This window comes from Natator depressus, chromosome 12 (genome assembly GCF_965152275.1).
Source record: "Natator depressus isolate rNatDep1 chromosome 12, rNatDep2.hap1, whole genome shotgun sequence".
In the NCBI taxonomy this organism is placed as follows: domain Eukaryota; kingdom Metazoa; phylum Chordata; order Testudines; family Cheloniidae; genus Natator; species Natator depressus.
Window position 1 is genome coordinate 390,597 of NC_134245.1, and position 70,642 is coordinate 461,238.

At 54.1% G+C, this 70,642-nt stretch overlaps 1 protein-coding gene across 1 annotated transcript; it reads left to right on the forward strand.

The window, feature by feature from the left end:
• The first annotated feature begins 11,062 nt into the window (after positions 1-11,062).
• On the forward strand, positions 11,063-27,427 carry LOC141996796 (syntaxin-binding protein 2-like). Its single transcript, XM_074969089.1, has 16 exons — positions 11,063-11,185; positions 12,595-12,673; positions 13,409-13,512; positions 14,687-14,835; positions 15,124-15,208; positions 18,318-18,448; positions 18,591-18,698; positions 19,671-19,728; positions 20,257-20,322; positions 21,026-21,106; positions 21,439-21,577; positions 22,949-23,055; positions 23,567-23,656; positions 26,145-26,230; positions 26,637-26,794; positions 27,330-27,427. The coding sequence occupies exons 1-16, from the start codon at positions 11,063-11,065 to the stop codon at positions 27,401-27,403; spliced, it is 1,638 nt and encodes a 545-aa protein (XP_074825190.1). The 3' UTR covers positions 27,404-27,427.
• The last annotated feature ends 43,215 nt before the right edge of the window (positions 27,428-70,642 follow it).

A 70,642-nucleotide genomic window follows, 5' to 3' on the forward strand; every position in this document is an offset into this window, starting at 1 on the left:
CTGCAGTGCGCAGCCTCGGAGTGGGACCCCTGCTGGTGCTGGGGGGTGGGCACAGTTCCCATTGGCCAGGAACCTCAGCCAAAGGGAGCTGCGGGGGGCAGGGCCTGCAGGCACGGGCAGCATGGTGTGGAGACCCCCCCTCCAACCCCTCTGCCACCTAGGAGCTGCAGGGCTATGCCGGTGGGAGCTGGGGAGCCCCCCAACCCAAGGTAAGCCGCCCCGCATCCCTCAACCCCTGCCCCAACCCCCTCCCACACTCCTGTCAAGGTTCCTTCCCCGCTCTGAACTCTAGGGTACAGATGTGGGGACCTGCATGAAAACCTCCTAAGCTTACTTTTACCAGCTTAGGTTAAAACTTCCCCAAGGTACAAACTATTTTACCCTTTTGCCCCTGAACTTCCACTGCCACCACCAAACTTTATTTGGGTTCATGAGAAAATGTAGTTTGGACACATCTTTCCCCCCAAAATCCTCCCAACCCTTGCACCCCACTTCCTGGGGAAGGTTTGGGAAAAATCCTCACCAATTTGCATAGGTGACCACAGACCCAAACCCTTGGATCTTAGAACAATGAAAAAGCATTCAGTTTTCTTACAAGAAGACTTTTAATAGAAGTAAAAAGGAATCACCTCTGTAAAATCAGGATGGTAGATACCTTACAGGGTAATTAGATTCAAACATAGAGAATCCCTCTAGGCAAAACTTTAAGTTACAAAAAAGACACACAGACAAGAATAGTCATTCTATTCAGCACAGCTCTTTTCTCAGCCATTTAAAGAAATCATAATCTAACACATACCTAGCTAGATTACTTACTAAGTTCTAAGACTCCATTCCTGTTCTGTCTCCGGCAAAAGCATCACACAGACAGACACAGACCCTTTGTTTTTCTCCCTCCTCCCAGCTTTTGAAAGTATCTTGTCTCCTCATTGGTCATTTTGGTCAGGTGCAAGCGAGGTTATCCTAGCTTCTTAACCCTTTACAGGTGAGAGGATTTTTCCTCTGGCCAGGAGGGATTTTAAAGGAGTTTACCCTTCCCTTTATATTTATGACAACTCGCGACTGCGCCATACAGGAGGCCTGTGATGTGTAGGGGGGCCAGATGAGATGATCTAACAGTCTCTTCTGGCCTTCAAGTCTCCAAACCTCTGCAAAACCGAGTGCGGCACATTGAGCATCCTCTGATGGTTCCGCGTGTGGCCTGCGTGAACCCTTGCACGACCACTGAGTGTGTGGGGGTGACCCAGGGGGAGCAGCTCAAACACGCACAGGAGCCGGCTCGGGGCAGGACATGAGCCCTGCAGGGCAGGGGTGGGTGTGGCAGTGACATCACAAGGGCCTTTTGCAGCACTCAGCTGATTGGTGAAAGGAGGTTGGGAGGCGGTGACCTCACAGAGAGTCCACGACAACGGCCAGGAAGGACAGGCTGCAGGGCAGGGGGATGTCAGAGACCCCCGGGGCTTTGCTGCAGGGAGTCTCCTTCTTGAGGTGTCTCCTTGAGGACTGAGAGAGAATTCAGGGTCTCGTATGTGAGCGCGAGGTGGAGCCTCTGTGGAGTTTTCTCCTTTCCCACTGCTCATTGAGCGAGACGACAGACGTCTCTGTGGAGAAGGTAAGAGCCCCAGAGAGGTTTGGTACCGAGGCAGCCTGATCCGCCCAGTGCTGGCCAAATTCTCGGCACGGAAAACAGGAGGTTAAGGTGGGACAATTTTCCCCCAGCTAGGCCTTTGTCCCTTCGAGTACTTGGGGTTTGTCTTTTTTGGTTTCCCTTTTCCTGCTTCCCTCCCTCCACTGGCGAGGAGGGGGCTGCTCTGTAGCCCTCATGGTGGGAGGCCTCCCAAAGAGATGGGACAGGAAGCGTGCTCTGAGAGTGATCCTCACCGGTGACCTGAGCCATCCCTCAGCCCACCGCCAGAGTCTCCACGCTGATTGGCTGAGCAGGGGGTCTCGTGGCAGGGAGGAGACTCAGGACTTTGTTGTCCTCGTTTAAGGCCCAGCAAACAAGCCAGAACCAAGCATCTGCTTGGTGAATTGACTGTCTCTGAGCCATTCCTGGTTCTCGCTGGTGTTCTCGTGATTCTAAAACACTTGCTGAAGAATCAGTGTGAATGGTTGTTGGTCTGTAGCTCATTGCAGGTGACTTTATTCTGATCATTCAGTGTGTGAAACTCCAGACTGATGGTTCGTTTGAAAGTCAGGACACCCGGGTCCTGTTCCCAACTCTATCCCGGCAGGTTGTATGATGTAAGACAAGGCCCTTCGCCTTTCTCAGCCTTCGTTTCTCCCTCTGTCAGTTGGGGAGAACAATCCTCTCACACCTGCCTCCCGGTGGGGGGAGGCTGGGGAGCTGTGGGGACCTGTTTGAGAGCGTCACTCGTAGCAGTGTATCGTAGGAGGTGTCCTGTCAGGTTGAGTCATTCCAGAGGATGATGTCGTGCAGCAGAACCCCGTTTTCCCAACCTGGCGTGACCCAGCTTTGCATGGGAACCGAACCAACGGCGCACACAGGTCCAGAAGCCGGCGATTTCTCCTTTGGCTGCAAGATGGCGCTGCAGGCTCCCACTTCCCCCTTCTCCTGGTCAGCGCAATGGGGGTTAGTCTCCCCAAAAAGAACGCCCTTCTCGCTTTGAACATTCCTTGATGTGCACCCTGTGGACTGTCGGGATACGTGTCCAAAAGTTGCCGGGCTTGTTTCATGGTCTACACAACGACAATCTTTCTTCCTTTTTAGACGTGACGACCTTTTTGGTTAAGATCCTTGATTATTTGGGACTTATCCCGGAAGACCCAAAGTATTTGGGACATAAGACTTGTCTGGAAGGGCGCACAGGGCTAAATTGTTTTTGGCCATAGCAGGTGCCTTGTCGCAAGAATGACGTCCATCCCCCTTCCAAACAAGCCCCAAATGAGCTGTTACCAGAATTGCCCTTTACCTTGGGGTACGCCCATTTGTTAGGATTACTCTTCTGGTGGGGGGAGATTCTGTCAATGTGCTGCTTTTGTCACTTGTGTTTTCCTATGGATCGCTACTCCTTCCTTCTGCAAGTTCCCTCCCAATGGAGCTACCCTGCAGGACCTCGGTTCCCCAGGGCTGGGGTCTTCCAGCCCCCAAATGTGATGAACATGAACAGACACACAGGCACACACACATGAACATAGCATGCCAGAGAGGACTGGGTAATCAGTACTCACAAGCTGACCCCTGATGTATCCCGGGACTCAGTTGGCTGGATCGAACAGCAATTTAAAGCTGGTCCCCTCATATGTCCTTGGCCTCCGCGGGCTGGGCTGAGCAACACCTTAATCTGCCACCCTCCTCTGCCCCCAGGTTCAGCACCTCCCTATCCCCACCTTCACCCCACAACCATTCTGCTAGTAACCCACTTGCTTAGCAAACCCCTGAGGATTTTTGGAGCTGCAGGGATCTTTAGCTTGGGTACAAGGAGCATTGCTGCAGAGTGAATGGAGAAGCCAAAAACACCCATGGAGGTGGGGTGGGGGGCTAGCAAACTATAACTGATCACAGGAGGCAGGGTCAGGAGGCTATTCCTAAAGAGAGACAGAGGCACAGAAAGAGACAGATGGATCTCAGCACTCCTTGAAGCTGGAATCGATCAGGGTTCCCAGGGGGCCTTGGTAGCTGAGGGACCGGAGCGCTGGAGCCAAGCAGAGCCCCCAGCACAATCAGTCAGGAAAAGCGAATGAGGAGGACTTGTGGCACCTTAGAGATGAACCAATTTATCTGAGCATAAGCTTTCATGGGCTAAAGCCCACTTCATCAGATGCATGCAGGGGCAAATACAGCAGGAAGATATAGATAGAGCTATATTGATACAGAGAAGACGAGAAAATGGGGGTTGCCATACCAAGTCTTAACGAGACCAATCGATGAAGGTGGGCTGTTAGCAGCAGGAGAAAAATACGTCCTGCGTTGCACATCAAACACACAAAACATTGCACATCGCACACACAGCACGTTGCACGTCTCACACGCAAACAGAAGACGTCGCACCTCACACTTCACATGTGCATGTCTTCTTGTTTGCCATGTTGAGTATGTGTGTGATGTTGAGTTTGTCGTGTCATGTGACGTGTGTGTGTGTGAGATATGCTTTGTGTAGTGTTGTGTGTCTGTGTCGTGTTGTGTGTCATGTTGTATGTGTTTGTGTCTGTGTGATGTGTTGTGTGTTGTGTTGGTGTTTGTGTGTGTGACATGTTGTATGTGTGTCCTGTTGTGTTTGTAGTGTCATGTGATGTGTGGTGTGTGGGTGTGTGTATGTGATGTGTTGTGTGTCATGTTGTGTGTGTTTGTGTCTGTCTCTGTGACGTGTTGAGTTTCATGTTGTGTGTGTGTGAGAGACCTGGTTGTGTGTGTGTGACGTTTTGTGTTTGTGACACGTTGTGTGTTTGTTTGTGCGACGTGCGATGTGTTGTGTGTGCAATGTCCAAAGTGCAACATGTTTTGTGTGCGACATGGGAAGTTTTTGTTTGTGACGTGCGACGTGCGACATGTGTGTCTGACATTCGACGTATCGTGTGTGTGACGTGCAATGTGCAACGTGTTGTGTGTGCAGGTGTGATGTGAGACGTGCGATGTGCAAAGTGTTTGTGCGACGTGCAGCGTGCAATATGTTGTGTGTGTCCGTACGACGTGCGATGTGTTGTGTGACGTGTTGTGACGTGTTGTGTGTCATGTTGTGTGTGTTACATATTGTGTTGTGTGTGTCGTATTGTGTGTGTCTGTGTGAGACGGGTTCTGTATCGTGTTGTGTGTGTGACCCCATTGGTGTGACATGCGGCATGCTGTGTGCGCGACGTGCGATATGTTCTGTGGGTGTGACGTGCAAGGAGTTGTGGGTGCGACATTCAACATTTTGTGTGTGAAGTGCGACGTGTTGTGTGTCCAGGCCAGTCCCCTCAGTTGGAGTCTCAAGTCTTCAGTGTCCTTCTTGCTGGCAGTGTCGGTGGAGGAAGTCATTGAGGTCAGTTAAAAGAGCACCCTGGACACCATGCTTGCCGTGGTATGGCGTCTGCACAGGTAACTCAAGAAAAAAGGCGCAAAACGATTGTCTGCCCTTGCTTTCCCGGAGGGAGGGAGGGAACGGGGGCCTGACGATGTGTACCCAGAACCACCCGCGACAATGTTTTAGCCCCACCAGGCACTGGGATTTCTACCCAGAATTCAAATGGGCGGCGGAGACTGCGGGAACCGTGGGATAGCCACCCACAGTGCAATGCTCCGGAAGTCGACGGTTGCCTCGGTACTGTGGACACATTCCACCGACTACGTGCACTTAGAGCATTTGTGTGGGGACACACACAATCAACTGTATAAAAACGCTTTCTACAAAACCGACTTCTATAAATTCGACCTAATTTTGTAGCGTAGACATATCCTTAGAGACTAACCAATTTATTTGAGCATAAGCTTTCGTGAGCTACAGCTCACTTCATCGGATGCATTCAGTGGCAAATACAGTGAGGAGATTTATATACACACAGAACATGAAAAAATGGGTGTTATCACACACACTGTAAGGAGAGTGATCACTTAAGATGAGCTATTACCAGCAGGAGAGCAGGGGGAGAAAACCTTTTGTAGTGATAATCAAGGTGGGCCATTTCCAGCAGTTAACAGGAACTTCCGAGGAGCAGTGGGGGGTGTGGGAAGACACTGGCAAGAAGATTTTGAATGGGCCCTAACTTTGGGTGCCCACGTTGAGACACCTGGGGCCTAGATTTCAGAGGTGCTAAATACCCGCAGCTCCCAGGGGGGCTTGTGGGCACTTAGAGTGTGTCTACACTGCAGTTACGTGCCCACGGCTGGCCCGGGCCAGCTGACTCCGGCTCACGGGGCTCGAGCTGAGCAGCTGTTTATTTGTGGTGCAGACGTTCTGGCTTGGGCTGGAGCCCGAGCTCTGGGAACCTCCTACCTCGCATCATCGTAGAGTCGAAGCTCCAGCCTGAGCCCCAAAGGCTACACCGCAGTTAAACCGCCCCTTAGCCCGAGCCCTGGGAGCTGGAGTCAGCTGGCCTGGGCCAGCCGCAGGTGTGGAATTGAAAATCAGCCCCCAGCCGTCTCTGGGTGGGCACCAAAACCTGAAGCATGCAGTGCTGGCCATTTACTCCCTACTGAATCCCTGGACCTGAACTCCATGGGCGAAGCCACCTTGCCTGGCCTGCGTTTGGCTCTAGGCTGCATCTACTGGGAGCCTAGCAGGTCCTCTAGGTTTGATGTATCGTGAGGGCAGCACCTGGCTCTGGGAAGGCTCAGTAATTGGATGAGTCTGTTCAATTACACGGATCTGCTTCTAGCCAGGTTGCCGGTTGCATTTTGCTTGGGTCTGTAAAACAAAACGAAATCAAAGTGGCTGGTGGAAGCAGCGCAATGAACATTTTAAAAGAATCAGTGGCAGAGCTAATAGCAGGCCGGGGGGCAACTGCCCCCCTCGGCAGCCATTAGGTATACGTGTGGTGCCTTTTCAAGCCAATAGGTAGAACTGACGGTGGAACCACCAATGACCCAGCTGCCTCCTGGTTCCACCACTGCTCAAAATGTAGCTCCGCTGATGCTAAGAATCCAGAGTCTATTGAGCAGGGACATGGGACAGACAGTGCCCTTGCTTGGAGAACCCATGCTTTGCAAAATGAGACATGGACTTGCATTCACCCTGCACTGAATTGCAGCCACTTCTGGAGTGGAGCGTAGTAGCTGCATAACAACACACGGATTGCTCGCCCAGCACTGAATTGTAGATACCTCTGGGGTGGAGCGCAGCAGTGTATCATAGAACATCAGGGATGGAAGGGACCTCAGGAGATCATCTAATCCAACCCCCTGCTCAAAGCAGGGCCAATCCCCAATTTTTGCCCCAGATCCCTAAATGCCCCCGCGCAAGGATTGAACTCACAACCCTAGGTTTAGCAGGCCAATGCTCAAACCACTGAGCTATCCCTCCCCCCACAACACAATACAGGGATCACTCACCTAGCATTGAAATGCAGACATCTCTGGATGGAGCATAGCTGATGTGCAACAGCACTCAACAACACTACACAGGGATCACTCACCCAGCACTGCAATGGTGCCACCTCTGGGGTAGGAATGCAGCAGCTGTTGGACAGCCACAGAGCTACTCACAGTTTAGAGCAGGATGTGAAGAAGACTCTCACTTCCATTCGAAAGCTCTGCGGGAGTTTCCAGAAACAGACCGTGCTGTTAACCTGAGCTGAACAGCAGCCAGGACACACTAGATTGGGTCTGCACTGCGGGTAACCAGACAACAGCTCTGCCATGAGGGATTCGTTCTGATTGATGGAGGGAGGGATGGGGCAGGGAGCCAGTCAAGCTTGGGGAACAAATTCCTTCCCCAGGACGCTTTGCTCCAGGATCTTAGCGTCCAGGCTCTACGGCCATTAATTCCTGCACCACCAGCCGGAAGGGAAGGGCTGGGGCAGGTCTCTGCGCGCCACATGTCACAGGAGGACAAGGCAGAACGAACCATGTCACAGAATGAATCAATTGCATCGCCAGGACTAGAACCCAGGACTCCTACTGGCCAGCTCTCTGCTCTAACCATTAGACTCCACTCCGCTCGCAGTCAGGATAGACCCCAGGAGTCCTGATTCCTCCACACACACACACACACACACACGTTTCTCTAACCCAGTGGTTCTCAACCCGGGTTACGGGTGCCCCTGGGGGTACGCAGAGGTCTTCCCGGGGGTACACCGACAGGCTACACAAAGAGCATTAGCGAAGTCAGGACTAACTAAAATGTCATACAGACAATGACTTGTTTATACTGCTCTGTGTACTGTTGGGTGTGTTTTGTTACAGGATTATAGTCTGTTAAAATATGTGTATATTAAATTCAATATGGGGTTTGTGAAGACAGAGCAGCAATCCAAGATGGCGTCTGAACGGCCATCTTGTGACCGCCATCTTGTTGTTTACGGTGATCATGGCCCCGTCATAACTGGATCCAACCGGTTTTTCCCGCCGTTGGCAGCTCCCAGGACAATTTTACCTCAGACTGTTCCCACCCCGCTGGGGCTGTACCGTGTTTTCCCGCCGCTCCGTGCAGGAAGGGCCGGACGGGCTGAGCAGGGCACAGTCCGTCCCCTCCGGCCTCCCGCCCCCGCGGCGCTGAAGGACGCCATTCCCGATGGGGCGAGACGGGCAGCGGCCGCTTGCTCCATTCGACCTGCTCCTGTTCCTGGGGACCGCACGGGGCCTGGCTGGGGGGGTTGGGGGGGGCGAGGGGCCTGGCTGGGGGGGGCCTGGCTCGGGGGGGCTGGGTGGGGGGGCGAGGGGCCTGGCTGGGGGGGGCTGTGGGGGGGGGGTCGAGGGGCCTGGCTGGGGGGGGGTCGAGGGGCCTGGCTGATGGGGGGGGCTGGTTGGAGGGGGGTCGAGGGGCCTGGCTGGGGGGAACTGGGGGGGGGGCGAGGGGCCTGGCTCGGGGGGGCTGGGGGGGGGTCGAGGGGCCTGGCTGGGGGGGTTGGGTGGGGGGGGCGAGAGGCCTGGCTGATGGGGGGGGCTGGTTGGAGGGGGGCGAGAGGCCTGACCGAGGGGGGGGCGAGGGACACTGCTGAGGGGGGGATACTGGTTGGAGGGGGGACTTGCAGCTCAGTGGGGGGCCCCGACTGGAGTGGGCTGAGGCCTCACGACCCCAACCCCGTCCTCTCCTTAACCCTGCCCGAGGCCCCCGCCTCCCTCTGCGCCCCACGTGACCAGGTGGGGGCTCAGTGGGGACCTGCGTGGCCCTGTCACCGGGCACCTGCCCCTTGGTGCCCAGGCCCAGCCCCCGCAGCGCCAGAAGTGGGGGGCTGCGGCGTCCGGCCGTCTCCAGCCTTGCAGACATCGACCGCCAGCACCCCAGCTGCTTTATGCTGAAATCAGTCATGGGGGGGGCTGGGCCCGTCCATCAGTGACACAAGGGGGGCTGGGCCCGTCCACCAGTGACACTGGGGGGGCCGGGCCCGTCCATCAGTGACACAAGGGGGGGCCGGGCCTGTCCATCAGTGACACTGGGGGGGCCGGGCCCGTCCACCAGTGACACTAGGGGGGGCCGGGCCCGTCCATCAGTGACACTAGCGGGGGCTGGGCCCATCCACCAGTGACACTGGGGGGGCCGGGCCCGTCCACCAGTGACACAAGGGGGGGCCGGGCCCGTCCACCAGTGACACAAGGGGGGCCGGGCCCGTCCACCAGTGACACTGGGGGGGCCGGGCCTGTCCACCAGTGACTGATTTCAGGGTCACTCGGGGCCGTCGCCCAGCGTCACAGACACTCCCCAGAGCACGGCAGGGAGAGGCCAGGGCGCGCCCAAGGTCAGGAGCGGAGCCGGGGCAGAACCCAGGAGTCCTGACTCCAGCCCCACCCCGCACACAGCTGAGTCCCACTTCTACCCACAGGGCTGGAGGGGACGTGGCAAGAGGCGGAGATGGCCCCGTCCGGGCTGAAGGCGGTGGTGCGCGAGAGTGAGTGCGGAGCCGGGGGGTCTGAGCCCGGTCGGGGGCAGAGTCTGGTTGGGTGTGGGTCTGGGGGGGCAGGGCCCAGTTGGGGGGCCCTGGGAGGGGCGCTCCTGGGGGTGTCGCACCCTCGGGGAGGATTAGGAGCCAGTCGGAGCAGAGAGCTCCCCCCCGCCTGCCTGTCACACACCAGGAGGGGGAGGAGGGTGTCTGCCCCACCCCCAAGGGCTGCCCCCTCCCATAGGAGCTGCACTTTGCAGGGGCGTTGTCGTCCTCTTCCTCGTCTCTTTCCATCGGGATGACTCCCGCCAGGGCCGGTGCAAGGATATTTTCCACCCTCGGCGAAACTTTCACCTTGCGCCCCCCCCCCCCCCCCCCCCGACAACCTCCGAAAACTAGTAAAGTTAGCATTATAAACAGCCTGTCAGAACAGGCAACGGCTGCATGCGAGGAGAAAAATGATGTCATAGCCCCCCCCGCCCCGTAGTGAAGCAGTACACTTCTGCCCGGCCCCAACACAGAGCTGGGGTAGGCTACAGCTGTAATGTAGGAGAGAACAAGTTAAAGCCTTACACTTGATGAGCATGGCCTCCGCTGCCTTGTGCAGGATGGACTCTGAGGTGTTAGTTGCTATGTGTTAGTCATTGTCTTCTGGCAACACCCTGACCCGCTGTGAGGGCTGTGTCACTTCAGAAGCACAACCCACTACTGAATCTCCAGCCCCGGCTGCAGTGGACGGGGCCTGGGGCTAAATCCAGACCACAGACCTGGGGTTTAAAAGACCCTTGAAAAGTGGATTAAGTTCTGATGTTCCATGGTTTCCCCCAGAACTGGGAGAGAGGAAAAGTGGCCCACAGCTCAGGATGGCCGGTGGTGCTAACAACCCGTAGCTCTTCTCTTAGCTTTTCCTCACTAAATTGCACAATTACGAGGGCCTGACACGTGACTTTTGAATACTTGGGGTGGGCCATACTGCCCTGGTTCAAGAGGGGTCTCTGAACAGGAATAGCAGGGTGCTGCGGGTCAGGAGTGAAGGGCATCTGCAGAGCCGTGAGGGAGGGAACCCAGGACTGGAATAGCTGCGGGTCAGGAGTGAGGGGCACTGGCAGAGCTGGGAATGGGGGCGGGGAGCAAAGGGCTGGGATAGCAGGGGGCTGCGGTCAGGAGTGAGGGGCATCTGCAGAGCCGTGAGGGGGGAACCCAGGACTGGAATAGCTGCGGGTCAGGAGTGAGGGGCACTGGCGGAGCTGGGAATGGGGAGGGGGGGGAGCAAAGGCCTGGGATAGCAGGGGGCTGCGGTCAGGAGTGAGGGGCATCTGCAGAGCCGTGAGGCAGGGATCCCAGGACTGGAATAGCTGCAGGTAAGGAGTGAGGCAGAGCCGGTAGGGGACAGACCAGGGCTGGCATAGCAGGGGGCTGTGGACAGGAGTGAGGGGCACTGGCGGAGCTGGGAGTGGGTGGGAGCCCAGGGCTGGGATAGCAAGGGCTCCAGTCAGTAGTGAGGGGCACTGGCACAGCTGGTGGGGGCAGGCCAGGGCTGGCGTGGGGGAGTGTAGCTACAGTTCAGGGTCGAAATGCCTGGGCCGAGATGCATGGAGAAAGCAGGTTCGTGTCTGCCTTCGCCATGTCTGGATCCAGTCTGTGCTGCCAGCCCCTTACCGTGCACTCGAGCCCCACGTGCCCCAGTGAACGGGGCGTCCGCATGCCGCAGGTGTAAAGGAACTGCAGGAAAGCAGCAGGGAGGCCAGTGCGTCCTGGTGCAGAATAGCCCCTGGAGCCTCATTAGGACTGAGCAGCCAAGTCCTGAAGGCCCATTTTGCAAGGTGTTGTACATTATTCATTAGGTGTATTACGGTAGTGCCCAGGAGCGCCAGTCATGGGTCAGGGTACCATTGTGCTGGGCACAACAAAAAGATGGTGCTTGGCCCGAAGAGCTGGCTATCTAATTGCTTCGCTTGGCCGTGGAAGGTGCCCAGGAGACAGGCCGGCAGTTCCCTGAGCGGGGCATGCCTTGGAGGGGTTCTATGTGCAGGACTCAGGATTTGAAGTCTTTGTTGTGTTGCTGTCCCCCACATGCAGTAGAGGGTCCCTGGATCCCCACCAGTCGAGAGGTGCTGGGCAGGATCAGTTCTCTTCCTGCACGGGGCCAGATCCTTAGTTCAGCTGCGCTCGTATCCAGCCTGACAGAAAGGGGAGCAGGGGAGACCCCGGGGCAGCTCCTAGTGCTGCCTGGAGGTGGCGCTGTCTGGGGGGGATGCGCAGGATGGGAATGGGGCCAGTAGGGGCTCCCCAAGAGGCTGCTTCCCTGGAGCTGGGCTTCGTGTTCTTTGCCACGTGAGGCACAGACTGTCCCCCAGTCCTCTCCGCAGTGCAGTCCTGTGGGGGCTGGACGGGCAGGTGCAGCAGGCGGAGAGAGGCGACCTCAGCTGAGACTCAAAGCGAAGGAGAGTCGCTGAGGCAGAGGCTCAGGGAGCAGGGGCTGTGGGGGAGGAGGCTCCTGAATCTGCAGCAGGGAAGCGAGTGGAGGGAGACCAGGGGCAGGGGGCGCTGGCAGAGCAGGGTGAAGCCCAGAACCCGCAGGGGCTGCCCGCGGAGGGAGCGCTGTAGGAGAGGACTGCGAGCTGGGGCCCGGGACTTGGGACAGGGCAGCCAGGTTCTCACCTGTCACAATGGCCAGTCGAGGAGTCCGAACAGCTTCCGAACACCCTGCCAGGCTAGCTGGCGTGGTGAAGCTGCAGTGCCCAGCCTGGCGCCCGGGGAGGGAACGGGCCCTGATGGCTGCTGCCTGGGATTGCTGCTCGGCCGGCTGTTTCCTGGGCACTGCTCAGAGCCCACTTAGTTCAGCAACAAGGCCAATGCCAGGCCCCATCTGTGGCCGGGCACGGACACTTGTGTGCCAGCAAGAGACGTGGCTGGGCCCTGAGGATGTCCCGGGTACATGAGCACATGCCCTGCTCCAGGCGGAGAGGGAGCCCAGAGCCAGGGGGTGAAAACCAGCCCACCTCCCGATGGCATCATGCTAGGCCCTGAGTCCCCAGGGGCTGGGCATGGGCTGGGCCCTTCGGGCAGCAGGGAGGGGCCTCGGCCAGTGCTGACAACCCCCCTCTTCCCCCTTTGCAGTCGGTGCAGGCTCTGATCAATGACTTCCAGGACACCGCCACCTTCAACTACAATGCAGCTCACGTCTTCTTCCTCAACCGTGAGTATCGGGGGTCGGGGGATCCCCCAGCTGGGAGCCTGGCCAGCGGCACACTGGAGCTTGGGGGTGGGGGGTCTCTCTCTGCCGGCAGGCCAGTGCGCAGCACCCTGATTACGCTCTGCCCTCCTGCAGGGGGGTGCAGCCCCAGCAGGCCAGACCGAACGACCCCACCTATCCCTTCCCCCTCTTCTCCCCACGGGCCTGCCTCCAGCCAGCAAGGCTCACAGACCCCTGCAGGGTGTGCCCAGAAAGGTGGCCTCTGGCTACCATTCCCAGCATGCATTGCTCCATCAGTCCCAACTGGGGTGGGGAGATGGGACACCACCAGAATACCCAGTGTGTCAGGGTCAGATCTGCTTCTCCCCATTACAGTGGCAGGGAGAGCCCAAGTCCCCTTTCCTCTTTGTGCATCATCCTGAGTTGTACACTCCAGTCACTCAGCCCTGTGGGGGGGCTGAGGGCAGGGTGTGAGGCAGGGGCTGTGTAGGAGAGATTGTGGCCCCCCCCTTGCTGCTGATGCTGCAGAAAGCGAGAACCCGGCATGACTCTGGTTCGGGGGGGCTGGACTCATCGTTGTCTCCTGTGTGGCCCTGCTGGCTTGCCCAGGTTCCCCACAGGTGTGCAGCACTACTGCCCCTGCTGTGCCAATCCTGGCCCCGTCCGTGGGGGCTGGCGCTGTGCTGGGGGTCCTGAGCCCTGTGCCTGTCACTCCCACCCACTGCCTTTGCTTTGCAGCCTGTCCTGAGCCTCTGTTCAACGAGCTGAGGAAGTCCCGGATCACCAAGGCCATCAAAACCCTCAAGGAGATCAACATGGCCTTCCTGCCCTACGAGAGCCAGGTGAGGGGTGGCCGGGCTTTGGAGGAGCAGGGCCGTGGGGTGGATGGTGACGTACGACACTCCACCCTTAGTGTTTCATGTGACTCGGCGGGGGGAACCTTTCCCTTCTAGGGCCCTGGATTTGACGCCAGCACAGGGCAGCAGGGACTAGCAGGCTGCTCACACCCTGTGAGACGTGGAATCGCTGGTTTGCACCTGGTGGGGATGGTAGATGTATGGGGGAGGAGGGCCCTGCCTCCCTGGCTTTACCAGCTCTTACTCATGGCTTATACCAGGCCTTCAAGACAGCCCAATACTCCACACACCTGCCCTTTGCCCAACTGCCCCATCCCCTCCTTGTGTCATCAGTGGATTTCCCCTCTCACGCCCCTGAGGCGCAGGGCTGTGTTGTCAGCCCCATTGCATTGATGGGGAAACTGAGGCACCGAGAGACATAAGCCTGGTCTACACACAAAAGCTTTGTTGGTATGGGTTTGTTACAGGGACATGAGAGGAAAAAATGCCCCCTGTAACTGATGCAGCTGTGCTGGCAGAGCCCCTGGGTAGATGCCGTTATGCTGGCAAGGCAGTCCTTTCGCCACTGTAGCTGATTTCATCTGGGGCACCGGTGCCAGCTGTGCCAAGAGAAGCTTTGGCTGGTGTAAGCTGAGTGTCCATCAGGAGGCTTTGCTGGCTCACCCGTCCCGTTGTGCCAGCAAACCCTTCGTGGGCCAATACTGTTTTATTGGTGTCCCAGCACGTTTGCCCCAGTGGCTCGTTCTTTTCGGACAGTGAAATAAGTGACAGCGGCAGACGCGCCTTGATGCCGGGTTTGCCCGTGGCTATGCTGGGGCTTTCGCCAGACTAGAAGCGTGGCCAAGCCCCCTCCCGCAACACTGACTTCTCCAGGGCAGAGACACACCCCTGAGGCCACCCGGGAGTCTGCAGCCACGTAAGGACCTGACCCTGGGGCATCTTCATCCCAGGCTGGTGCATGAATCTCTGGGCCACTATCCCTCTCCCACAACAGGAGTGGCACCGGCAAAGGGATCTCTCCCTCACTAGGGGCTTGCTACGGCTCCGCCAGGCTGGCCTGGTCCAACAGTGCATCGTAGGGGCGCGGTATGGGGCACAGCTGGCCTGGCTGTCAGCAGTTGGCACCAGGGTCTGATCTCTGCTCTCCCCCGTCCCCCAGGTGTACTCCCTGGACAGGCCACAGACCTTCCACAACTGGTTCAGCCCCTACTGCTTTTTCGAAAAGAACAAGCAGATGGAGATGCTGGCAGAGCAGATTGCCACATTGTGTGAAACCCTGGAGGAGTATCCAGCCATCCGCTACAGGAAGTGAGTGTGCCCAGAGGGAGAAGGGTACCCGGCCATCCTCTACAGGAAGTGATTGTGCCCGAGGGGAGGGGTACCCAGCCATCTGCTTCAGGAAGTGAGTGTGCCTGGGGGAAGGGGTACCCAGCTATCCCCTATAGGAAGTGACTGTGCCATGGGGAGGTACCCGGCCATCCTCTACACTAAGTGAGTGTGCCCAGAGGGCGAGGGTACCTGGTCATCTCCTACAGGAAGTGCGTGTGCCCCAGGGGAGGAGCTGTTTCTGACCCACAGGGTTTGTCTTTGCTGCAGGGACCATGAAGATAATTTCCACTTGGCGCACGCTGTGCTGGCCAAACTCAAGGAGTTCAAGGCATACGAGCCCAGCATGGGACAGGTGAGCAAGCTGTGCCGGCCACGCCCTCGCCATGGGACAGAGCCGCGGTGGAGGGGGAGCACATGAGAAGTAAAAGGAAGGAGGAGTGATTTAGAACCTGCTCGGAGATCCTGGCGGGGGGAGGGGTGGGGGTCTAGACCCCCTTGGAGATCCTGAGGGGTTGGCAGAACAATAGCATTTCCTCTGTGGCTGGACTAATGGCCCCAGCCCTTCTCTAACACAGGCTGTGGGCAGATCTCAAAGCGCTCTACAAAGGCCAGTGTCCTTATCCCCTCTGAACAGATGGGGAAACCGAGGCACCGACTGGGGAAGTGTGTGCCCAGCACAAGCTCTCTGTTTATAAACAGGGCAGTTCGGTCACCGCTTCGCACATAGAGCCTCTTCCACACCTGGACACTCCTGTCTGTGTGTGCTCCTACACCCATCACCATGGTATCGGAACCTCACTAATGAATTCAGCCTCCCAGGAGAGGCAGGGTGGGCTGTGTTACAGATGGGAAACTGAGGCATGCAGGGAGTCTGTCAGAGCAGGAATAGAACCCAGCTCTCCCCAGCCTTAGCCACAAGTCAGCCCTGGCCTGTGGGCTTCCCCCAGCTCCTGCCATCCCCGTCTCACCCCCAGCAGAGGGGAGCTGCAAACCCACCCTGCCCTGGATTCTTACACGGGAAACCCAGTGGCTCCTGTCCCCCTAGGAGAAGCAAAGTGATGTAAAATCCAAGGCCTGCCCAGATCTCTCCCTCCTGTTGCCTCTGCTCTTGCTTCCAGCCTTTGCTGCCTGCAGACTGTGCACCTGTGACCAACTGGGAATGTCTTTAATATCTTTTATGAATCCGATGTGTGCCTCAGTTTCCCCTATATATTTCATGGCTTCTCTGGTGGGGGGTGGGGAGGAAGGACTCTCAGGGAAGGTAAGAGTCATGGGGGGGGGTGTCCCCTCCCTGTCTTGGTGAAATGAAGAGAATCCAACCCAGATCAGCCTGGGGGCCAGAAAGACCGTGCCGGCTCCAATGGCTCCTGGCTGGATGCTCCCAGCAGGGAATTGGAGCAGGGCCCCCAGCTCGAGAACACAGGGTTAGGAAGGTTTGAGCTGGGGGATAAGTGGGGGAAGCTGGGAGCTCTCGCCTGAGAACTGACCAAGGTCAGGCCGAGGCTGGTCTACATGAGGAATTGGGTCGGTGCAACTGCGTCGCTCGGGGGCATGGGAAAGGCGGCGTCACTGAAGCGGAGCAGCTGCTGTAGTTTTGAGGGGAGCCTGGCACACACCTGGCTGCCCAAACCATCTACACAGGGAAGGCATTGACAGCATGCTTGTTAACCACCGGAGCTCCAGCCTACAGCCCCTGTCTGCCCTCCCCACCTGCGATTAGCAAAGATCAAAGTCCTGCTCCCTGCACACCCTGCTGCTGTTACTCCCGTGAGTCCCCCCAGGGATATTCCTGAGGCTCTTGCCAAACCTCCCTGTCACAGGTGAAAGCACTATCCCCATGTTACATGGGGGAAACTGAGGCATGGAGCAGCGTGCCAGGAGTAGGTGGCAGAGGCAGGAATAGGAGCCAGGAGTCCTGCCTGCCCAGCCCCCTTCAATAGAATCCAGACAGCACACCCACTGCAGGGCCGGGATTGCTGACTCAAGCCCCTGCTCTCAATGCAATGCTGGCTCCATGCCGCACAATCCCGGCCGGCCAGTCCAATGTGCCCCTGCCTTGCCAGCTGGCGCAGAAAGAACCCCAGGGTCTCTTGTAGCATGGCCTCTAGCAGGCAGGTCTCCAAAGCCACCCAGCCCGCGGTCCCGGCACCCTGGGGCCTTGTCTGCACTAGTCCCTCTTGCCTTGATGTTTCCCAGCTGCCAGCCCTGAGGGGTAGCTGGGACAGGCAGTGCTGTGGCACCCACCAGTGCACTAACCACCCCTCTGGTCTGGGCAGGGTGGGGTGACCCGGTGGTTACGCCAGCCCCCATCTGCACTCGGGGATCCCTCCAGCAGAGCTGAACTGGCAAAGGTGTGAGCAGAGTCCCGTGGGGGGTGGGGGCTGGGCATAGCAACCCATCCAGGCTGGGTAGGGCTGGAGAGGAATGAAGGCGCCAGCTCTGGGTTCATGTCCCTGCTCTGCCACAGACTCCCTGTGTGACCTTGAGTGAGTCACCCAGCCCATCTGGGCCTCCGTCCCCCTCTGCAATGGGGTGACAGCCCTGCCCAGCCCCACGTGCATGGGGGGCAGGATGCAGCAATGATAGTGCTACAGTGGTGGGGGCCAGATACTCCTCCAAGAGAGGCGCTCCCCCGTCAGCCTCAACCCATTTACTGTCTGTGCTACCCAGCGAAGAGCAGACGCAGCCCCTTGCCGAGGTGCTCCTGGGTGGGCTTGGGTTCCACTGGGGCTGCTGGAGCCGGTTTCAGAGCCGTCTGCCATGAGAGCGCAGGGCTGGTCTCCTATCGCCACCTGCTGTGCAAAGAGGGCAGTGCATGCTGATCAGGCAGGGAGCGAGGGCTGGGCCAGCCTCCCCATGATGTTTGTCTGAGATGCTGACCATTTGAGTGGACTCTGTCCAACTGGATGCTGGGGGGCCACCCAGGCTGGGAGTGGGGAGCTAGAGCCTCATATGGGGTCCCAGCTCAGATGCAAGGTGGGGCATAGGGATAACGTCCCATCGTCCCCCTCTGGGACCTTGTATCAAAGAGTCTCTGGGCCTGGTGTTGGTTCATGATAGACTAGCCAGGCCCTTCTGGTGTAGTTCCCCCCCTCCCTATGCAGCAAATGGGGCAGGGGGCAGTCGGGGGGCTGCCTTGTAAGGGGCATGCTCCCGTTGGTGGAGAGGCACGAGCAGAGAACGTGCTTGGGGGAGGGGGGCATTGCTATTTGCACGAGGGGCAGGTAGCCCGTCCCTGCAGGGTGGGGAGCTCTCCCTGCCAGTCAGGGCGGGACCCCAGGGCACGTCCCAGCTAGCTTAGAGGGTGTCTCTTGGCTTCCCCTGGGGTTGGGGCTGGGCCACAGAGAGGGCGGGTGGTGAAGTTTCAGGCCACCAGGGCCCATTGGATTGTGCCATGTAAGCCAGGCCAGGAACCCTCCGCCAGAGCAGGGGCTGACGGGTTTCTCTCTCCTTTGCCCCAGGGCCCTGACAAAGCCCGTTCTCAGCTGCTGATCGTGGACCGGAGCTTCGACCTGGTGTCCCCACTGCTGCACGAGCTCACCTACCAGGCCATGGCCTACGACCTGCTCAGCATCGAGAAAGACACCTACAAGTAGGGCCTGGCTGCCAGCAAGGGGCGCCCCGCACCCCTCCTCAGGTGGGCTGGGGGGGATGTGACCCAGCACCTGCACTGCTCCGCAGCCCCCACACCGGGGGGAGGGGTGCCACAGCCTGACCCTGTCTCCCCCCTGCAGGTACGAGACGACGGGCATCAGCGACTCGCGGGAGAAAGAGGCGCTGCTGGGTGAAGACGACGAACTCTGGGTGCAGCTACGCCACATGCACATCGCTGACGTCTCCAAGTGAGCGCGCTCAGCCCTGCCCCCTGACGCACCCCTCCATGCCCCGCCCATCCACCGGACATGCCCCTCCGTGCCCCACCCAGGGCCGGGACCCATCCACCCCCGGACACACCACTCCGTGCCCCACCCAATGCCAGGACACCCCCAGACACACCCCTCCGTGCCCTGCCTAGTGCCGGGACTCGCTACCCCCTACTTTGGCACAGCCTTCCCCTCCCCGCCCACTGCCAGGACCTCCCCCCTCGGACACACCTCTCCCACCCAGTGCCAGGACAGCCCACCCCGTTGACACACCCCTCCCCCTCTTTTCCAGTGCCAGGACTTCCCCCATCCTCCCCTTCAGATACACCCCTCCCCACCCTGGGGCCCCCTCAGACACACCCCTCCCCTTTCCTTCCCACCCAGTGCTGGAACCCTACTCCCCCTTGGATACACTCCTCTCCCACCCAGTGCAGGGACACCCCCCCGCAACACACCCCTCTCCTGCTCAGTGCCAGGACTCCCCCTCCCCCTCCCACCCAGTGCTGGGGCTTGTCCCTCAGACATGCTCCCCTCTGAGTGCTGAGACCCCCTGGACCCAGCCCCTCTCCTCAGACGACCTCTGAGCGCTCCCTTCCAGAGCCACTGTCCACATCTCCTCTTGGGGATCCCCCTGGACACTGTCTTTCCCCGAGCCCAGGGTCTCCCCATGCACCTCACAGCTCCCTTGAGTGAGTCCCTCACCGACCTCCTGCTGGGCCTGCCACTGCCCCCAGCCCCACCCAGCAGGGCACCAGGAGCCCCCTGAGGTGCACTGAACTCTGCCTTGGGGTAACTTAGGAAGAGGGGGTCCCCCCGGCCTGTCTGAGGCTCTCGAGGCAGAGAACCCTGGTGCCTGTGGAGTGGGGGCTCCATCCCCTGTAGCATAGGACATGGCACCCCCTACCTCCAAGACAGTGCCTGGCTCCGTCCTGACCCCTCTCCCTGCTGCAGGAAGGTGACGGAGCTGCTGCACACCTTCTATGAGAGCAAGAGGCTGACCACGGACAAGGTGCGGCGGGGGTTGGGGGGAGCGATTGGGAGTCCGGGATGGGGGGACCCATCCCACTGCCACTGATGGGGAGGAGAAGCTATCCTGCTGCCCCAGGAGGGGTTGGCGGGGGCTGTCCCATTGGTCCCAGGATTTGCCTATAAAAGGCTAAGAGGTGTACATGGAGTCCCCTGCCCCCCAGCCAGAGCTCTGGAGCTCCCCATAGTGGGGGAGGGCAGAGGCCCATGGGGTGGGGTCAGACAGCAGGATCGGGACTGCGCAGGGAAAGCTGCAGGGAGCCAACGCTGGCATCTCCCCGGCCCGCTGCCACTGTACACCCTGAGGGGCGCTCGGGGTGTGGGGCTCCTGTCTCATTCCAGCTGGCCTGGGAAGGGCAGGTCTAACCTAAGCCGCAGCCACGCGTGGCCTGAGTGACCCGCCCTGGCACGCGTGGCTGGGCTGCTGCGGCTGTCCCCAGGCGAGGCCTCTGCCCTGCAGGGGGCTCCGTGCGCTGGGAGGGGCTGGGATCTCACCACCGCCTCCCTCCAGGCCAACATCGAGGACCTGTCCCAGATCCTGAAGAAGATGCCCCAGTACCACAAAGAGCTGAACAAGGTAACGGGGCTGGGGCTGTTAGTGGGCGGGGGGCAGGGCATTCAGTGGGGCTGATGGGAGGGGCAGGGTGCTCTGTGGGGCTAGTGAGGGACAGTAGGGACTCTCCTTGGGGGCAGGGCACTCTGGGGCACTCCGCTTTACTACCTGATGAGAGCTGCTGACCTGTCCGGTCGGGCAGAACCATTTTCCCCCCAGGTGCTGTGTGGCACCATGGGCAGCAGCCTGCCTGTCAGTGCCCAGAGCTGCCACGTTTGCCCCAGCAAGGGCAGCCCTTGGGTAACACCCGTGCCCTGCTGCTGCAGCTCTCAGGAGAGGGCCTTGGGGGGCTTGCAAACCAGCCCTTTGGAGCCACTCCTGGTGCCACTGGGCCATGTGCCAACAGAAATCTCCTGGCCACTGGCACAGGTACCCCGACACCTGCTGGTCTCCAAGCCCCCAACCTCGTGGTGACTAACAGAGAAGCCGTGGGCTGTTTTGGAAGCTGCTCCCTCGTCCTGATCCTCCCCTCCCGCTGCCCCGCTCCACCACAGAGGTGGCTGCACATCAGTGCTGGGCAAAACTATCCCTATATACTCAGCTTCTACAGCCGATTGGGGCTGCCCCTCTGGCTGAGGGGCCCTCCTTGTGGGTTGGGGGGTTCAGGTGCTCTGGACCAGCTGGTGATGCAGTAAACTCCCCCCTGTGCCCCGGTCTCTCCCCGCAGTTCTCCACACACCTGAACCTGGCCGAGCGCTGCATGCGGCACTTCAAAGGGACAGTGGAGAAGCTGTGCAGCGTGGAGCAGGTGGGTCTGTGGGCAGAGCCTGGCTTGGGGGCAGAGTCTGGCTCATGGTCTCAGCCTGGAGAGAGGGGTCTCAGAGCCGCAGGTTCGCTGGAGCCAGGGCCAGCCCCCCCATGCAGCACCGGGGATGCAGAAGGGGGACATGGGGCTCGGGTTACTCCCTGGGGGCCCGTTGCTCACCCCAGAGGGAGCTGACCCCAGGGAGGAAGGGGCCCTGGGACGGAGTAGGTGAGCTGTGGGTCATGGGGCCCTCACGTCTCCCATCCTGCTGCGGGGGCGGGAGGAAGCAGAGTGGCCTGACCTGGGCCTTGTGTGTGCGCCCCCTCCCCCGACAGGACCTGGCCATGGGAACGGACGTGGACGGGGAGAAGATCAAGGACCCCGTGAAGATCATTGTGCCCGTCCTGCTGGACCCCAGCGTGCAGGCCTACGACAAGATCCGCATCATCTTGAGCTACATCTTCCTGAAGAATGGTAACGCCACAGGCCTGCAGGGGGAGCACTGGGGGGCCTGCTGCTGCAGGGGGCATTCCTGGAGGCAGGGCCCAGGCCTGTGGGGCTGGGGGGGAATAGCACTGCTCAGACTGGCACGCCCCCCAGCCATGTAGGGCGCCTCCTGGCCAGCCGCTTCCCAGGGCCTGTGTCCAGCCTGGCTCTACGGCCCTGCCTCCCCTCTGCCCACCTCTCAGTGCCTGCAAGCCTGCCAGTGCGCTGTGCCCACGCTCCGCACAGCCCCCTGGGGTCGGACCTGGCGGCCTTTGCTCCCCGCTGCTGCCTTCCGAGCAGTGTCCGCTCTCCACACTCCCCCCAGCCCATTCTCTGCAGGGAGGGGAAATGGAGACACACACCCGGAGCAGCCCCCCGGCCCGTTCTCTGCAGGGAGGGGGATGGAGATGCACACCCGAAGCAGCTGCCCAGCCCGTTCTCTGCAGGGAGGAGGGACATCCCTCTCTTCCTGCAGGGTATTCAGATACCATGTTCTGTCTCTGAGCCCCCTGCGACCAGTCCCCTGCCCACCCCTTGTGTCATCCCTGTACCAGCTCCCTGCTTCTTGCTGCATCCAGCCCCTTCCCCAAACTCACCAGGGCCTAGGGAACCTCCCTGACCCTGACACTTGGCACAGTCCCTCTTCCCCCTTCGGTTCCTGCCCCATGCTGGCTTGGTGGGGCAGCACCCTCCTCCGGGGCTCTTCCTGTAACCCTGCTCAGGCACTGCCCCTGGGCCCATTGCCCAGGCCAGGGTGCCCTCATGGGGCTCCTCTGGCTGCCTGGCTGCCCAGTTTCCTGGCCAGGGGGTGCTGTGGAGTTGCCAGGCCTCCCCGTCTGCACTAAGCAGCAGTAAATGGTTTGGGAGGGCGGGGCGGGGGGGGGCACGTTGCCCTCCCTCCAGCTCAAGGCCTCACAGCCTTAAAGAGCCAGGGCTCGGCTCTGACATTGCACCTGACTGGCCGCAGAAGGGGGAGCGCAGATCAGGGGGACGGGGGCTCCCATTGCACTGCCAGGGGGAGCTAGAGAGACCCCTGCCCCCAGCGCCTGAGAGAACCTGTTGAGGGAGGAGCAGCAGGAACCTAAATTCGATCACTAACTGTGGGGTCCAGTGGGTTAGAGCGGATGATGCTGGGAGCCAGGACTCCTGGATTCTGTCCTCAGCTCTGGGAGGGCAGTGGGGTCTAGTGGGGGCTGGGAGCGAGGACTCCTGGGTCTACCCCCAGCTCTGAGAGGGGTGGGAAGAGCAGGATCTCAGGATTTGATCAGGGAACTAGGACTCCTGGGGCCACGGACTGATGGGCCTGGGCTGTGGGTGCGTCCCAGGGGTGCTAGCGCTGACCTGTCTGTCCCCGTGCAGGTGTGGACAAGGGGAACCTCACCAAGCTGATCCAGCATGCCAACATCCAGCAGCAGAGAGACATCATCCACAACATGCAGTTCCTGGGCATCTCTCTCAGGCCTGGGGTAAGGGACTGGGGCCAGGGGCCAGCAGCTGTACCCATGCCAGGGGGCAGATCTGTGCTGCACAGGGGAGCCCAGGCCATCCTGGAGGTGCCCCCCTATGGCAGTGACCTACTCCCAGCACAGAGGTGGCCTCTGTCCCTGTACAGTGGGGTGACGCCCTCCCCATATGAGGGTGACCCCCGAGTTACTCCCCATCTGGGGTGACTTCTTCTGCCCCTCAGAGGATTCTGGGAGTCAGGACCTCAGATCGCCAGGGAGCTGGAGCTGGGGACCACTGCTTGGGGTGGCCATGCGGCGAATGGGGGGAAGCAGCTCTGTTCTCCCATCAGTCTCTCTCCCCTCCTCTCTCTCTCTCTCTCTCGCTCAGTGATCCGTTCTGTTCTTTTCTCTGCCTCTCCCCTGCCAGCCTGGCGGGCGCGACTCAGGTAGGCCGCGCGCTCCCTGTCTGCCCCCGTTCCCACCCCGCACCTCCTCCCTGCTGCCTCTCACCCCCTCTCCCTTCCTCCCCCAGAGCGGGCAGCTGCGACCGGAGAGGAAGGTGCGGCTGGAGTCCAGCTACCAGCTCTCCCGCTGGACCCCCATGCTCAAGGAGATCATGGAGGTACCGGGCCATCTGCTTCCTGGCTTTGGGGGTGGGGTCGCAACTGGCAGGCTGGGCCCAAGGGGGAGGGGTTGGTTTGGGGTCAACCATGTGTAGAGCCCTGCATATCTGCGCACCATTTCTGCGGATAGTGGATCGCCTGCAGATACAACCGTGCAGGGCTCTACTCCCCAGCAGCGCCTGGCCCGTGGCGTCCGGCTCAGGCAGCCTGGGGGATGCAGCGCGCTCGGGGCCGCTGGCCCGCAGCCAGTGGCTGGGCGACAGGTCGGAGTCGGGGCTGTCCGGCACCCACTCGCTCTGCCGCGCTGCTTCCTGTCCAGCAGCTCGAGCAGCACCAGTGTCCCCACCAGCTCCTGGGCAGCAGGATTTGGGATTGGAGTGGGTGGGGCCCCGGCGCCCCACCCCTCCACCCCTCTGTGATGCAACATGCTCTGCTGCGGCTGTGTACTGTCGCTCATGACCCCCCAGGAGCGGCATGTGATGAGACACCCCTTCCCCCAAGCCCCCACCACCTCCACACTGCCCTTTCTCCTCGAGACCCCGCCCCCTCCACGCTGCCCCTTCCCCCAGCCCCCAACCCCTCCACGCTGCCCCTTCCCTGCAAGACCCCTTCCCCACCCTCCCTAGCTACTGGTGAGGATGCGGATACAGGGAAAAGGCGGCTTGTGGATCGCGGGCTGATGCACATCCACACTTTTGTATCTGCTCAGGGCTCTAGCCACGTGAGGGGCTCATCAGAGAGTCCTCTCCTGCTGCCGTCCTTAGGGTCCTCAATCCTAGACACGAGTGCAGGGGAGTTGTCTTACCCGGTGCCGAGATGCTGCCACCTCTGGGGTGGGCCATGGGCGGTTTATACAGCGGTCCCTCACCGGGGCTGAATTCTTCCTAAGGAGTGGCAGGCAGCTATTAACAGCCGCCCATCAGCGCTGCCCGAGAGTCTAGGGCAGGAGGTGATCAGTGTGTGGGGCTGGAAATGCAGGGGATCCAGGCAGCACACTGTCATGACTGGCACTGGAATCTGAATGGCTGGCAGGGCCCTTGGTGCAACCTCCAGTGAGGAGCAGCTGTGTGACGCTCATCTAAAGGATGAACTCCTGCAGCACAGTACTGGTCACGCCCCCTGCAGACCCCCCCCCGCCCGCTCCCTGCAGTACAGCACCCCCTAGCGCCGCACTGGGGCAGCACTGACTGCCAGGGGAGAGTGCCCCCTGCAGAGCCCCCCGCCCGCTCCCTGCAGTACAGCGCCCCATAGAGCCGCACTGGGGCAGCACTGACTGCCAGGGGAGAGTGACCCCTGCAGAGCCCCCCGCCCCTCTCCCTGCAGTACAGTGCCCCATAGAGCCGCACTGGGGCAGCACTGACTGCCAGGGGAGAGTGTCCCCTGCAGAGCCCCCCGCCCCTCTCCCTGCAATACAGCGCCCCCTAGCGCCGCTCAGGGGTCAACACTGACTGCCAGGGGAGAGTGCCCCCTGCTGAGCCCTCCGCCCCTCTCCCTGCAGTACAGCGCCCCCTAGCGCCGCACTGGGGTAATAGAGCACCCTCTGCTGACTCACTAGCACCCCCCAGCACCCAGTAGCTTTTCCTTAGAGGTCTCCTGTCCAAGCACTGCCTGGGCCCAAACCTGCTTAGCTTGTGAGAGGTGACATGGTCACTCCATCCCCCGACTCTTGCTGGGGGCTGAGCCCCTCATCGCCCTGCCCTGTGGGGCACTCCTCAAGGGGGTGGGGGGCACACTTAGTTGCCTTCAACCTACTGGCTTGGGGCTCCTCCAGGCCAAGAATTAACCCGCCGACCGGAGCTCCTGTCCCTGGCAGATCACAGGTGGGAGGCTCCCAGGCCCCTGTTCCAGCGTTTTGATGGTTCCTCCTGTGGGATTTTGGGGCAGGCAGTTGCGGTAGCCTCAATCCCATGCCTAATCCAATCGGGGTGCCCCCTCTCTGCGCCAGCCACAGCTTGGCAGGCCTTAAGCTTCCCTGTACAAGTCAATGCAGCAGACTAATGTAAAAGCCCCTATTATGTGGCATTAGGATGTATCATATCCTGGGCCCCCTGCGTGCCTGGGACACACCTCATGGAGCAAGAGGCAGGGCCTGGATCTGCCCGCAGCAGGAAAGGGGCACTGAGGGCAGCCCCCTGCCTCCCCCCGCCCACCTTCCAAATGAGGGGCCCTGGATCTGGCTGCAGGAGGTCTCCGCCCTCCTCATAAGGGTGGATGGGTGGGGAGTTCACAGCAGGGCACTGAGCAGCTGAGGGGATGTGGGGAGATGGGGGGGCATCACTGGAGGAATCAGCGTGTTCTTTGCTGGCTCCCCATGCCCCACCCTGGAAAGGGGGCCCAGGCTGCTCCCCCCAGGGACTGTCAATCATTCAGTGCGGAGCCGTCCCAGCCCCTCCTCCCCAATGGGGCCTGGCTTGGCCACCAGATCCGAGGTTCCTGCTGCTTGGCCCCTGCTGATCTGTCCTCCCTCCACCCCCCACCCCCCGCCAGGACATCATTGAGGACAAACTGGACAAGAATCTGTGGCCCTTTGTGTCGGACCCGGTCCCTACCACCAGCTCCCAGGCTGCTGTCAGGTAAGGCTGAGCCTGGCTGGGCTGTGGGTGGCAGAGCCCCGACACACACACGCCAGGATGTAGGAGCCTCTCTGCCTGGGAGTGTGTGGCCAGGACCCTGCCGTCTACGGGAGAGGGGATGTCCAAGAGCCTGGAGCCCTGGACCCCTCTTACCATGTACCCCGCGCCCCAGCAGTCCCTCCACACACCAGGGCCCAGAATGGAGGAAAGGGACTGGCCGAGCTTTAGACAGCACCCCCAGCCCAGCGCAGGTGCCACCCTCCCCTACTCCCTCTTGCCTGCTTTGGGACTCCTGTCCCACTCCCTTGGGCAGGGCCTGCCCCCCAGCCTTCTCCAGGCCCTGCCCTTCCATCTGGCATTCCCTCAGCGAGCCCCTGGTATCCACACTGCCCCTCTCTCCCCCCAGCGCCCGCTTTGGGCATCGGCACAAGAACAAGCCAGCGGCCGAGTACCGGATGGGCCCGCGCCTCATCATTTACGTGCTGGGTGGGGTGTCCATGTCTGAGATGCGCTGCGCCTACGAAGTGACCCCGGCCACCAAGGGCAAGTGGGAGGTGGTGATCGGTGAGTGGGGCGAGTCCTGGGGGGAAGGGCGGCTGGAATGCCCAGGTCAGGGAGAGTTGGGACCCCCTGGGAGGGGGAGACCCTAGAACTGCCTGCCCAGCACTCACAGGCTCCCATGCTACCCTCTGTCCTCCCACACCCGGGGGCCTGGGAAGAAATGTGCTTGCCCCACATGGCCTGTATCTAGCCGCCTGATCTCCTGGCCTCTGGCTCCCCAGGCCTCTCATTGCCCAGGGACCATGTGTGGGGGCCCAGTCAGACACCCCCAGTAACTCCCATAGGGATATGGCTCACCCCCTGCACACACCCCTCGAAGACCCAAGGGTGAGGAACACTGTCAGCGCGTGGATTCTTGCCTGGCTGTGCAGGGTACAGCGGCACGAGGGGTGCGGTGCCAGGCCACGGGGGGTAGGAGACAGTCCCTCCCCCCCTGCACTAGAGCAGGGTCCAGCTGCAAGGATGGGGGTGATGGTGATGCCAGCCACATACCTGCCCCACTGAGCCCACCGCTGCCAACCACCTCTCTCTCCCCCAGGTTCCAGTCACATCCTGACCCCCAAGCGCTTCCTGGATGACGTTCAAACCCTCAACCAGCTGGACCCCGAGTAGGCCTAGAAGCAGCCCCCTCCCCCCAGAGACTCTGCTCCCCCACAGCTTGCTGCCCCCAGCTCCACCTGCTCTTCTCAACAAGGCACCTTCCCCCCTACTCCTGGCTGTGGTGTCAGTTCTTGGGCGGGGGGAGGACCCCCAGGCTGCTTGGCTGTTCGGGTAGGGGGCAGGCCAGGCTTCCTCCCTCTGGCACAGCCTCTAGGGCTGTAACCCTTTGTGCCCCGTGGCCACCCTGCCCCCGATGGGGTAGGGGGAGAGTCAGGCTCCATTATCTACCAGCTTCAGCCATTCCTACCTCCCCTGCCTGGGACCCAAAGCACAGCCCCTCTCCCTCCCCCCGTCCTGTCACCCCTCTGCCAGCGATGGGGGGCACACAGAGGCTGCTACCAGCATCTGGCTTTGTGGGGGGGATGTGACCCAGCCACTGACCCCCAGGCTGTGTCTGTCCAGTCTGCAAAGGGTTAAAGAGAACCCCCCCCTTCTGCCCCCATATCATCCCCATTCCCCGCCTTGGGGTGCTGGCCCAGCCCTGGCTCCCTGCACCCCTCCCATCACAGCCTGGCACCCTGGCCTCTTGGCCCTGTCCCCCAGTGGGGACTCGGCTCCCGAAGGGGGGAGGGGTCCTAGCAGGAGTTGCAGTCAGAGGGCCCAAGTAAGTGGGGGGGGGGCCAGGACTGCGTAGGAGGCGCGTCCAGGGTTGGGCAGCAGCAGGTTGGGTGACCCGATGTCCCGATTTTATAGGGACAGTCCTGATATCTGGAGCTTTTTCTTATATAGGCCCTTATTACCCCCCACCCCTTGTCCCGATTTTTCACACTTGCTGTCTGGTCACCCTAGCAGCAGGGCAGAGCGGGCTCGCCACCCCGATGGGCCTGGATCAAATGCCCCTGCCCAGTGGCAGACACCTCCCCACTGCCTTTCCCTGGGTATCAGAGCCACGCCCTGGGCACCTGGAGCCCCAGCTCCATCTGAGGCAGCCAGCTCCAGCCCCCTTGGGTCTGATCAAGCCCTGAGCCAAGCCTCACCCCCTGAATCCCACGGGCCCTAGAGATCCTCTCCCTCTTGCCCACCAGCAGGGTTGTGCTGGGGCAAGCGCTGGCAGGAGTGATCCCAGGTACAGGCAGTGACCTCCTTTACCGGGAGTGACCTCCGGGGGGTGGGGGGCGCAGGGGGAGAGTTTTTGTTTGTTCGCAGCTCTGAGGCGCCCCCCCCCCATCCCGCCCATTATCACAAAGTCAGTGCTGGCCCTGCCCCCGGCTACTGCCCTGCTGGGCATGTGCCTGGCCAATGAAGTGCATTGCCAAAGGCTGGCCGAGGTCTCTGCTGCTGTTCACAGGCGGGGGAAGGGAGGGCACAGGGCGGGGCGGGTGGCTGAGGGCCCAGGGAGCGGGATCTCCCCAACTCCCCCTCCGGCCCTGCTGCAGGTCCCAGGTGTCCTGGCTCCGAGTCACCCGGCCAGCGCTGCCTCCCCCCCGCGGGAGCAGGGTGGGAGAGTGGCTGCTCCTTTCACTGTTGGACCAGGGCCTGGGGGCAGCTCTGCTCTGGCCTGTGGTCGCCCCCTGCCGGTGCAGTGCTGGCTCACCCAGCCGTGCCCCAGAACCTACACAGTTCCCCGTGGCCCCCTGCCCCTACTGCCTTGTTCTGCCTCTGGTCCGTGTGCCAGAGGGACCAGGAGGGAGCCTCAGGAGTCCCCGCAAGCCAGCTATGGGGTCCCCATCAAGTGTGGGGTTGGGGCAGGCACTGAGTGAGCACCAGGGCCCAGCCCCCAGGCTGGCCCCCACAGGGAACCATACCCACCCAGCCCCTGCCCCTCCCAGAATCAGCGCGGGAACCCAGCCCTCTGCGTCCCAGCCCCTGCTCTAACCACTAGCCCCTGCTTCCTGCTCAGATGTGGGACAGAACACCTGCCCCCTTGGTCCCCCTCTAGGGCCTGGCCTTTGCCCCAACCCCCACCTCCTCCGTCCTCCTGTGCCTAGAGCTGCCCCAGGGTCCCGCCTGCCCTCTCCCAGCCCATCCCCTGCTCCCTTGGTGCCCAGGGGGTGCTCAGCCAGCCCTCCCCCCCGACCTGCAGTGTCCCAGCCAGGCCAGTGGGGGGGGGAGGGCGAGGGGCGGGGAGGAGAGCAGCACGGCTATTGCAGGCAGTTGGGGAAGGCGGGGGGCTGGAGGGCACTGACTTGGCCATGCAGCCAAGGGTTGGGGCCTGGGCTGAGCCAGGTTTGGCACAGGGATGGCCTGGCTGGGTGCGCCCTGTTTGTGATCATCTGGGCCTGGCCTAGGCCCCGTCAGGCTAGCCCCCCTTCAAGCCCAGTGCCCCTGGCTGGCTCACGGGAGGGCAGGCGGCTGCTTCCCAGCCCAGCTGGGGGCTGCCCTGGGCGGGAGACAGGCAGAGGGAGAAGATGCAGTTCCTCTCCGCAGCACCAGGGGACCAGCCAGGTCAGGCACTCTCAGCCCGTGCGCCCCCTGCAGCCCAGACTCTGCATTGCACCCCTCCTGCGCCCCTCCCCATCTCACCCTGCCATGGCTCCCCAGCACCTGCCAGCCTCAGAGTGCCCCAGGCTTGGCCAAAGATGATTTTTGAGTGGGCTTGGAAAATGCCCAGCAGCACCCGTGTGACACGAAACCGCAATAACAGACACCCAGAGCGGGAGTGACTCACATGGATTTGGGGGCAGAGCTGGGCATGGAACCCAGGAGTCCTGCCTCCCAGCCCCTGATCTAACCCCTAGACCCTACTCCCCTCCCAGAGCGCAGCACAGAACCCAGGAGTCCTGCCTCCCAGCCCCTGATCTGACCCCTAGACCCTACTCCCCTCCCAGAGCTCAGCACAGAACCCAGGAGTCCTGCCTCCCAGCCCCCTTGCTCTGCCCATCCTTCTCTCCCCTCATACTCCTGCTAATAATTGCACACGCAGCCTGCTGGGGAATGTGCCCCGGCACAGGTCAGCCCCTTAGAGCCCAGCAGGCCCTGTTTCCCCTGCCCCCTGGGCCAGCTCCTCTCTCCCTGCTGGGCAAACGAGCACGGCCAGCGCTGCGTGCCTGCTGTGGACGGGGTGAAAGACCCTGGCACCTCGGATCTGCTGCTCGGGCCCAGCCTCAATCTGCTCAGCTGCGGAGCTTTCCATCCCTGATCCCCGTGGGGAATTATCAGCCACAATTAACGGCCATTTGGATCATCGCTGTGCGGCTGCCAGGCAGGTGGGCGGCAAATTGGGGGCGCGGAATTAAAAAGCTCCGGCGGAGACACCTGCCCAACTGGGGGCTCGCCAGCTCCCACCATGGCTGCTCTTACAGCTGGGCTGCCACCGGGGCTCCGTGTGCACCCCTGGCCTGCACCTTGAGCAAGGGGGACCCCAGCCACACACGCTGTACCCCTCAGCCTGCCCCCAGAAGCATGAGGGGGGTGCAGGCCTGAGACAGCTGGCCATGGGCCTGGTCGGTGCCAGGAGGGAGGGTGGGTCCAGCAGACAGGCCTAGCCCCTCTGCCCTGGCTCTGCCATGCTCTGCCCCAGGCCCTGGTGAGGGCAGCTGGAGAGGGCTGCACGCATCAGCCCATGCAGTGAGCCTGGGGGAGCTGATCACTGTGCTGGTCCCAGCCCTGGGGGCTGGTGGGAATGGGGTGCCAAGATGCCCCTGTCTCCCAGTGCTAGCTGTGCCAGGGCCCCCAAGACCTTTGGGCCTGGATTGGGGGGATCGTGACTATGGCGGAGCTGGGACCCAGGGACAGGTGAGGCTGCACCAGGCTTGCAGAAGAGCTCATCCTGCAGAGACCTGCATGCAGACCCTGCTGGAGGGAGATTGTTTGGGGCAGAGCGGGGTGACTTGGGGGGCTTACAGCAGGGCTGGGGGGAGGCAGTGGGGGTAGCAGGGAGGGGGAGAGGTTTACAGTAACTGCAAGCTGTATACAGTGCATGGGTGGAGGGGCCGGGGGGTGATTTGGGGTGGGGCAGTGGGAGGCAGGAGGTGCGGGTGGGTGATACCCCCATGCAGTGGCAGTGCCCCCTGTAGGCAGCACAGGTGCATCCAATGGGCCCTAGAGGAAATATTTCTAAAGATCGGAGTTCACCAAACCCAGGCTGAGCTAGCCCTGTCCCCAACCTGCCCATCCCTTGTGGGTATGGACTGCAGCCCGGTGCCCCCTGCCCTGGGCCTGGCCATGCTGGGGGCTGAGCGATCCCAGAATGATGCCCAGTGCACACCCCTTCTCCCGGGCAGGGACCCAGCATCTCGTCCCCCAGCCCTCCCCAGAGTCGGCCCCCAACCTCCAGGGCTGGGCGGGGGGTGGGGAAGGCGACCGGCCTGAGCCAAGTTCACAATTATGCAACCAGCCCGTGTGATGCTGCTTATCATCTTACCGCGCAGCCCAAAGCCGGCTCACCCACCACTTTCGTGGCATTTCGTTGCCTGAAATTAAATCTCATTTCCTAATTACTGGGTGGGCTCCAGCTGCTGGGCTGGGCTGGGCTTTAAGAAGGGGGCAGCATAGTGTGATCAGCATCAGTCACAGAGACAGCCTGTTGGAGAGAACCCCCCCAAAGCCCGAGACCCCCCTCACCACAGCCAGCCCCCCAGGCTGCATCTAACGAGGCCCACTCACCTCCCTCTGCCCTGCAGGAAACTCAGCCTGGCCGGTTCCTACAGGGCCCATCCAGCCCAGTATCCCCTCTCCCTGCTGTGAGCAAACGTCAGGCCCTGCCCACTTGCACGTTCCCAGAATCTGGCGAGCCCAGCGCTGATCGTGCAGAAACGCGCAGTCCTGGACAGTGCTCGGCACAAAGGACTCACACAAACACATTCCAGAAGCGTGGTACAAAAACCACAATATCAAGAATGGCACAAAACCATTCCCCAAGGATAACAGGAACACACTGAGCCCTCCTAAAAGATAAGGTCAAATACCAACATAATAAATACAAATGTTTCAATCAAACCAACATGTACAAAAAAGTGGACAATAACTAGCCAGGTCAGAGGGCAGTATCTAAGTCAGAGGGGCAGCTTGTTTGTATCAGGGTATCTCTGAGAGAATGTGTTGGTCCAGCCAAGGGGGAAATGGAAAGTCCTGCCATTCACTGAGCTGTGTCCATTGTCACAGGCATACATGTCTTAGTATCCTCGTAGAGTCTGCCGGGTGCTATTACCATGCCTTGTCAACAATAAACCTGGCCGGGTGCCTTCGTCCCTTAACGGATCTTGTGGTCGTTGGGCGGTTCACTCAAGGTCTGCTGTGCTGGCTGTCTGCACAGAGCTGGAGCAGCACACAGGGAGAACACACACACACGCAGTGAAATATCTAACAACAGAGGCAATCAGTAAGGATGTTTCGCAATGGCTCGTTTGGTTTCAATGGGCAGGCCCAGCACTTTACACTAATTCATGCTTCTCCCCTGTTGGGGGAGTTCCACAGGCCATGGCTACACTACAAAATCAAATCGCCCTGCGTCCAGCCGCCACAGTAGTTACAGCGCTTGTGCGTGTGTACACCTGGCTCCTTGTGTCTGTGGTGTGTGGTATCGATTGTACGGTCAGTGTGGGGCATTGCGGGACAGTCGATGTAAGCAACGCAGTACGTACACTGACAGGTTTCAGAGTAACAGCCGTGTTAGTCTGTGCATCCTTTGGGAAGTGTTTTGCTGGACAGTGCTATGGAAGATGAATAATAATATTCTGGGCTGGCGGGGGTAGGGGGCGTCTCTCCTCTCTGGGGCACGGGTTCGAATCTGTCCCGGGGAGCAGTGTCTGACAGTGGGGGGTGGCTGTGGAGAGGGGCTCAGTCCAGTTCCTGTTGGGACAGCACCCGCGTTGCCTGCCGGCTGTGGGACTGGCACGCTGGGGCTACAGAGCCTGAGCTCCGCTCTGCCCCGAGATGGGTCCCTTCAGGGCAGGGCCGTTGGCGTGGGGATGGGGGTGTGATGCAAGCCTTGGGCTCTGGGGCAGTCGAGCTGGCCCTTTCCCCAGTGCTGGAGTCCCCTCCACAAGGCCCAAAGCTCCCCAGGCCTGAATCCTGGCCCCACGGAGCCCGGCTAGAGGGGAGGGGGGTGTTTCCTGCAGCCGCACGGCCTCTCTGGTACAGCCAGTGGCCTTGGTACTCTGGGGCAAGGCAAGTCACTTTCCAGCCCCCACCCCTGGTGCCAGGGGGCACAGGCCAGCCCAGGGCTCTGAGGAAGATGGGGCGCACCCTCCGCCCCTCTGGTTTAAACGTCGCTCTGTCCCTTCCACCCGCTCCATGGCCCCGTGCACAGCTCTCCTCTTTCTGCATCTTCCCCTCCTGCTCTTTAGGATCTGGCCCCCTGGGGTGCCCAGGTGTCAAGGAAACCCACTCCCGGCTGGGGAGCCATGGTTGGCTTTTGGGCCCAGGCGTCTGCATGGCCCTGGCTCACGAGCCCCCTGGGAGGGCAGCGCTGCCCTGCATGGGCCCTGGGGCCTCGGCAGGAGCTGCCACCGAGAGCCAGCGGCAAAGCGGCCAGTGGAGGCCTCTCCAGTGCCCTGCAGAGTGGGGGAACTGGGCTGAACTGGGGCAGTGTCAAGGCCATGGGAGGGACCAGCCAGGTAAGGGGCTGGGTTCCCCACTGTTGGGGCCTATGGGGGTGCTGGCTGAGGGTTCTTGTGCCCATGGCGTTTGAGGGATCACAGGGAAGAGGCCCGGGGGGCTGCGGGGAGTTTGGAGAGGGGTCCGTGTTCAGCTCCCATCTCCACACACACGGTTCTGATCCGGAATGGCCTGGGTGCGAGACCTTCCCCTGGCTGGTGCCGAATGGCCAGTGTTTGCTGGGATGCTTTGGACCCGGCAGCTGCTCCCTGCCCCTGGGGGAGGTTCATTGCTGGGGCAGTGCTGGCAGCCCCAGAGACTGAGGGCCTGGGCCCCACAGCAGATCACTCTGTACTCCAGCCCTTGCCCTGCCCGAGAAGGCGGGGAGGGCACTCTTGGCCAGTCCTTGGCTGTCAGCTAATGCCCGTCAGAGCATGGACCCATCCCCCTAGGGACGGGGTTGAGACCCCCAAACTCATGTCACACATAGGCCTGCTGGGCGCTGGCAGTGGGGCAATCCCTTCCCTGACAGGGACTGCGGGGAGAGGTTCTTGGGGCAGAGATGGGACCAGCGGGGGATCCCTGGCACAGCGGGGGAGCAGGTCTGTAGTCCTGGCCTGGAGAATCCGTTATCCACCGCTCACTACCCGCTGCCCAGTCGAGGCACCGAAAAGAAACTGTGTGATTGTAGGTGACCTATCGAGTGGCACCTAGTGCGACTCAGAGCGACATGAGTAGTATAAGGGCCCTACCATCAATCAAAACCTAACCCCGCCCCTTGACCCCTTAGCCTCGCCCCTTGGCCCCTTAGCCCCACCCACCGGAAGTCCCGCCCCCATGGGTTATTACTTCCGGGGTCAAGGCTGCCACATGACCGGAAGCAAGGCGTGTCATGTGACACCCACCCCACCCCTTGACCCCTTTACCCCACCCCTTGACCTCTGCCCCCCCTTCACCAGAAGTCCCACCCCATGGGGTATTACTTCCAGGGTCAAGGCTGCCACGTGACCGGAAGCAAGGTATGTCATGTGACCCCTCTAACAACTCCTCCCACTGCCCTCTACCAATCAGGCCGCCCCGAGAGCAGATTTGACCAAAATAGGGCAGGTTCTGGGATGGGGTGAACCGCCCAGAAGAGGGGCGTATGAGCCCTCTGCCAATCAGAGTGCAGCACCATCACCCCATAAGGCCCAGCGTCGGGCAGAAGAGGCTGTCTTTTACCAAGAGGATGTGTTTTAGAAATCATGGAAACATGGACTCCTTCACCACCCCCGTGAGAACTTCGGACTTTGTTTTAGCCCCGAGGGCCTTCGACAAACCGCGGAGAAAGCGCTACGTCAGCGACAGTTCGAGGAGGAGGAGGGGGCGATTCAGGGGAGCCCTTTGGCCCAGCCGTTGATGGACACACCGGAAACCGACCCCGAAACCCAGCCACTTGTGGGGCCCCGTGATGAGCGTGATGGCCTCTTGTTGTCCACCCCCCGAGAGGTGGAAGGTGATCACGGCTTGGGGGAGTTACGGGCGGACAAGGTGAACGAAAAAGATGTGGCTCAGGTAAATGCATGTTTAAGAAGTGACGGTCGGGGTGGGGGTGTGTAATGGGCGGGGGCGGGGGGCGGCTAGGAACCAGGAATTGTGTAAATCAAAAACCAAGCAGTGGGGTGCTTACGCTGTTTCTTTTTTGAAAAAAAATCTCTCAACAGCTCCATGATGCCTTTCTGGAGGCCTTTGAGAACTTACACATCGGTAGCCCTGTGGGAGTAAATGTATCATGCATCAGCTGTTTTTGCTCATGTCTGAGACACAGATCTCAAGAGGAAAAGGACAAAATGGAAGAATGAACCAGCACAGACACCCTCATGTTAGGAGTCATGGCGTCCATTTTTACAGGCGGTTGTAAAAGGTTGTGTTAAACGAGGCGATTAATAAAACTTATTTAAATGTGTTCATATGAATGTTGTCCCCCACCCACACTTGTGTTAGTAAAAGATGGTACCAGTAGCAGTCATGTCTCCACAGGCGGCTCTGTTAAAGAAAATATATTACACCCCCGGGGAAGTTGGGAGCTTTGGCAGGTTGAACCCTCTTTTTCAAGTGGCCAAAAAGCATAGTAAAACTTTAAATAGAAGACAAGTAACAGCTTGGCTTTCAGACCAGGATGCTTATACTTTACACAAACCGGCTCGAATACATTTTAAAAGAAACAAGACCGTTGTTTCAGATGTGGATGCGCAATGGCAGGCAGATTTGGTGGATATGCACCAGTTCTCCAAACAGAACAGCAATTTTAAGTACATCTTAACAGTGGTAGATATTCTATCCAAATATACCTGGGCCTTAGGCCTAAGAGACAAGACAAGTGGTGAGGTATCCAAGGCCTTTAAAGCTATTTTTAGCAAAGGTCGTGTGCCTCAAAAATTACAAGCCGATCGGGGGAAAGAATTTTTAAACAAACCCTTAAGCAGATTGTTAAAACGGCATGGCATTCACCATTTTGTTACTAATAATGAAGTCAAAGCAGGGGTTGTGGAGCGGTTTAACAGAACTTTAAAAACTAGGATGTGGAGATATTTTACAACCCATAACACCTTTCGCTACATCGATGTGTTACCTGACTTTATAAAGAGTTACAACCAGAGCTTTCACAGAACTATACATACCAGACCCGCTGATGTTAACCCTTCAAATTCTCTGAAGGTATGGAAAATAGTTTATGGAGATGGTTTTAAAATAAAACCGGTTGTTGCCCCTTTTCGAAAAGGCGACCACGAGAGACTATCTAAAACCAAAGGAGCTTTTGAAAAAGGTTATGAACAGACATTTACCGATGAGATATTCATAGTGGATGAAGCCTTAACCAGGGGTCAGAGACCTGTATACCAATTAAAAGACTACAAGGGTGAGACAGTTACTGGATCTTTTTACCCTGAAGAATTACAAGAAGTAAACCCCAAACGAGACAGGATTTACAGGGTTGAAAAAGTTCTAGCGGAGAAAGGAAAAAAGGGAGAAAAAAGCAACTACTGGTAAAATGGTTGGGGTGGCCTGATAAGTTTAACAGCTGGGTGAAAGCTTCTCAACTCTGTGACATTTAGACTCAAACAACAAACAAACAAAAGTTATTCCTCCCCGCAAAGACAGAGAAGATGAGCGACGGCGGGTTTTACATTACTTTGCCCAGCAACGCCAGCTCTGCAGTTTTTCCCCAAAACACCAGCTCGAACTTTACAATACAGCTAATTAAGCCCTTGGATCTCCGGGGTGCCTGGGAAGTGGGGTTAGTGGAAATACAACACCCGCACAGCTGGAACTCTATCAACGAAGACACCCCTTTTGAAGTCACCTTTGGAGATATGGCATGGAGTTTCATCCTACGACGAGGTTATTACGCGTCCATACCCCAATTACTGGATCATATGAACAGTATCATAGCTCGCCACCCCGGACCGCCTGAGATGGTCATGAACTACAACCCTGTGGGTAGAAAAATTAGACTTAAATCCGCCGCTTTTACTTATATGTTTTCTACCAGCGGGGAGCTAGCTAACATTCTGGGCTTGGGCCCCAAACACAGCGTCCAAAAATTCCCTTTCTCGGCAGACATTACAGGGAGGTTTAATTCCTTGTATCTGTACACGGATATCGTAGAACATCAGTTTGTGGGGGACTTTTCTGTTCCCCTGTTACGTTGTGTCCCCGTCCAAGGAAGGAACAACGAGTTTGTCACCATCACCTACGATAAACCTCATTACGTCCCTATCAGTAAACACCACATCGACACCATTACCATTGAAATAAAGACAGATCAGAACAAAAGCGTCTCATTTCGCTTTGGCAAGGTGATCATCAAGCTACACCTGTGCCCCCGGAGAGAGAGAGTTTTCTAAAAAAGCAAAACAGTATTATGGCCATCCTAAAAAATTACGGCGACCCCAACATCTACAGAAACTATTTCAAAGCCCAGGTGGGATACGCCCTTCCCGGATATCATGGGGCCCCCATGATGTATGGGGCAGGCGTGGGTGGAATATTCCGTAGCCTCTTTCGAAAAGCCGTACTGCTTTTGAGGAGGGGGCTAGAGATTATTAAACCCCACGTAAAAACTGCCGCTCAAAACATAGCTAAAGACGTGGTAGGTCACGTCTCCCGCGCTGTTCTGGAGAAGGTGGGGAACACAGCTTCACAGGAAGGATCGGGGCTGATGTACATTAAAAGGAGGAAGAAGAGAAAGAGAAATGCATCATACCCGCGACATGCAGGTCCCCCGAAACCCTTTAAAAGAAGGGCTTTGACCTGCAGGATTGGCCATAAGCGAAAGTCCAAGAGGAAGCCTGGGCAAAAGAGGAAACACTCGCAGGCTGATACGATAGATATATTTTAATCAACATGGCTTTCGTTCACTGCGGGTCTGAAGAATGCACCAAATCCGAACTAGACTTGTTCCAAATAGCCCCTACACAGACCAGCATTGAGAAAAGCATCTACATCGAGGTGCCACCTCTGTTGGCCATTACGGAGTCTGCCCCCATTGACATTTTTCTAGCAGGGAGTGGCGTAGATTATATGGATTCTTTTTGTGAAGAAAGTACGGGTGGCCCCAAGTGTTCGTCTGGGGCACGCGGAGGCCCTGCTTACCGCTAATGCCAAATACCCCGTGGACCGTGTGGGAATGAAAGTGTTTAGCATCCCTGCGGGCAGCAGGGTCAGTAACCAGGAGAACCTGTTCTTGGGACAGTTACCCAAAATGCTTGTCCTGGGGTTCGTGGATAACGATGCCTTTAGCGGAAGTTACGCTAAAAATCCCTTTCATTTTAAGCATTACGATATTAATTTTGTGGCCTTGTATGTGGACGGTGAACAGATACTGACCAAGCCTCTGCAACCAGACTTCGAGGCAGGACGCTGCATGAGAGAATACATGAATCTGGTACAGACGGCTGGTAAACACATGAAAGATCGTTCTCTGTTAATCGACTGTGAGGAGTTTGCACAGGGTTACACCATGTTTGCCTTTGACCTGTCCGCTGACCAGGAATGCGCCGATCACTATTCCCTGATTAAAACCGGGAACCTGAGAGCAGAAATTCGTTTTGGGAAGGCTTTAACCATTACTGTCAATATGATCGTGTATGGGGTTTTTGACAACGTCATAGAGATAAATCAGAGGAGAAATGTTCTGTTTGACTACATGTGAACATGGACACCGTGCAGCTCTCACGTGTCTTATCAACGGACCCTTACACGAAAAAGAATTTCTTAGACGTGTTTCCCTGCGATTGGCTCCCTGGCGGCAAGCTGTCTCAGAGACCCCTAGGTTTGGTGGTCAACACGCATCCACACAACCAACCAGGTGAACACTGGCTTGCCGTATATCTGGTGGAGCGTAACCTTGGAGAGTTTTTTGACTCATACGGACATCCCCCAAACAGTGTGTTCTTTCCTAAAAGCATTATGAAATTTTTAAACAAAAATGCCACAGACATTGTGTTTCACAACAGACAATTACAAGACCCCAGCTCCGTCGCCTGCAGCTATCACTGCGTGTTTTTCTTACACCATTGTAGCAAGGGTTTATCTTTTGACCGGATTTTAAAATTGTATTCTAACGACTTAGTGCAAAACGACCGGCTGGTGATGAATTTTGTAAAAAATAAATTTAAATACTTGGCCATGCCTAGCCTTGCTCAAAGCATGTTTCAACAAGCCCAGACATGCGTATCTTGCAATGCTTTTCATAGTCATGTTACCCAATAAAGCACCCCAGGTGAGGGGTTTAAAGACAATCAATGTTTGACGTGGTTTTTTAAAAAAACAAAACAAAACACAATGACCCAATTCAGAAATGTTTTATTTAAAGCAAAACATTACCAGTTTAAAAAAAAAAATAGAACGTGAAAAAGATCACAAACTGAGCCATTCGGCTCTTTTAGCCAATTTTCGTTTTTTAGATAGCAAAAAAGGGGTCACTGTTTCTTGGTCCACACCGGTGTCGGCGATCGAGGCCTTGAGGCATTCCAAAAGATCTCTGTTGGTCGTGTTGCCCATGACGGAAGATGGTATGTTCAGTTCCGCCATGGCATTCATAAACACACCCCATCCTTTAGGTACATGTCTGCTAGGAACAGAGCGCGTCTGGGTGACGGCCCTGACTAAGTCGAGCATGTTAGAACCACAGAGCCTTTGTACACAAAAGACCCTTTATCGGTCCATGAAGAAATGTTTTTATCTTGGCCCAGCTTATTTAGCAATACTGATGCATTTTTCTTATAACGCTTATTCACGTTATCCAACACCTCCTGAGCAGCAGAGTCTGAGGCCTTTGGTGTTTCGGAGGGTTTGGCAGTCACACTCTGTTCCTGTGCTGGTAGAAACAGACTGATTTTTCCTTTGTCCACATCGCTCTGCTTCACGTACGTTAGGTCCCTCTGAAGCACGGTGCTGTAAAGTTTAGCCTTTTCATATTCACCTAAGTCAGTTCTTTGAAGAACAGACTTCATTTCAGTATCCAGTAAGCGTGTTGCGGTCGTTCTGATATTTTCCTCTGCTGGAGGGGGAGCGCTTAATTGCTCCAACTGCCGGCTGGGCACCAGGTACATTTTTTCTGCATACTCTATTATCGATTAGTTAAAAGCCCTGTTATCAGAGGGATAGCAAAACTTAACAGGGTTCCGATAAACCCCCCAGACTGCTTCACCAGACGCTTCTTTCTTTTAAGTGAAACCCTTTTATTACACAAAGTTTTTATAAGCATGTGTTTCTTTTTCAGCACACGCACTTGCTTCTGTGTTAAAGGTACGTTTCCTTTTAAGGTGTTGAGCGCTATTTCTGAGATGGCTGCTACTAGATCGTCAGAGGCCAAGCACAGGATAGCCCTCCTTTGCTGTGGGGACGATTTGCTAAGTAATTTTAAAAGGCCCAGGTTTCTTTTCACACAGCTAGACATGTTTTCAGTCAGCAACCCCGGCTGCTAAAAAGGGGCCTGCCAATAATTCATCTCTTTTTATACCGGGCTGTTGTTCTTTTTAAAGTATAAACTGCCAGCCAGTCTGGAGGGAAAAGACCAGTTCTTAGCCTATAAGCTTCTGGTGTGGAAGCATTTAAATCCACCACCAGGTAGCCATAAGGCCTTTTGGTAGCATCCTCAAAAGCTTCTAGAAAGAACTGAGCTTTGCCGGGGTACATTTGCCGAGCGAGTGTAGCAATTTGTAATCTGTCCCTGGGGTTTTTGAACAGAACCATGTATTTTGTGTTTAGGTTAATAGTGCGACACTTTTTTCCCTGGCAAAATACGTTCTGAACTATATACATAATGCTCAGGTTCCTGTGATGCACGTACTTGGTAAAGGCTTTCTCGATTTCATCGCTTTCACAAGCGGAGTTCATCAGATCGTCTATGATAATCATGTTCACTTTATTGGTAGGAAACAAACGGTCATCGTCAAAAGCATCAGGCAGACCCTCCACAAAATTGATAAAGGGGTATTTACAGAGCAGTTCTTTATACAGAGGTTGCCAACAACTGTAACACCACACAATATTCTCAGGCGTAACAGACAACGTTTGTTTGGCATTATCCAACATATTTTTTATAAAGTAACTTTTCCCGCAGTTGCTAGGCCCTGCGAGAATTGCAGAAAAGGGGTGTTTCCATCTCGTATCCATTTTTCAAAAGCCATAGGGCAGGGTTTTAAACCCTTCTCCTAGGACCCTCTTGTTGTAAATGACTTTCTGTGTTTTTTTAAGGGTTTTTGTCTCTATTTGCCACTGATTTTTGTTTCTTACAATAGAGGGTTGCTGCACCTCTATCTTTTTTGAGGGGTTCTCTCACAGGCCCGTGCAATAGTCCAGGACTAGATCTTTCAAACTGTCAACGTTGATCTTTTCACAGTTTGCTACGTTCAGGGTAATACCTTTGACCTTCATACAAGCCTTTCCTCCCGACAGCTTATACCCGTATGTTTTGGGCCTGCCGACACAAACTCGGTGATGTGTTGATCTGGTGGGATCTCGCTCGTGAGGTCCCCTAAATAATCCCCCAGAGGGGGATTCCAGGCCCCCTCCCTTTTCACAAATATCACCGAGTCAGGGTCGTGGGACAGGCACCGCTCTTGCAACCCGTCTAGGAGGCTGTATAGTTCTAAGCGGGCATAAGCGGTGGGGAAACAGGCTATGAAAACATTGGTATTGCCAGAGACAGAATAACGGTCTTTTGCGTGCTTCCAAGATATGCACGCTGCTTCATCGTCGATAAACTCACAGGATGAAAGCTCGTAGTTGGGGGAAAATAGGTACTGAAAGAGTTCGTCGGGGTCTCTCACGATGCTGGTATTGGGTAGGTTGGTTCTTTGGCCGAATTTACCCCACAGAGAATTTAGAAACAGTTTAGCAATTTGGCGTTTAGCGGGGTTTAGCCTGATCTCGTGTCGGCGTAAAAGCACGCCTTCTTTCTGGTAGAAATCATTAACATACTTATTTTGTTTGTCTTCGTCTGTGCACCAGCTGGGATACCCTGAAGCCTCTTGTTTCTGGCGGAGGTGTAATTTTATGCACTCCGAAAAGAGTTCATCAGATTTTTCATTAAAATGCCAGATTTCATAGATTTTAGCCACCACGTACCCCTTCGCTATGGCTGCGTTCAATTCCACAGTGCACCAAGTCCCCAGGATGGCCCTCTCCTCGTCAGTGTGGGTGCACGTCTCCCGCTGCTCGGTTTCCGCGCAGGTTCGGCATAGCGGGAACATAAGCTTGCCGCCCACTCTGACAGGTAACAATGGGAAAAAGAGGCCTCGTGGGGGGTACACTTTAACTTTTGCAATTCCAAAATAATTTGCAAGGGGTCCAAATTTGTCATAAACTATATCGGGGTGCCCGATAGGGTAGTCTTTGGTTTTGTTTACAAAAGGGTACAAGCTGGTAAAATCATAATAGTGGATTTCTTCGCCGGGCTTAGGTTTATAATATAGACGGATGGCGTTCGTCCTCCCCCCAAAAAGAGCATCCCTAGACATGAGAGGCTGGGGTAACTGGGCTCGGTTTAAAAAGCTCGCAAGCTCCCTGTCTGTTTCTTTCATCACCACCCACTCGTGCTCCCAAAGAGTCCTCACTACAAAAACCAAGCCATTTTAGATAGTCGGTCTTGAGCTGCGTCTTGTAATAAAGAAACCCAAAAGTTGTACCCATCATAGGGTTTTGTGCTTTTTCACAATGACAGGCGACACAGTCGTGAAAAAAACACCCATTAAACTCAAAGGCTGTGTGTACCCCGTCAATATTGGCACAACCGTCTAAAAAGTAGGGGCCTACCTGTAGTTCCCCACCCTGTAAAACGTGCCGTATTTGTATATTTTCTTTTTGAGAGATATACAACAGCCACTGGATAGCTGGGGTCGAATATATCTTTTTCTGTCTGTGATAGTTGTCTGGAGGGAGAAGAGCTACCGTGTTAGGCTCCAAAAACATAAACCTGTACATAGCCATGCAGACGGATGCCACCGTTACGTACCGGAACGGATCTATACACAGTTTTATCTCGGTGAATTTACCGGGTTCTCTTTCTACTAGATCGACCTTCTCCGTCATATTCATAATTTCTTTTCTGTATAGGATATGAGCCTGTCTCAAAATTTTTACATCCTGCTGGCAGTAATACGCAAGCTCTTTCTGCAGGTCAAAAGTCTCAGAGCTGTGGTCTTGATACCAGTCGAGAAACTCTGCTTTTTCCCTGGGCATCATGCTTTCTACACTGTAGTGCTCCACACCGGGCATAGGCCCCACATAATTTTGATTTTCTAAAGTGTTAAAAAAATGTGGAAAATACCCTTTGCAACCTTCAAACCCCATCGCCTGTGGGAGCTTGCTAAGCTTCATGGGCAAGAAGTTTAAAGAGTCTATAAAACGAATGCCAAGGGCCTTAACTTCCACACACATTAGTTTACTGCCCTGAGTGATCAGTTCTATGCACATCTTTTCCTTCAGTAACTGTCTAACGCAGAAATACGCATCATAACCTTTGGAATTGTGTGCTAGGAACATGCAGTCCCGGAACTCTTTGCCAATAAAGGTCTTAATAAACATAGAAAGACATTCATCACCCTTAAATTCCCAGGATTTTTCCGGCTTTAGGGATATCGCAAAAATATAATTGGGAGTGTGCAACCCAGTCTCCTGCATGCATTCAAAATCATAAAAAATATACTTTTCTGATGATTCGGGCTTTCTAAGGCTGTCCATAAAACAGAGGTGAACATCTACATCTCCAACGATCAAACCCTGACACTGCTTACAGCGCCTCCCTTTACACCTGTGCCGCTTGTCCACGTACGCCTGACACTTATCGCACAAAGTTTTAGACAGGCATTCAACTTGGTTTTTTGACGCACAGTTGACATGTCTGTCTAAACACTCTTTGGACCGACAATACAGTTTACAGCTAGGACACCTCAGCTGCACACCCATGTTGTCAGAGCATGTTGCGCTCAAGCAGAGACGGCAACAATACCTGCAAGAATGGTCGTGACTGTACACCATGTGGCAAAACTCACAGCAATTTTTTGCTCCGAACAACTTTTTCACATCCAGAACCCCATAGTAATGTTCATTGTGCAACAGGATGAAATAAGTCTTAGGGTACACGGGGCCCCCCGTTTTAAAAAAACCCCAGCCACCTTTCACTGCATACAGCACCACCTGTATGTTAACTCCTAAATGCTGTTCAAACTTTGCTACGTCACTGAGCAGAACCTTTTTTTGATCTGACCACCCCAGTTTCTCGTGCAACTTTCTCGCCTCTGCTAACAATTCTGCATCCGTAGGTTTATGACCTGCCATGACGGCCAAGAGCCCTCCCGCAAAACATAGATTGGTACCGGTGTAAGTCAGGTCTACTAAACATTGTCTCTTTTTATGAATAATCTGACTACTAAGGATAGAATTTAAAACTCTTCGAGCGCCCCCACCCCTATTTTTTACAACTGTCACAACGAGGCACAACGTCCCATCGAGATGCAATTCTCTATTGCTCTGAAGCAGCTTTGAGGTCTGGTTTAAGAAATCCTCAGCGGACAGCTCATCCCTAGTTCTTCTGACTGAAAACAAAGGGTTAGTTAAACGACGGCTCTCTAAACGTAACTGTACGTAATCATCAGGGCCTACCCTACCATTAACGTCATCAAGAACTAGCTGTATCCCTCTGTGTATGGCTTCAACAGCCTGTTGAGCTGAATTTATTTGCTCAAGATGGACAAAACGAAACTCCTCACAATACACCGACCCCCCAAATCTAGGTAATTCACGTTGCCAACTTCTCACTCTCTCCATATACACCTCTGCATTTTCAGGGTTACTTGGGGGTTCCTCTACGGAACCATCAGTGGCATCTTCTCCATCCGATACTAATTGAGAGTCAGACTCTGAGACGTCTCCGTGAGGGTCATTGGGAGTCGATGGGACTCCGTCTAGAGAGCACTCTGGGGAATTTTCTAAACCAGAGTCTGATTTCGCCTCCCCATTTTCAGACATGCCAGTTTGAGAGCCTCTGGTAGGGGGCATCTCTTTTTGTTTTTTTTCCCTCATTACCTCTTTAGCCCTTTTTAAAATTTTTACAGCGACCCTGGCCTGGAATTTTTTGGCAGCCATCTGTTTATCCCCCAAGCGCCGTCCGCCCTTTTGTTTACACACGAGCTGATGTGCACCCTTGAGGGTACCCCTTTCCACACCTAGTCATGCCTGATCAGAGCCACCCTTTCCAGCCCCCCTTTCTTTTAGGCCCCCTGAGGATTCAGCGTCCATCAGTTTTCTGAACAAAGCGTCATATTTTTTCCAAATCTTTTTAGAATACCATAGTTTTAGACCCCCCGAGGATACAGCGTCCACCAGTTTTCTGAATGAAGCATCAAACTCTTCCCAAATACTAGAATATGGGGGATCTTTGTCAGTCCTTAGTTTTTTATTCACAACCCCTAGAGCGCCTGCTCTGGGTTTGTGAATGTGTGTGTTTCTGCACACATTCAGAGCCCCTAGAGTGCCTACTCCGGGTTTGTGAATGTGGACGTTTTAGCTCACAGTTTTCTCAGGGCTTGGTGCGGCGGTGGCCACTGAGGAACTGGAGTTGTGTTTGCATGGTTGCAATACCTTGGCATCGCAGGTGTTTTCAATCCTTGGTTTTTTATTCACAACCCCTAGAGTGCCTGTTCCGGGTTTGTGAATGTGGGCGTTTTCGCTCACAGTTTTCACAGGGCTTGGCGTGGCGGTGGCCGCTGAGGAACTGGAGTTGTGTTTGCATGGATGTTTTTTACCAGAGTGTTTTGTTTTGTCCTTGGGTTTGACGTAAATGAGGTTTGGACTGGGCTGATGCTTCAGCTGCACTCTTGTGCTGTTTTGCGTTGTTAAAGGTCTCAAAGTAGATTCCTGGTTCTTTGGTGGTTCTCGGGGAGGGGTCCTTGTAGCTCCCACTACAGCCTTGTCAGAATGGCTGCATATGCCTGCTTGGGGCAGGGGGGGGAAAAAAAAGCATTTTACAAAAACGTAACTTTGCCAGCTTTCTCACCCACACCTATGTATGTACTTAAAATACAAAACCTCACAAATTAACCAGACTAATAAGCAAAATATATTTACCCGGCTTCATCCATCCATCTGTCACTGATACTTGTGAATTTTTCTTTTCAATTGTCTCTTTCCTTTTTCTTTTGAGCATTTTTACCCGGTCATGTTTTGACCGTGCTGTAAAGCAAACAACATTCTAATAAAACACATGAAACTGTCTAGTAAACTTTAAAATAAAATAAAAAAATATCCATTAGGGTGTTTTTTCTATTTAAAAAAGTCATAGCTTTAAAACAAAATAATCCATTTCAGGCTGTACAACAAACACAGGTTTTGAGTTTATTTCTACCACTTTGAAAACAACCCCCACAAATATTTTTTTTTAAAAAAATACATCTCATTTTGCAAAGTAAAAACCCTGTTAATTGGAAACACACCATCACCATCAGTTTGTAGACATATACTTTTTAAAAACCACCTATGTTTTACACACACACACACACACACACACACACACACACACACAGAGTTTAAAACACTGTTTGCAGCAAAATACTTTTCAATAAACCCACATGCTTTTAAAAAGACCCCTGGTTGTTCTGGCCCCCGCCCCGCCCCAGCCATGTATGCTTGGGGTCTTTGGGGTAAGAAAAACAAGCCAAAATGTTAGTTAGTATTAGCTCCCAAATCCCTATTCAACCTACGTAATACCTGAAGTTATTAAGCACAACTACAGTTAAAAATGGTTTTTACCTTGGCCTGGTGATGAACTGCAACTTAAAGTTACTGGCTCCATGCTAAACAGATCACACTGCAATACAGATATGCACCATTATTTACTAAGATAGCATGGCCAAAAAATGGCATTATATAATATAGATATATTTTCAGAGTTAAAAAAAAAAACCAGGGAACATACCTCCACTTGCAGCCCAGCAGCAATTCAAGAGAGTTTCTGTTGAAAGAGACAGTCTCCAAGCTACCTGAGGTTTTGGGTTTTTTTTTTTACACCATCCTAACTCTTTTGTTTCAAAATAGTTAGCAGGTTGATTGGATCACCCCTCCCTAGCATTCCCTTTTGTGATCGGGGGTGGGGAATAAGTTTTTCTGCACAATTGGGCTGCTTTTCTTTTTTTTCTTTTTTAAGTTCAAATACTTTTTGTCGTCCCCCCCCGTAGGGCCTTCTTACAGTAACCATTTCAAGTGAGGGGCCCTTTGCAGATATCAATGAATGTCTTGGGGCTTGTTTTTGTTTTTAAAAACATGTTCTTTCATGCTTAAAGTTTGGTGGGGCGGGGGGGGTGATTTCTAGAAAAAGTGCCCCGTGGCCTTCAACCAACTCCTGGGCCATATTTAAACTGGCCTATAGCGTTCCACCAACTCCAGGGGGTATATTTAAACTGCCCAATAGCATCTGCAAACTCCTGAGGTTTTATTTCATTTCATATTAATCAGAACTCACCATCCTCACCCACCCACCTCCCTTACTATGGGTGCACCCCCATCAAAATTAACCCTATGGCAACAAGGGTGAGTAATCACAGTCACCCTGGCTATTCAGTGAGGGGGGTGGTTAAACCCGTTCAGTTCAACAGAATAAGTCAACTCTATTGTACTCAACGACATGTCTGAACCATCCCTGTTTGTTTTATTGTAAACACATTTTTAGGGTATTTTTCCCCCTCCCACAACATACATTTCAGCTTTTTTTTTTTTTTTTGCTGTAAATGGGTCTCTCTTACACAAAAGACACAAGAGCTAGGTTCTCACAAACAATTTTTTTTTTATTTAAAAGACATACAGCTCCTTGAAAACAAACCAAGATGCTCCATTAAAAAAAGAAAGAAAGAAAAAAGACTTTAAGCTCCCTTAAGGGCCAGAGACCTTTTAACAGAAATACAAATAGTCACAAAGCCCTTTTCAATAGATTTTTTTTTAAAAATTTACAGCTACCAAGTTTTATATCGCATGTTTGGCACCTCACCATTTTCTAACTTAATCCTTTTAGATTTCTTACAAATAGCCTTTTTCTTAAGCAGGGTTCTGTAACTTTTTGTGCGGACCAGACGGTCAATATAACGCTCTAAGCAGGCATCTTCCGGTTTGGTCATTTTCTTTACAACATGGTCAGGGTCTCCGCTGAATTGCACAGCATTTATCAAGGTCGCCCCTTGTGCTAAATGTTCTTGGGTTAGGCACAGACATTGCATAGCATAGCCTATGGCAATCACAGTGTTTAATAAGCTTTCCAAACACAGCTCAGCACACAGGCCCCGGAGCTTGCAGTTTATATCCACTGAAGTCCAAGTCACACAGTCATGGTGCCGCTGGCCTGGTGCATCTATGACACAGCCCTCACAATCTTCAAAAAGCTTTTCCCTAAGACAGTGATTAAGAACAGAATAAACAGCAACGCGTACAATAGTCCGCAGGACTTTGTTACGCTCACGACGTGGCACTGGCTCAGTCAGTTCCATGCCAAGCCGCCTCCTAAACTCCTCATAGCCGTCATCCTCGGAGTCCTCTTCAACATTTTGTATCGGCGTTGAGCAAAAACAAGGTGGGCCCGGTTCATCTTCGCTGCTTGGTGCAACGCTGTCCAGAGTCTCCGGGTCCTCTAGAAAGGCATCATCGAGCTGTTGAGAGATTTTTTTCAAAAAAGAAACAGCATAAGCACCCCACTGCTTGGTTTTTGATTTACACAATCCCTGGTTCCTAGCCCTCCCACCCCCCACCCCCCCATTACACACCCCCACCCCGACCGTCACTTCTTAAACATGCATTTACCTGAGCCACGTCTTTTTCATTCACCTTGTCCGCCTGTAACTCCCCCAAGCCGTGATCACCTTCCACCTCTCGGGGGGTGGACAACAAGAGGCCATCACGCTCATCACGGGGCCCCAAAAGCGGCTGGGTTTCGGGGTCGGTTTCCGGTGTGTCCATCAATGGCTGGGCCAAAGGGCTCCCCTGAATCGCCCCCTCCTCCTCCTCGAACTGTCGCTGACGTAGCGCTTTCTCCGCGGTTTGTCGAAGGCCCTTGGGGCTAAAACAAAGTCCGAAGTTCTCACGGGGGTGGTGAAGGAGTCCATGTTTCCACGATTTCTAAAACACGCGCTCTTGGTAAAAGACAGCCTCTTCTGCCCGACGCTGGGCCTTATGGGGTGATGGTGCTGCACTCTGATTGGCAGAGGGCTCATACGCCCCTCTTCTGGGCGGTTCACCCCATCCCAGAACCTGCCCTATTTTGGTCAAATCTGCTCTCGGGGCGGCCTGATTGGTAGAGGTTGGTGGGAGGAGCTGTTAGAGTGGTCACACGAATCATTTCCGGACGGGTCACCCCACCCCCCGGAACTCATCCTAATTGGTCAAATCTCCTCTTGGTCCTATCGGAACAAAACCCCTCCTGATTGGTAGCGGGGTGGGGGGAGGAGTTGTTAGAGGGGTCACAAGACCCACTTCCAGAGAGGACACCCCCACCCCGGAACTCGCCCTGATTGGTCAAAGCTCCTCTTGGGGGGAAGTCCTACAGGGGTGAAACCCATCCTGATTGGTAGAGGGCAGTGGGAGGAGATGTTAGAGGGGTCACATGACATACCTTGCTTCCGGTCACGTGGCAGCCTTGACCCTGGAAGTAATACCCCATGGGGCAGGACTTCCGGTGGGGGGCAGAGGTCAAGGGGTGGGGTAAAGGGGTCAAGGGGTGGGGTGGGTGTCACATGACACGCCTTGCTTCCGGTCATGTGGCGGCCTTGACCCCGGAAGTAATAACCCATGGGGGCGGGACTTCCGGTGGGTGGGGCTAAGGGGTCAAGGGGCGGGGTTAGGGATTGTTTGATGGTAGGACCCTTATACTACTGAGGGTCCTTCTCGTCAGCCCCCCGATGGCCGGTTTCACCAAGATCTTGTGATAAATCAAGCGGGCGCAGGGGGAGCTCCCTTTTATGGACACCCAGCCAGCCAGTTGGCTCTAAAATCCCCCTTAAGAACTGTTTTCTACTTGCTTTACCTGTGACCTCTCCGCCCCAACCGTCTCCCCTGGACCCCACCTCCTCTCCAAGCTCCCCTGCTTCCTGTCCCCTGACTTTTCCGACCCCTATTCACGCCCCCGCCCCCTCACAGGTCCCCCAGGACTCCCACTCCTATCCAACTGCTCCCTGTCCCCTGACTGCCCCCTGGGACGCCCTGCCCCTTAGCCACCCCTCCTGCTTCCTGCCCCCTTACCATGCCTCCCAGAGTACCAGGGCTTTCAGCCGTGAGGAGCACGTTCCAACAGGGAGCAAGTTATTACACTACTCCAGCCCTTCAGATGCTTTTGGAACCCCGATGTGGCCCTCAGGCCAAAAAGTTGGCCCACCCCTGAGCTGTGCCAGCTATGAAAAATCTTGGGGCCAGGTATGAACAATCATCAGTATCATGCCTGGAAACTACTCAGTGGAAACCCCAGGTATGTGAGTAGATCAGGAAATGTCCAGGAAGATGCGATTTGGTTTTTCTCTTTTTATTTCTTGGTGGCTTGTGGACTCCTCTGTGCTCACCCCACGGGCTTTTGTTTTGCTTGTCACCTTAAAGCTGGACCTCAAGGAAGTTATTCTTGGTGCTTAATCCTTTGATTTGCTCTTTTGAAAGCGAGCAATAGAGTCAGTTTTCCGATGTCTTTTTTTTTTTAAGTCAAATGTACCTTTTTGAAGAACAGGATCAGACTTTTGTGTCTTAAGAGGTTTGTGCGCATGTTTTTTAGTGAGCTGGTGGCAAGAGCTGATTTCTCGAAACCAGAACTATGAGCCATCGCTCTGAGGGCCTACTGTAGTTGGGCAAAGTGTGGGGCATTAATGGCGGTTTGGAATCTTGATGGCTCCCATCCGCCAGGGCAATTGACTGTGGATGGCTCTGTTTGGTTGCAGGCCTTCCTGCAAGCCAGGCTGGGAAGAATGAAGGCTTGGGGTCGCACAGGACATGTGACCATGTCACCTGGTACTGAAATCCATCTGAAACCTGGTGCTTTTCCATTTAGAAGGAGGGGTGAAAGTAGAATGAATTATATTGAAATTAGAATTCATTAAAGAAATGCTGCTTGAAGAGTTTGTTGAAATATAGTTGTCAGGAAGAGAAACATTAAGGAGTGTGAGACAATGGGTCCTCAAACTAGTTAACGTAGAGCTCCTACTGAGCTAGGAGATTGGTAAACGTTAGTATGCAAATAAGATCTGTATGTATATTTGTCAGTTTCTGCTTCCTTTTGTCTCCTATGTTAAATTGGTTTTGGCTTCTGTGTAAATAAGTTAGCTTGAGCTTTTGCAGGGGGCTCACGTATATCTGGGTGCATTGGCAAAGCGCTTTGCTAATAAACAGAGCGGTCTGACAAATTCTGTGAGCCTTGAATCTGACTTTGACGATTTGGAGGTCCCACAGAGATGGCAACCGTCTTCACTGGGGCTGTGTGACTCCTGACCGTTCTTAGGACGGCCGTGGCAAGCCGGCACCTGGGCATTTGGCCCGAGCGGTCCTCCGCCAGAATGGAAGGGTGCATGACCACAGTGAAGTCTACGCCATCGAACCTGTTGGTTCCCACTCTGTTCTGGTAGGGATCCCGGGATCTGACATCAGGAATCTGGTCAGGTAATTTTTTCTGTGTTTTGTCCGGACTGAGGACTGTCTTGTCTCTGTGTCTATCCATCCTCCCTGTGGTGTGTTTGCGTCTGGGCGCCGTCTCCGTCCGGGGATCGGCTGACCAAAGGCTTCCTGTCCCCACGATCTGAGTGAGTGAAATCTGCACAACAGCAGCCGCACCGCGCCTTGGGTAAAACCCTTGGTGTGAAAGCAAGGGCGATTGAGGCAGTAGCCTGTGGGCTCCTTTTGTGTGTTGCACCGGGCATCGCTCTGACGAACCCGACTTTCCTTCTTGTGTGATTGGTGTGTAAAGTTCTCCTGTATGGGTAACCAGACGTCTAAGTCGGGACAGTTCCCGAAAGGAACGCCGGCTCATTTTATGTATTTTAGGAAGGGTCCGTACTCCTGTAAATTTCTGGGAAAATGATCTCGGCTAACTCAGGAGAATCCCAAAATTCAGTGGCCACTGTTAGGATCTTGGGACAAAGACCGAGTAGACGTCTTAAAGGACAAACTCGGCCAACCTAAAACTACACTGGCAAAAGGAGAGGTCGATTGTTTCATGCAGTGGTGGGAAGAGGCAAATCATAGGAGGACAGAATCAACACTTGCCCCTCTCAAAGATTCTGGCTTCTATCCCACCGGATGCAACTCATTTTACTGTTGTTGATTTGTGCTCTGCTTTCTTTTCTGTGCCAGTTCACCCTGACTCCCAGTTCCTGTTTGCCTTTTCTTACAAGTACACATGGACCACACTGCCCCGGGGTATACTGAAAGCCCCTCATATTTTTCCCAAACATTAGCCCGAGACCTTGCTGACCTTGTTTTCCTGTCCAGGTCCACACTAGTCCAATATGTAGATGATCTACTCCTCTGTTCCCCTTCATTGTCTGCCTCTGAAACTGACTCTTTAGTGCTCCTTACTGCCCTAGCAAATAAGGGTCACAAAGCTTCTCGCTCTAAACTACAACTCTGTCAAGCTTCTGTCACATACCTTGGCTTTCTCCTCTCCCAGCGTTCCCGTGCACTTTCTCCCACCCGCGTCCAAGCTATCCTTAGCTTTCCCCGATCCCGCTCCCCATGCCAGGTCCGTAAGTTTTTAGGCATGGCTGGATTTTGCAGACAGTGGATTCCCCAATATGCCTCCCTTGCAAAACCTCTCCAGGAACTCACTCGATTGTCTGTGCCTGACCCCATGCCGTGGCCCCCTGAGGCCAATTCTGCCTTTTTTTCCCTCAAACAGGGTTTGGCTTCTGCCCCTGCCTTAGGGCTGCCTGACTATTCTAAGCCTTTTACCCTTTTCTGCCACGAACCATCTGGGTGTGCACTTGGAGTTCTCACTCAGCTGCACGGAGAAAAGAACCGCCCAGTGGCTTATTTCTCTGCCACTTTAGACCCTGTTGCCCAAGGCTTACCCCCCTGCCTGCGTGCTGTGGCTGCTGCAGCGTGCCTCGTCGAAATGTCTGAGTCCCTTGTTCTCCGCTCTCCTCTTACCCTCCTGGTCCCTCACTGACCTCGCCCTGCCCCAAGACTCTGCCCCAGAAACCGAGAGAGAATCCTGGGTTGCCCAGGGTTGCTCTCTACATCCCGATTCTCTTTGGCGCTCGCCTACTGGCGCCTTTGTAGCCCCCTTTTCACTCTACCCGTCTCTGGCCGCCCTGCTACACGGTGTATCGCGTGTCGGAAAGGAGGGGATGGTCTCTGCTGTAACTAAGACAGGATGGTGGGCCCCCCCCCTTTAGCTCTTTTGCAGCCCGCCACTGTGCAGCCTGTACCATTTGCCAAAGCCATAATATTGGAAAACCTGTAAAAGTGGCCCAGGGGTTCCGGGGCCTGCCTCAAGCACCGTTCTTGCATTGGCAACTTGATTTTGTACAAATGCCTAAGTGTCAACAATATGAATTTATATTGGTTATGGTATGTTTATTCTCTGGTTGGATTGAAGCCTTTCCTTGTTGCAAGGCTAACTCACTGTCTGTTGCCAAATGTTTGTTAAATCATATTATGCCTGCCAAGGGAATTCCTGCTACTCTGTCCAGTGATCGGGGTACACATTTTACTGGACAACTTGTTCAACACCTGGACCATATATTGCATATTAAACACCTGTTGCACTGTCCCTACCACCCACAGAGTGCAGGTGCAGTTGAAGGACGAAATGGTGTACTTAAGAATAAGCCTGCTAAAATTTGTGACTCTACAGGATTAAGCTGGCCAGTAGCCTTACCATTAGCCCTTATGGACATGAGATCCACTCCATCCCAAAGGCATAAATTAAGTCCCTTTGAAATTGTTATGGGACACCCTATGCGAGCTATGACGACCATTACTCCCGTTCCAGATTTGAACTTGACTCACAGTGCGCTCCTTCAGTATTGCAAGGGACTAATGCAAGCTGTAAGTCACTTCCATTCACAGGTTCGAGCCGCCTGGCCCACAGAACCCACCTCCGACGCGTGCCACAACCTCGAGCCAGGTGATTGGGTCTACGTACAGCACCATCATCGAAAGCATGCCTTGGAGCCCCGGTGGAAGGGTCCTCATCAGGTACTGCTTACTACACAGACGGCTGTTAAAATATCTGGCATCGCAGCGTGGATACATGCTTCACAGTGTAAGAAGGAACCATCCCCAGAGAACCAATCATCACCTCAGGACGACGCAGAGTTAATTTTGACTCCAGAAGAAGACGTAGAGGAACAGTCTGCAATACCTTACAATCTACGCTCTCGTAAGGGTTGCCAGAAGCAGACGCTGTTCCTCGGCTGCTGGTATCTTACGGTCTGGGGAGATATCCAGCAGCAGGTGTGAATAGCTCAGACCCTTAATATTTCTAATTGCTGGGTCTGCAGCCACATCCCAGCCCACTCTCAAACTGGTGTTCCTGTCCTGGCTATCCAACTCAAGTCCCCAGACCTCACTGGAGGGCCTCGTCCGTTTAACAAAATATGGAACAGCAATGACACTTGGGAAGCGGTGGGAATAAATGCATCTAAATGGATAAGTGTGGTGGAGGGAAAAGGTCATTGGTGTTGGGTGTGTAATGGGACAGGGCTGGATCTGGGGAAAAGCCGTTGCCTTCAGCATATTGTGGCCAATGGTGTCCGGGATTATTCAAACAAAACTAAAAAGTGGCGGGCCGGGTATGGAGATATGAATTTTTTCTCAACCTGGGATCAAACAGAGAAATCAATCTCATGTTCCCCCTACAGTAACCTTATTGAAAACAATACAATCTTTCAATGTCATGCAAATAACACCACTCCTCGTAAGGAGAATTACCCTGTACCCTTTGGGGGATACTCCTCCTCCTTTGCAAACACCTATATGACAAATGGGTGCAACTGACCCTTCCTGGCCTTAATAGGCCATCACTGGGTGTGCGGGACCAGGGCTTATACCGCACTACCAGCTAATTGGTCAGGAATCTGTTATCCCGCCCGACTCTTCCCACAATTCCGAGTGCTAGGAACCTTCCCTCGAGAACGCCTCCACAAATTCAGGCGAAAAAGAAGGGACTTAACAGATGCCCAATGGTATGTAAATAACATAAGCCCCTTAACCTGGGAAGAGGCCATTGGCGGTTCCTTCATACCAATTGGGTGAGTAATACACCATGCAAAAAGGCTCCTAAGGTTACAAGCAGTAGTTGAAATAATGGCAAATGAAACCGGAGAAAGTTTAAGAGCCCTGGCCAAAGAAACAGGGGCAATCCGACACATGGCCCTCCAAAACCGTCAGGCATTGGACATAGTGCTGGCGGCAAAAGGAGGGACTTGTGCTCTCATTGGAAAAGACTGCTGTGTGTGTATATACCAGACAACACCAATGAGGTAATAGATCGTGCTAGCCACTTAGAACAAATGGCATATCTTCCCCACGAAGAGCCAAGTTCTTTATGGAAGTGGCTAAGTAACCTTTTCAATGTCTCTGGCATAGGAAACTGGTTGTTTCAGGGAGCCCTAACTCTCCTGTTTGGAATCCTAATAATTTTTATATGTTTTCAGTTACTTTCCTGTTGTATCCAAAATTGTGTCAGGCATGCTACACAGATAGCTGCCCCAAACCAGAGTGCTAATTTGATGATTTTAAATATCACTGATGAACAAAGAGATAAAGAACGATTGATATGTGGAACCCAGTAATTGTTGGTCATTGCGTAGCTTGAACAAAAGGAGGGATTGTGAAAGTAGAATGAATTATATTGAAATTAGAATTCATTAAAGAAATGCTGCTTGAAGAGTTTGTTGAAATATAGTTGTCAGGAAGAGAAACATTAAGGAGTGTGAGACAATGGGTCCTCAAACTAGTTAACGTAGAGCTCCTACTGAGCTAGGAGATTGGTAAACGTTAGTATGCAAATAAGATCTGTATGTATATTTGTCAGTTTCTGCTTCCTTTTGTCTCCTATGTTAAATTGGCTTTGGCTTCTGTGTAAATAAGTTAGCTTGAGCTTTTGCAGGGGGCTCACGTATATCTGGGTGCATTGGCAAAGCGCTTTGCTAATAAACAGAGCGGTCTGACAAATTCTGTGAGCCTTGAATCTGACTTTGACAGAGGGGTGGGGACCCAGAGAGTAAAAAGATTTGCGCCTTGGGCCAAAGCTGTTTTAGGGGGTGGAACAGAACAAAGGGCTGCAATCATGAGGAATCCCCTAGCTACCACCTGAGCTGGAACAAGGGCTGGACCAGGGGAAAGGATTGTGCCCAGAGTAGGAAGGCGTCCAGTCTGTGACAAAAGCTTCTTGAAACATCTGAGGGGGAGGTTTTCTCTCTTTTCATCAGTTTTCCGACTGTTCTAGGCTTAGACTTGCATATTTTCTTTCATTTTGCTCGGTCACTGACTTTGTTCTGTGTGTTATTACTTGGAACCACTTAAATTCTACTTTCTGTATTTAATCAAATCACTTTTTCAGCTTTATGCAGGGTAAAACGGATTTATTTGGGGTTTGGATCCCATTGGGAACTGGGCACCTGAGTGTTGGAGACAGAAACACTTCTGAAGCTGTTTTCAGGTAAGCCTGCAATTTATAGGAGGTAGTTGAGAGCTGGGTCTGGGTTTGTAGCAGGCTAGTGTGTCTGGCTCGAACCAGGCAGGGCACTGAAGTCCCGAGCTGCCAGGGAAAACCGGCTCAGAGGTAAGCTTGGCACATCAGTTGGCAGTTCCCAAAGGGGGTTTCTGTGACGGAACCCAGCACGGGTACATCCTTGATGGGAAGCCCAAAACTGTAATCGAGGCAGAGGAGATGGGAGCCAAATGGGTGAAGGTGGCGGAGAAGAAGAAAGCTAGTAGCAGTCGGTGGGGATACCAGAAGGGGCAACCTGGGTCGACACCCCACCATCGGGGTCAGCCCAAAGCCCCACCTCGTAAGGAGGAGCCCTCCCCACAGCCAGGGACACCCCCCAGATGCCCTCTCGTCCCACTACCCTACTCTCCAACCACCCACCTCGCCCCAGCCCACAGTCAGCTGGGCGATGCTTTAAATGTAATGAGCTGGGGCACGTGAAGGCCAACCGCCCCGAGAGCACCAGCTGACTGCAACTCATCACCCTGGGGTCCCACCGGGAGCCTTCAGGCCCACATGCCTCACAAATACCCCCAGAGCGAAGGGAAACTGAGTGTGGGTGGGAGGAAGATTACTGCGTGGAGAGACACTGGAGCACAGGTGTCAAGGTTCCTTCCCCACTCTGAACTCTAGGGTACAGACGTGGGGACCTGCATGAAAACCTCCGAAGCTTACTTTTACCGGCTTAGGTTAAAACTTCCCCAAGGTACAAATTATTTTACCTTTCGCCCTTGGACTTTCGCTGCCACCACCAAACATCTAACCGGGTTTATTACTGGGAAAGAGCCGTTTGGAAACGTCTTTTCCCCCCCAAAATCCTCACCAAAACCTTGCACCCCCCTTCCTGGGGAAGGTTTGATAAAAATCCTCACCAGTTTGCATAGGTGACCACAGACCCAAACCCTTGGATCTTAAGAACAATGAAAAGAAGCATTCAGTTTCTTACCAGAAGAATTTTAATGGAAGAAAAAGTAAAAAGAATCACCTCTGTAAAATCAGGATGGTAAATACCTTACAGGGTAATTAGATTCAAAACATAGAGAATCCCTCTAGGCAAAACCTTAAGTTACAAAAAGACACAAAGACAGGACTATCCATTGTATTCAGCACAGCTTGTTTTCTCAGCCATTGAAAGATTCCTAATCTAACGCATATCTAGCTAGATTACTTACTAAGTTCTAAGACTCCATTCCTGTTCTGTCCCTGGCAAAAGCCTCACACAGACAGACCCTTTGTTTCTCCCCCGCCTCCAGCTTTGAAAGTCTCTTGTCTCCTCATTGGTCATTTTGGTCAGGTGCCAGCGAGGTTATCCTAGCTTCTTAACCCTTTACAGGTGAAAGGGTTTTTCCTCTGGCCAGGAGGGATTTTAAAGGTGGTTACCCTTCCCTTTATATTTATGACAACAGGTGTCAGCTATCTACAGGTGTCAGCTCTGCAGCCATGAATCCCTGGTGGACCCCAAATTCATTGACCCAGAGGCTCAAGTGATGGTGCAACCCTCCCAGGCCAGCTCTTTTAACTTGCCTACAGCCAAGTGGCCTGTCCAGTACAAGGGCTGGTCAGGAATATGGACGTTTGCAGTCTATGACGATTATCCCGTTCCGATTATGCTGCTGGGAGAAGGCTTAGCCAACCCTGTGACTCTAACAGAAAGCGTGGGGATGGTCATCCTTAGCCAGGCTAAACAGGCCTCCACACCTAACTGCATTTCTGAGCCTCCTACTAGGGCCCGGTCCATGTCCCCAGATACCACAGGGCCGGGGACCCAGCCAGACGTGGTGGAACCAGACCCCAGAGCAGAGTCTATGACAGCGGTTGTAGATCCAGTTCCTGGGACCCAGCCAGAACCGGTCCAAGGATGGGAACAGGCAGAGCAGCCCACCAGAGTCCGGGGAGCCAGCACCAAGGGGCGCCACGGAGCCTGAACCCGCAGCAGCAGCTAAACCGGTGCAAGGGGCTCAATTGGAGCCTGAAATACCACCTAGTGCGCCAGCGGAGAGCAGTTCACAGTCAACGGAGACACCCCCGTCACCTGCATCGCTTCCAGGGGGACCAAGCCCAAGTCCACAACCCAACGAGGAACTAATGTCTCCAGCATCAAGGGAGCAGTTTCACGCAGAGCAGGAAGTGGATGAGAGCCACAAGGGAGCTTGGACGGCGGCCTGGAGCAACCCACCACCTCTCAGCTCTTCCAATAGGTCCGGGTTTGTTGTAGAAGGAGGACTCTTACACAAGGAGACCCTTTCTGGTGGGCACAAGGAGGACTGCCATCCTCAGAGACAGTTGGTAGTTCCAACTAAGTAGAGGGAAAAGCTCTTGAGCTTAGCCCACCGTCACCCTAGTGGCCATGCTGGGGTGAACAGGACCAAAGACCATTTGGGGAAGTCATTCCACTGGGAGGGAATCGGCAAGGACGTTTCTACCTATGTCTGGTATCGTGAGGTGTGCAAGAGGGTGGGAAAGCCCAAGACCAGGTCACGGCCCCTCTTCAGCCACTCCCCATCCTTGAGGTTCCATCTCAGCATATTGCTGTGGATATTCTGGGTCCTTTCTTTAAGAAGACACCCAGAGGAAATCTGTACAGACTGACTGTCATGGCCACAAGGCCAGGGCCGTTGCCGACTGTGGCCGCAAGGCCAGGGCCGCCACCTGAACCGTCTGAGATGAAGGAGTCTGCTACAACCTTGGTTTAAGAGGCAGCATGTGGCTTTCAGCTCCTACAACCAAGGCTTGTACACTTGTATTACTGTGGCTCTTTGGCAATGTATATTGGTAACTTCTGGCTCCTTCTCAGGCTCAGGTTGGCCACCCCGGTGTAGATTCTAACACCCAGACACTTTGCACAGGATTCTAACACACTCGTGCTATTTACTTAATCACGCAGAAAAGACACAGATTGGAAGAAAAATTGTAAACCCTACACGCAATTCCCTGTCTCAGTTTCCTCAACACACCAAGCCCTTCTCTGGGCCTGGATCAGGGTCACTTGGTGTCATCCAACATCCTTCTGTTGCAGTGCATCACTTATAGGCACAAAAACAGAGCCTTCTCCCCCCAGCTCCGGTAACCTGACCTTGGCCAGTTTATCCCCTTCCTTCCTCTTCCCCAAATGTCCGTTGGGTCTCCCCCTCGTGATTTCTTTTAGAACCTTTGGTTTTTGTCATCTGTCTCTTTGTCGACCTTCAGTAACGTTCCACTCCTAACCCTCACTGCTCCAGTTACTCCTTTTCATCATGTCAACAATGTTTCAGGTCTAACCCTTTCTTTATTTTCTTGTAACTTTTTTGCATCAATATCCTTCATTTTGCAATTTCAACTTTGAGTAAATCAACAGGGTATTAGCACATAAATTGTAATCTGGGCAGTTGGAATTTCATTATGGAGTGAGTGTACTGCAGAATACAAGGTCAAGCATTATGGAGTCTTAGAAGTCACTGTGGAGAGCATCAGTAGAGAGGAGGGAATCCATTGCACGTTACAATTTCATCCAACTCTTTTAACCGCTGTCGTCACTGCACCTCAGCTGGAATGAAATGAAATTTGGTTGAAACACAAAGGGAAAAATAAATGTTTCCACCGTATTCATGTCAATACATTACATGAAAATATCTGTCTACACCTCACAGTCTTACAAATCTTATGCTCAGTTCACATATTTTATAAATGTCACTGGGAAGCTTCTCAAGCTGTGGTATAGGATGAGGACAGAGTGAATGCATTGCATAATCCGTCACGCGCTATGGCGTGGTAGAAGTCGCTGTGGGAAGAATCAGCAGAGAGGAGGGATTCCTCTGCATCCGTCTGTCTTAACCTCAGTAGTTGCAGCATCCGGAGCTGAAATGAAATTGGAAATAGTTGAAACAGGGGGAAAAATATAATTTTCATTGAATTGATCTCAGTAAATTAAATGAAAATGTCTTTTCCACACCGAAGCTCGCAAGTCACTTAGTAGGTTCATAGGTTTTTTAAAAGTCTCTAGGAAGCTTCTCAAACCTTGGAATACTAGAAATGGTCCTCACGAGGACATATTAATAAATAACAAGCATGATCAGAACAGAAACACATGACGTACGTAGAAGTCAGAGGACTTTAGGGGTGGAGGGGAGGTATCATTATTTGATGACCAAAGTACTGGTGAGGTGCCGAAGGATTCCAAATATCTGTACTTTGTTGCATGGACTGCCAGTGATGTAGTGCATCACAGGACCTGATATGTGGGAGATTATGAAGAATCGCAAACCTCAATAACAGCAGAAACACAGAAAAATAAATCCATGTAAGTGCACATCCATTTCCAGCAAAGGACGGGAAGAGCCTGAAGCTGCTGCCATGGAAATCAATTTCTATTTGGCCATTGCCCCTGTAGAAGAAGGATCCGGCCCTGTCTACGCAGCCTTATAAAATATCCGCTATCTCTCTTCAGTTGTATAATTGACCCGAATATTAATGCCTTTACTCCAAGCAAAAGATTTGTACGGTACCTCAGTTACTAAGCCTTCTAGTTGAGTTTGTCAATCAGAACAAAACATCTGGGTAGTTCCACGCAAATGATCTCCCGGGCACACAGGCTGTATGGCTTTCCTTTGGGGAAAGCATCTATCCCCTGAAAGTATTGTTTCACTCTCCAGCTGGTGAGCTGGAGGTCCTCCCTTTCTGGGTTGTTTAGTTCCTTCTCCATCTGAGCTCTCAAACATGCCTCCAGCCGCTGAATTTGCTGGTTAAGTCTGTTACCCGAAACTGGGCCAGCTAGTACGCTTAGGGAGGACTAATGACCCACCAGAGTCTGGCAGAAAGCCGCACCTTTAATAGACTGATAGCGAAGCTGAAAAGAAGCTGAAGCGCGGCGATGGACGGGGCGATGGAGGTCAGTCTTCCCGAGGCCCGATGGAATGCATTGCGGCGAACCACTGGCCAGGCGCTCTGGGCGAAGGGCCTTCACGGGAGGTGCAAGCTTGTGAGTGCACTCCTGAGCACGTGGCCCCTTCCCCTTTTAAAGACCTGCTCCTCATGGCCTGCGACTAGAGATGACTTGGCCGCGTCTGGTTGGTCGGCCAGTGTCCCTGCACTGGGTGTGTGATTGCTGCCTAATGAGAGTCCCAGACACCTTGACAAAAGGTGAGACAAAAGGGGGGCGGAAGTGTAACCGACCTTTGGAGCGTACAGGTTATACAGAGCAAAGTCATGCAGAGCATACAGATCACTGCTGCTCCTACAACACTTCACCCCTTGATCTATGATTATTCCAGGAGCTGTTGTCATTGTCGGGCACAGGTGATCTGTGGGAAACAAACCAAACAATCACAACCAGGTGAATATAACTAAAACCATTACAATTGACTAAACACTCGATAGAATATAAACACAAATGCAAATAATCACAATTCTAATAATCGGGACTGCAATAAAACCATCACCCTGACAATAACTGGGTACATTGACAAACAAAATGAGGCCCAAGTTTGATGCTGCAATAGCTTTCAAACAATAAAAGTCAACCCTAACCCTTAAGTACACACAACACATAAGATTTGGAGGAGTACCACAGTAAAGTGGAATTAACAATCCAAGAACATGTAACTCACCACACCAATGTATCCAGCGCAAAACTTAACAACAAAATGATTATTAGAGAACCTAACAAAAAATAAACCTTCCCTATCCACGGGTTCCCCGGGCCTCCATCTCCCGATGGCCTGCTGCACATGGACTGGGAGACCCTGAGCAATCAGCCTCCATTCCTCCGGAGACAGAGCTATTTGAGCGATGGTCAGGGGCACCTGCCCTCCTGCTGAGGCAGCCACACCCCGGCCACACAAACGTGCCAGGAGAACCATTCTCTCTACGAACCCGTCTTCCCCAGGCGCAGCAGCCGCCGAGACAAACTCTACCAACAATGCGCGTGGCCCCACGGCAGGCGCCGTCCCTGCCAACATATCAAAGACGCTATTGTGTGCGGCATGACCGGCTGGCTGCCGAGCCGCCCCTGCTAAATCTCCTCCCAACCCGGACGTGGCTTTTAACACCCGTCGGGTCTCAGCGAGGTTCAGCCCCTGATCCAAACACAGGGTCACCATATCCCGGGCTCACCCGCTGAACCCGGAGCACGAGGGGCCACCCAGGGTTTTCGCTAACTCTATTGCTTGTGCGGGAGTCAACTCGGTCTCTGCCACAGTGTGTCCGATATAGGGGCTGCCCCACCCCCTGCAGGCGCAGGCCCATAGTTTCAGACCACCCTCCGGACGGCCGCAACACGGTGTCTGGGGTCCGGCCGTCCGGGGTCTGCATCCGGGGGATCCGGATCACACCAGATATCCTCATCCCAATCATCATATGGTCCCACACCCCTCTGGGCTTTCCCCCGAACGGCGGCGACCCGGGCAGAATAAGCCCCCCCGGGCCCTCCTCTCCCGGGCGGACCCCTCCCAGGACCAGATCCTTCAGGCAGGTGACTGCCTGGCTCAGAGCGGGATTCTCTCCGTCCACCCGCTCCCGCTCCTCCTCTGCCACCTGCACTGCGGCTCCAGAGAGGGAAGACGCCTGGGCGCTCGCAGTCAGAGCCTGCGCCTTCCACGTGTCCTGTTCCTTCTCCAGCTCATCCCATCAGTCCTGGAGTGAATCTAGTCCGTGGCAATCTGACTCTTTGCCGCCTGCCATTGCCAGCCTGCTTGCCACAGCAGCCAGGCGGCTGCACGATCCAGTCCCGCCTTCTTGGGACCGTGTAGAAGTCCATATTTATCCCACATGCGCTCTCGTTCAGGAATTGTACTCCCAGGTGGAACCGCCCCTGGCACCCAGGGGTCTACCCCTTTCTTTTGGAGCCAGTCTAATAACACCCCGGGCGGCGGCGCCGCTCCCCAATGGGGGGTGTATTCTCGCTTGGGCTGTTTTGCCTTTTTCTTCCCCTTACCCCACAGTGGCACACTTAGCAGCGCTGTCCTTTGCTCCCTGCCGTGGGTTGCTAGCCTACCACTATTTCACGCAGGCTCGAGCCGGACCCACTCAAGAGACCAGCAGGGGACCCCTACTCTTGTGTCAAATCCCCCACTAAGCTACCTGCGTTCTCCACCATTAATGTTACCCAAAATTGGGCCAACTAGTGAGCTTAGGGAAGACTAATGGGCCACCAGAGTTTGGCAGAAAGCAGCATGTTTATTATTCTGATAGCTAAGCTCTAAAGAAGGGGGCGGAGGGGGGGGTGGTTCCACTCACACTCGCATACTCACACTCCCAGGACAGGCACGGCACTGGAGATGTCAGGATCCTTCAAGCGAAGTGTCCCACTTTGGAACCTGACTATGGAAGTCCCATCTCAGGCACTTTGGGTGAGGTTTTTGCGAAAGATGCTGAAGATAGCCTTCTCCTTCTGGGACACTGGAAGTTGGGCAACATCCTGGCTGCGCAACCTTGAGGCTGGAGTTTCTTGAGGGTCCTACGTTGTCCGCTGTGTCTTTCCTTTATGTCTCTGAATTTAAGTATTCGGTTGGAGGCTGTTTCTTTGATCATTTTCTATTTACAAGATTTTCCTTCTTGGAGGTTTCAGAGTTTTTCTTTCTGTTTTTCTTGCTGTTTTCTAGTTCTTTTACCACGTTTCCTTCTTCTTCTTCTTCTTCTTTTATTGAGGGGGAGAAAGTGACCACCCATGACAATACACAACCGTGTTAACTCATGTTGGATCCACATACACACAGGCATTTTATCATACATTAATTAATTAGAAGGCACATTTAAAATGTAGACAGCACAAACCATCGGTATCTTCCTTCTGTGAAACCAAAGGAGAGAAAGTGCTCTGAGAAAAGGAAACCTTCCCTCAAAGTTATTTCCAGGTCTTAATAGTCATACTGGAGCTGAGTAATAGATGCAGTTGAAGGGTGTGAATATCATGTCCTGCTGATCACTCCAAGTAGCTCTATTAAGTCACATGTGCTGCCTTACCCTCCGTTCCTATACAAAACCAGAACACAAGCGGACGAGCTGTACGGTGCGGAGAGCAGGGTGTGTGCTGGGAAGTCTCTGTGCCCCTCGGACTCTGTCGTGCCTTTCTTTGCAACAGAATGGAGGGCTGTGGGCGGAGGCACGAGACAGGTCTGTGCTGCAGGAGGTGACAACCAGTGTATGAGGTGTATAGGAACCCCATTTGTCTCTCCTACTGGAGCACCAGTGCAGCTATTCCATGCCAACCCAGCAGGCGAAGGGGCCAAACAGTCCACCCAAAGCCAGATTTTTGAGCTTTGTTGAGAGGTGGCACCATTTGGCCCCAGGTGTTCTGTGTTTCTTGCCTCATTTTCTTGCTAAGGATATTTGCAGACCATAATCTTCCCCTTTCTGTGACCTCCTAACTTCCAGAGCAAGTTGTTTCGAAGATCATAAGCAGTGGTGATCTGTGGTAGATAAGCAGCAGTCGATGAACTGAGGATGTACCTTATTGCATTTGATAACGTGCCACACAGAACTGGTGGTATATGACACTAGAATACAAACAAGTAGCATCATGGTTTGTCCACATTTCCCACACTTGGATGACCTGCTGGGGGGGAAAACTGCTCTCATGAAAACATTAGAGATTAGCATATAAAGTGTAGACAAATGCACAGAGAATTGCAGCATGTCTGCAACTGAGATTTGCAAAATAATAAAATGTTAAACTATCTTCTCTGTGGAAATGTGATGACTTTCAAAAACATATACTAACTGTACAAGTCAGAATGCATCAATTCTCCCCGTGTATCAATCTGTGTGGTATAAATCTGCTCCTTGAACGTCTGTCAGAGACTTCTTTGTAGAATGGATGAGGAAATGGAAGTGCACTGATATGACACACAGGATCACAACACAGACTGACATCAGTAGACGAGACAGAGGTGCTACAGTTGTCACCTAAACACAAAATCTTACACGAGGTAAAGAACCTCCACAGGCTATGGCAAAGGTGATTCCAAGTCACAGGAACCATGTTTTTCATGCTCATACTCACAGAGTAAAACATACTCTTCAGTCTAGATCTGTTTTCATTTCAGGTCAAGGAAAATCATCAAAGAGACCCGAAGAGGCACTAACCGCTTTCTGCAAGGTACTGAGCACCCTGAACTGCCACTGAACTAGTGGGTGCTCAGCACTTCTCAGAACTGGGCCCAAAGACTGAACAAAGAGAAATTTTCCATGACAGAGAACACACAGTGACTGCAACATGCTGCGTAGAATCCTAGAAGCTCAGGGTTGGGAGGGACCTCAGGAGGTATCTAGTCCAACCCCCTGCTCAAAGCAGAACCGATCCCCAACTAAATCAAAACTGCGTCTTAAGGACAAGATGGCAGCTGCATTAGGCAGGGAGAAAATCTACTTTTAAAGGTGTAGTCTTTAGAAAACAGCCTTTAATGTACATTGCTACCTGTCGAGAGAATAAGTAGACATCACAGGCAAGATTCCGCCCCCGCACCTCACCCGGAGTAAAACCTCACTCTACCAACATTGATTTCAATGGGGCTTGTTTGTGGGGTATTGTACTAGCCAGCGTAAGGGTGGCAGAATCTGCCCCAACATGAGAACAATGGGCCAGATCCTCAGCTCATGGAATGCAGCATGGCCCCATTGGCTGGCCCAATCTCATGAGAAGAAAACAGATAACCCAGAGTAGAAGTCAGTTCCAGGATTGGTGTAAGAGGGTCAGAGCCAGAGCCTGACAATAAAATTCATTAATATATATATCTATATACAGAGTGAGAGAGATCAATGCTCAGAGATCATCCAGAGCTCTGCACTAATAATAGAGAGCCCTTGACTAAGCCAGCCCTGATTACAGAATGGGCCCCACCTGAGAGAAATGAGGTGATTCCAGGTTTAATGACTGAGTGGGCCCAGCTGAGGAAGGGCTGGAGGAAAGAGAAGGCAGGGAGTCAAAAGGTGCCTCCAGGGTCCTGAGTGAGCACCCAGGGAGCAGATTGGGAGACCTAGAAGGGAAGCAAAGAGGTGAGGAAGGAAATGGTGCAGGGAAAACTGCACTATGGGTAGAGGATTTGACTTAGCTGTGCAATACAGGGCCTTGGGCTGAAACCCAGAATGGAGGTTGGGACTGGATTCCCCTACCAGCCCCAAGGAAGTGGCTCCCAAGGGGAGGTGAGCCCAGTGAGGGGGCTGCAGGCTGAATGGGACTGTGCTGAAGAAGGGCTGTGGAGGGGGTGGAAGCTTTTCATTTCTGTTCAGAGAGTTTTGAACTTTAGTTTGGGGAGCTGACCCTGGAAGGAACGGGCTAAAGACTGTGCCCTGGCTGGAGGGATATGAGTTCTCTGAAAGAAACCACCACAGCCCCAGCGTGACTGTTGGCAGGGGCTGCTCCCCTGTCATGCCATGCCTGGCCATGAGGAAGTGCAGAGTGGTGAGTAAACCCTGTTACAATGCTTTTTCTTACATTACTTTTACTGCAGCATGTCTGAAAGGACTCCATGTTTGTAGTTTTGCTTGTCCCCTCTCTCTTTTCCTACACCTCATGGCAAGCACTGTATCTCAGCCCTAGTCTACATCCAGCTCACGATAGCACCTTTAGCAAACAGTAAATGACTGACTGTCCTTGGCCACTTTTATGTTGCGTGAGGACGTGTGCTGCCAGACCCCTATCTGCAGAAGGGATTCTTTCAGCAGCAAATGGATGTGAAGTGATTTCTTTTGTCCATATTGGATACAAGGTTAACAGAGGGAGGGGGGGAGGAAATCGCTCCAGGTTGCACTGGCTTTTGAAATCTTTACTTATTCCATAAGTCCTTTGGAAGAAATTTCATACCAAATGAAATCAAAGATTGCCTCTTTGAAACTTCTTTTTTGGGTGGGAGAAGTATTGCTGGTAAGTCACAGGAATAATTGTGCTGCTAAGATTTGAATTTACTTAGCTCCTGGCCTAGCCGAAATGTGGTTGTGGGTTGGTTGGTTGGTTGGTTTTTATTCTCCACAGATTGGGCTGCCTTGGAACAATAAAAAAACTCCAAACTAGAAAAGGCCCCTTCCTCTCTCCTGATTTCAGTGGGAAACTTTACTACTCAGACACTAAAAGTGTGTGCTGGAGCAGAACCGATCCCTTGTTGCCACATTTTCTAGAGCTCCGTTCCCATTTGGGTGCTTTAGTGAAGTGGCCAGACTTTCCAAAGTACTCCATGCCTGCAAGCTCCCACCATTCCAGCCTGTTGAAAATCTGACGCTCAATGTTTGTCAGTGCCCTAATTCTGTTCTTCAAAGGCAGAAGGAATATGGGATCTTTTCTGGTAGAGTCCTTCTGAGAGGTTGCAGCTCAGGCTAATAGAACAGACTTGAGGCTGCAATTCAGCGAATTCAAATGATTGTCGTCTCTTGCTGACCTACATTTCCCAGGATTATTTCAACCTAAGATCAGAACTCTTCCCCTGCCCAGGTAGAAAGGCCAAGCCCTGGAAAGTCTTGAGAGAGGGTCTGAAACAGCACAGTGTAGAGACCGCCCAACCCTGTCTAAATGACTCCGTTTCATTAGTCCTGATTTAGTTACTCCCTCCCAAAACTCTGCCATTTACATTTTCCTGTAATGATCTGCTTTCTTAAATACTCCTTTTTCACCAGCTCACGACCTGTCTGAGGTCACGACCTGCACGGTTCAGGATTGCTTGTGTGTTTGTCACTCTCATGATGCTGGACAGCAAAAAGAAGTGGGGGGGTGGGGTGAAGCAGAACACATTCCTGCAGACATCAGTTCCTTTGTCTAATGCATGTGCCTATTCCATACACGCCCAGGAACCTGAGATCACCTGACTCCTTTGCTCACTGGCATAGGGGGGAAATAAACATGGGGAAATAGTTTTACTTTGTGTAGTAATGACCCATCCACTCCCAGTCTCTATTCAAGCCTCATTTAATTGTATCCAGTTTGCAAATGAATTCCAATTCAGCAGTCTCTGGTTGGAGTCTGTTTTTTAGTTAAAGAATTGCAACTTTTAGGTCTGTAATCGAGTGACCAAAGAGATGGAAGTGTTCTCCAACTGGTTTTTGAATGTTATAATTCTTGACGTCTGATTTGTGTCCATTTATTCTTTTACGTAGAGACTGTCCAGTTTGACCAATGTACATGGCAGAGGGGCATTGCTGGCACATGATGGCATATATCACATTGGTGGATGTGCAGGTGAACGAGCCTCTGATAGTGTGGCTGATGTGATTAGGCCCTATGATGGTGTCCCCTGAATAGATATGTGGACAGAGTTGGCAACGGGCTTTGTTGCAAGGATAGGTTCCTGGGTTAGTGTTTTTGTTGTGTGGTGTGTGGTTGCTGGTGAGTATTTGCTTCAGGTTGGGGGGCTGTCTGTAAGCAAGGGCTGGCCTGTCTCACAAGATCTGTGAGAGTGATGGGTCGTCCTTCAGGATAGGTTGTAGATCCTTGATGATGCGTTGGAGAGGTTTTAGTTGGGGGCTGAAGGTGATGGCTGGTGGCGTTCTGTTATTTTCTTTGTTGGGCCTGTCCTGTAGTAGGTGACTTCTGGGTATTCTTCTAGCTCTATCAATCTGTTTCTCCACTTCAGCAGGTGGGTAGTGTAGTTGTAAGAATGCTTGATAGAGATCTTGTAGGTGTTTGTCTCTGCCTGAGGGGTTGGAGCAAATATGGTTGTATCGTAGAGCTTGGCATTTGCTCCAACCCCTCGGACAGAGACAAACACCTACAGGATCTCTATCAAGCAATCTTAAAACTACAATACCCACCTGCTGAAGGGAAGAATACCCAGAAGTCACCTACTCCAGGACAGGCCCAACAAAGAAAGGAACAGAACGCCACCAGCCGTCCCCTTCAGCCCCCAACTGAAACCTCTCCAGCGCAGCATCAAGGATCTGCAACCTATTCTGAAGGATGATCCCTCACTCTCACAGATCTTGGGAGACAGGCCAGTCCTCGCTTACAGACAGCCCCCCAACCTGAAGCAAATACTCACCAGCAACCACACAACAAAAACACTAACCCAGGAACCGATCCTTCCAACAAACCCGTTGCCAACTCTGTCCCCATATCTATTCTGGAGATCTGGAGTACTGTGTCCAGTTTGGGGCCCCACACTACAAGAAGGATGTGGAAAAATTGGAGAGAGTCCAGTGGAGGGCAACAAAAATGATTAGGGGACTGGAACACATGACTTACGAGGAGAGGCTGAGGGAACTGGGATTGTTTAGTCTGCAGAAGAGAAGACTGAGGGGGGATTTGATAGCTGCTTTCAACTACCTGAAAGGGGGTTCCAAAGAGGATGGATCTAGACTGTTCTCAGTGGTAGCTGATGACAGAACAAGGAGTAATGGTCTCAAATTGCAGTGGGGGAGGTTTAGGTTGGATATTAGGAAAAACTTTTTCACTAGGAGGGTGGTGAAACACTGGAATGCGTTCCCTAGGGAGGTGGTGGAATCTCCTTCCTTATAAGCTTAAAGGTCAGGCTTGACAAAGCCCTGGCTGGGATGATTTAGTTGGGGATTGGTCCTGCTTTGAGCAGGGGATTGGACTAGATGGC

What these genes read in the sequence shown, in the direction of transcription:
- LOC141996796 (XM_074969089.1), top strand. Translation starts at nt 11,063, where the DNA reads ATGCATGGAGAAAGCAGGTTCGTGTCTGCCTTCGCCATGTCTGGATCC. An exon ending in TCCTGCCCTACGAGAGCCAG is followed by an intron (nt 13,513 to 14,686) that starts GTGAGGGGTGGC and finishes CCCGTCCCCCAG; the next exon opens with GTGTACTCCCTGGACAGGCC. An exon ending in GCATCTCTCTCAGGCCTGGG is followed by an intron (nt 23,056 to 23,566) that starts GTAAGGGACTGG and finishes TTCCTCCCCCAG; the next exon opens with AGCGGGCAGCTGCGACCGGA.